The sequence below is a fragment of the Siphateles boraxobius genome, unplaced genomic scaffold, assembly GCF_051911475.1.
Source record: "Siphateles boraxobius isolate OS27281-9 unplaced genomic scaffold, OSU_SipBor_1 47, whole genome shotgun sequence".
NCBI lineage: Eukaryota > Metazoa > Chordata > Actinopteri > Cypriniformes > Leuciscidae > Siphateles > Siphateles boraxobius.
The window spans coordinates 1,881,669-1,953,757 of NW_027509108.1; the positions used below are offsets into that span (position 1 = coordinate 1,881,669).

The 72,089-nt window shown below is 38.0% G+C and overlaps 3 protein-coding genes across 5 annotated transcripts in view; all 3 read left to right on the plus strand.

The window, feature by feature from the left end:
- The first annotated feature begins 1,040 nt into the window (after positions 1-1,040).
- On the plus strand, positions 1,041-2,981 carry LOC143710457 (ladderlectin-like). Its single transcript, XM_077201422.1, has 5 exons — positions 1,041-1,114; positions 1,321-1,433; positions 2,068-2,190; positions 2,365-2,476; positions 2,673-2,981. The coding sequence occupies exons 1-5, from the start codon at positions 1,054-1,056 to the stop codon at positions 2,765-2,767; spliced, it is 504 nt and encodes a 167-aa protein (XP_077057537.1). The 5' UTR covers positions 1,041-1,053; the 3' UTR covers positions 2,768-2,981.
- Positions 2,982-17,631: 14,650 nt separating this feature from the next.
- LOC143710412 (GTPase IMAP family member 8-like) lies at positions 17,632-44,334 on the plus strand. Of its 2 annotated transcripts, XM_077201362.1 has the most exons (6): positions 17,632-17,697; positions 20,374-20,469; positions 23,829-24,803; positions 24,904-28,844; positions 29,906-30,956; positions 39,697-44,334. In XM_077201362.1, the coding sequence occupies exons 1-4, from the start codon at positions 17,679-17,681 to the stop codon at positions 25,890-25,892; spliced, it is 2,079 nt and encodes a 692-aa protein (XP_077057477.1). In that variant the 5' UTR covers positions 17,632-17,678; the 3' UTR covers positions 25,893-28,844; positions 29,906-30,956; positions 39,697-44,334. The 2 variants fall into 2 exon arrangements, 1 of the variants encoding a protein (XP_077057477.1); XR_013194546.1 differs by lacking the exons at positions 17,632-17,697; positions 23,829-24,803; positions 24,904-28,844; positions 29,906-30,956; positions 39,697-44,334 and adding an exon at positions 20,965-21,111 and having other exon boundaries at positions 20,257-20,469.
- A 16,784-nt stretch (positions 44,335-61,118) lies between these two features.
- LOC143710450 (uncharacterized) overlaps positions 61,119-72,089 on the plus strand; it is a 12,055-nt gene continuing 1,084 nt past the window's right edge. Inside the window, exons 1-4 of one of the 2 annotated variants that reach the window (XM_077201416.1) lie at positions 61,138-61,201; positions 66,485-66,971; positions 69,231-69,634; positions 69,993-72,089. The exon at positions 69,993-72,089 is cut by the window's right edge and continues 1,084 nt beyond it. In XM_077201416.1, coding sequence (XP_077057531.1) covers positions 66,506-66,971; positions 69,231-69,634 — 870 coding nt within the window. In that variant the 5' untranslated portion in view covers positions 61,138-61,201; positions 66,485-66,505 and the 3' untranslated portion in view covers positions 69,993-72,089. Of the gene's footprint in view, positions 61,202-66,484; positions 66,972-69,230 lie in introns of both variants that reach the window. The other variant, XM_077201415.1, reaches the window with a different exon arrangement.

Consider the following 72,089-nt stretch of genomic DNA (forward strand, 5'->3'; position numbering starts at 1 on the left):
AATAATGTTAACTAATGAATCTTATTGTAAAGTGTTACCACAAAAATAATATAAAGTAAAATAGCAAAAGTGGTACCCAGGGAATATAAATGGGGATGACAATGCCAAGGATCTGCAAAGAGAAGGAAGTATAGTCAAGTCAAGTCATCCTCATTTATATAGCGCTTTTAACAATGTAGATTGTTTCAAAGCAGCTTTACAGAGATAAACATATAATTTAAGGTAACAGAGATTGGTTTGGTTTTATAGTGGTTCTCACAAAATCCACATGAATTATTATCCCAATTGAATCTTTCATGTAAAAAGTAATTAGATGGATAAATGTCATTCAATATTTTAAATGTCACTTCTTTTGCCTTAGGAAAGATTGGGTAAGATAAATACCGCTTCCTTATTTTTTAGCGTCTTCGTCACTGAATATTATAAAATAAATGTATGTTAAAGAAAATAATCTTCTTCTTCTTCTTCTTCGGTAGATTTTATTTGGCAGCTTGCAATCATTGTGCATTACCGCCATCTACTGGACTGAGGTGTGATAATATTGGGACGTCATAAAATACCTTTACCATCCTATAGGATCAAAGCCCAAGCTTCAGCTGGCGCTGCGTGTTCATCCCAGGTGGAGATAATGAGGAAGTTACTTCTAAACCGTGAATTTGTGTGGGCGTGATATTCAAATGACGATTGTTTTCAGTAGCCACATTTATAAACGGCCGATTATTCGTACGATGGGATTGGCTGTATTTGAATGTTTCATGAATCACACGTGAACCCTGTCGTAAGATGATTTGGATCTCGGATCTACGTTAGATTGATAAATGAGGCCCACTAAATAAAGTAGACTATAAACACAGAGGTCTTTCTGAAACTTCATGAAAACTTCCTCTGAGAATCTGAAGGCTACAATCTGAAAAGCAAGGTGAGTTTTTGGAACAGAAATGTTTTTCCAGAAGTGTTTTTAAAATGCATTGAGAATCCACAGTGTGCAGCATTTCAATGCAGATATTTAATTTAACATAATTATTCATTTTTAGGTTCGTTTTTAGGTTCATCATGGCAATGCTGAGAAGTCTTCTTCTGCTTTTTGTTATCTTCTCCATGGGGAATGCAGAAAGTAACCAAAACATTTCATTATAAAAACCCTTGATAGTTTAACTGCATTTTGGGAATGTGCAAGATTCCATGTACTAATATTTGCATGATTAATGAAGGATTTTCAGTGTCAAAGTAGTTTTTGGCATATAATCACACAATTTTGAAATGAGCTGCATAAAATAAAAACACCTTTTGCTGTATATACAAAATCCCCATAACATTTAGGTAACGTTACTGGATCCACAAATGATTCAGAAGGATGTCCACTTGAATGGACAGATTTTGGACTCCGGTGCTACAAGTACTTCTCTCAGTCGGTTACCTGGATCACAGCAGAGGTAATGTATTAGTTACATCATGGGTTTTCCCCAGAGTGGATGTATTAGAATTAATAACTTTTCACAACAAAAATGAAACCTCACAGAATTTCCGTAAGCTGGACTGTAATGCTATTTTCTTCTGAAAACCAACTGTTGCATTTTTTTCCCCTTTATCTCTGTAAAACTGCTTTTGAAACATTCTGAACTGTAAGAAAGTGCTATATAAATGTGACTTGACTACAACAAAATTATTTGGGCAACTCTTTATATTCGGTGTCTTTAACTACATCCAAATAAATAGTTTGGTACAATGTACGTGTTGTTGATGTAAAACACTTTTGCTGTTATTAATGTGGGATATAGGTAAGGTTCGGGACAGGTTTGATGGTATGGTTAGTTTAAGTGTGGGTTAAAACTGGGTCAACCGAGTAATACTAGATGTAATTACAGCTGTATTAATTGCTTGTATATAAAAATAGTTTGTGGAATCCAATGAATAATTTAAATGTTAAAGATTAAAGACTTTTAAAAAGAAACATTCCCACTTACATTAGAGCAGACTTTGTTTCCGAATGACTAAAAGATTTAATCTTTTTGGCTGAAAGCATAAATGACTTTAAATTTTGAAATGACAAAAAATCTGTCTCTTCAGAGAAACTGTCAAAGTCTTGGTGGGAATCTCGCATCTGTGCATGATCAACCAGAGAATGATTTCCTGCTGAGTCTGTTGCCTTCTTCCACAAGAACTTGGGTTGGTGCTCATGATGGTGAACAAGTAAGTTGAATTGTGCGAATGTGCGCCCTAAACATCCCTATTTGTTTGTCTAAACTGAAGTTTCTGCTTTAATGAAGTTCAGCTTTTAAGTCAAACTATCTTCATTAGAAACTTTGCCTTTGATTAAAGTCTGTCTATAGTGCACTTTTTGGATTCATTCTCTTGACTTATTAGGACGGAGAGTGGTTGTGGAGTGATGGAACTGTGTATGACTATACCAACTGGTGCTCTGGAGAACCAAACAATGCTGTTGTTCCTGAGAACTGTTTAGAGATCAACTGGACCTGTGAGTGCACTTTCAATGTACAACATTTATTTACTTAATTTACTTTCAATTTATAATTTGCAATCCTATAATTTAATATCATACGGTAACGTTAAGTGACTCATTTGGATTTCACCAAGTGCCTTAAGTTGAACACCATTGATTCTAACAACACTGTGATGATCAGAGTAACTGATTTCATTATTTCACCCTACAGTTAACCGCTGCTGGAATGATGCTCCCTGTTCAACATCAATGAACTATATTTGTGTTTTGGATATTAATTATGATCTCACACGTGGTCCTCGCTAGGTGGTTAGTTTTTTAGTAGGTTCTCACCCTAGGATGCAAAGGACTTGTTAATTAGTCATCCTGCTCCACATTTACTGTGATCTTACTAAATTTACTTTTTCTTTACTCATCTTTACAAAAATGTTATTCTGAAATCCAATTACTTCTGAATTTATATCTCTTTTCAATATTTTCTCTGAAACACTCCTCAAATTAATAAAAGCATTGAATCAAAGCACGGTTATCTACTCAATTTATATGTAGAACTTAAAGGGTTAGTTCACCTGAAAATGATGTCATTAATGACTCACCCTCATGTTGTTCCAAGCCCGTAAGACCTCCGTTCATCTTCAGAACACAGTTTAAAGGGTTAGTTCACCCAAAAATGAAAATTAAGTCATTAATTACTCACCCCCATGCTGTACCAACCCCGTAAGACCTTCGTTCATCTTCGGAACACAAATGAAGATATTTTTGATTAAATCTGAGAGGTGGATCACTGCTACATAGGCTGCCTAAGGGAATGAAACTTGACGGCCCAGAAAGTCATTAAAGAAAATGTTTAAATATTCCATGTGCCTACAGTGGCTCAACTATAAGTTTATCAAGCGACGAGAATACTTTTTGTGCGGGGGAAAAAAACAAAAATAACGACTTTATTCGACTATTCCTTTTCTTCCTTGTGGGCCTGAGACGAGAGTTCAAGAGATTTCCACGACGCATGCGCGAGAACTGAGAAGAGGACATTCTTCTAATACTTCTTGTTCCGTTCTCGCGCATGCGTCGTGGAAATCTCTTGAACTCTCGTCTCAGGCCCACTAGGAAGAAAAGGAATAGTCGAATAAAGTCGTTATTTATGTTTTTTTTCTCTGAAAAAAAGTAGTCTCGTCGCTTGATAAACTTATAGTTGAGCCACTGTAGTCACATGGAATATGTAAACATTTTCTTTAATGACTTTCTGGGCTGTCAAGTTTCATTCCCTCAGGCAGCCTATGTAGCAGTGATCCACCTCTCAAATTTAATCAAAAATATCTTCATTTGTGTTCCGAAGATGAACGAAGGTCTTACGGGGTTGGTACAGCATGGGGGTGAGTAATTAATGAATTAATTTTCATTTTTGGGTGAACTAACCCTTTAAGATATTTTAGATTCAGTCCGAGAGCTTTTTGTCCCTCCATTGAAAATCTATGTACGGTATACTGTCCTTGTCCAGAAAGGCAATAAAGACATCATCAAAGTAGTCCATGTGACATCAGTGGGTTAGTTAGAATTTTTTTGAAGCATCGAAAATACATTTTGTTCCAAAAATAACAAAAACGACGACTTTATTCAGCATTGTATTCTCTTCCGGTTCTGTTGTCAATCCGTGTCCCACCCCCCACCCTCGGGAAATTTTGAGTCTGTTTCTTCCAATAGCACTTAATAGAGTTTAACTAAACATGTTCTACTGTTATGCTACCTATACAATGAATTAAACAATCAAGCAATGAAACAAGCGTGTAATTTAGACCATAACATTGACTTACCTGTCGAGAAGAAAGCAGGACTTCAGCGTCCCTTTCAACGTCTTTCTCCTTCAGCTCTATCCATTTGGGAAAAGCTAATATTTACCCTCGTTTTGAATTTGCCGGTCACGTTTCCTTTTAAATAAAATGTTTATGCTTTTTGGTTACAAGGATTGCATTATGAAGTACCGTGGAGTGCAGCCTTTCAAATTTGCGGAGGAGTGACAAGCGCCTCTCACAGACCTCCTTGGGCGCTTCAGCTGTGTTCAGTCCGCCGGCTCTGAGCGAAAATGTGTTGAGGTTAGCTAGTGCTTTTTGTCCCTCTCGGCTATTATAGTTTTTCAAGATGGCGGAACGACATGGAGGTCTCCATGGACTTACCCGTCCCATGTAAATAAAGATAAGAAATTCTTTGCTTACGAGGATAAGTCAGATCATTGGCAGAGCTAATTTTACACCAATGAGATCATATTTATGAATAAAGAAATTGATTTTAGCTAATAAAATACTTTAAAATGTTGTCTAATTAAATTAAAAATGATATTTTTTGCACTGGAAAGAACATTCTAGAAGTCTAATTTGCACAAGGCTACAGAAAACTGTTTATTTTTGCAGTCTAAGTCCAAATGCAGTCTAAGCCGATGAGTTTTGAATGTTATATGTTGTATTTAAGTAAAAAATTAAACTTATTATAAACTAAACAAATCCATGGTTCATTGTTGGCAAAATTATCATGATAGCCTTTATATATCTATGTGGTTCAGTCTTGTATATTGATTAGGCCTACTTTGCTATTCTATAAATATATAGGCCTAATAATTTGTATTATAATATGCTATAATGTATGATAGCATACAATATTCACCAGAAGTCATCATTTCAGGGGTTATTTTTCAAAATGTTCTTCTGTGAGGGCCGTTCCTTATTTACATTTCAGAAAGTTGGCAACCCTAACTGTATCATATGTTATAAATATAAAAACTCCACATGAATTTTATTAACTGCTGTATGTTCATTAAGTTTATGTGTGTGAACTGCGCTCATTGTTTCCATTTCTCCTCATGAGGAGCCGGTAGATATACGCCCCTGACAGTTTTACGCCCCTGTTATTCCTGATGCGTCCAGTAGGGGGAGGCTGTCCATTAGTATATGAGCCTTGTCCATAGACTGTAAAAAAAGATGGACGACGCCCCTTTGCTCTCTTCCATTGGCGAGAAGTGAAGCCGCCATTGTCCCGATATGGCGCTGACATCTTGGGACTTGAGTCTGCGCAGACATGCGAAGTAGTGAGCAGGAAGTAAAGCCGCGAAATCAACGTCCCGCCCTCACTCTCGCTGAATCAATCGTATTGATACAGAACAACCCATTATGTCGGTGTGAAATAATTAATTATAGAAATTTAGATATTAAATTTAAAGCTCCAATCTCCTCAGTCCTCCAAAGATCCCTAAATAGGTCCGTTGGTGCTTTAGTGACTACTTAGCTGTGATTGACAGGTTCTCTGAGCAGTCAACCATGTATGCCACAGCGCTGTTTTTATAGCATCAAATAACTAACTAAAAACAAACTTATTTTAAAAACAAACACTTGAAATTACATAAGCATGATAAACTACAGTAAATGACAGAAACTATCTTTGGAAAATTGATATGTGAAGTGTAATTTAATTGTTTAGTTGGTCTCATGTCCCGTTGAATAACATGGGGAGGCGGGGTTTATGAGCTATACTAGGACCGGTCACCGGAGGGCGATAGAGACGTTTTGGCCTGGCTATTTGTTGATTATTGCAATAAGTGAGCACTTTAGAGATTTTGAGAACACTATAGGGAACGAGCACGTTCTTTTCACCTGTTTGTACATTTCACACACGTTTGCACTGCCTGTTATGTTTACCTGTTTACACGTTCATAACGTGCTTTTTGTCCTACTCAAAACACACATATTCGACACCCATTTTTGTTACGATAAACGTGCGTCAAAAACATGTGTTTTCCGTGACCCCAATGCGCACGTTAAGAATGCGCACTTTTATGGTAAATCTGTCGAAACGCATGCTTTTGACAGTTCAGTGTGCAATCAGACGCCTGACCAGGCGTTCATGAATACTTTGGCTTTCCATACTGCCATGCACGCGTTACACGGTTTGGTCTGTGCATGTATGCATGCACACTCTTGCTCGCTCACTCTAAATTCCGGGAGAATTTAACTAATTTGCGGGCATTAGGGACAGGGAGCATTATTGAAGACACCTGATGTTAACAAGCAGAATCACTGAAGGAGAAAATCACAAATTGTAAGCCACCGTTATGGCGATCAGCGTTTGCTTTTTAATTGGGCTCTTGACCCTTATACTTTAAACTTAATTTTGTTTGTCTGCTGTTATTGATTCAAAACAGTCAAATGGACAAAGAGAAGTGTGATCTAGTAGTGTTGGTTGTGTTCAGGCGTAATCATGCTGTTATCTTATATAGTAAAGGCGATTTACTACAAATCAAGGAACCGACTTTAATCACGAGACGCGCATAACAATGTGATGCGATATATCGCCCAGCCCTAATATAGGGTATGATTTTGAAAACAGCCTCTGAGTGTCGACTTTGAGAGCTGTTAATTCACAGTATATTCCTGTAGGCTAGTTTTGTTTTCAACGGTATATTACTGTTTTAATGGAAAATGGTATGGTATTGTCAGAATTTGGCCTTTTTTTAAAGCAAGGGTGAATAGTGTAGGGTATTTCACACTGTTCCTTAAGGGTATGTAACATTGGTTGGGCTGAAAATGCTCCAGTGGCTCTTTTATACGTTCTAATACAACCCTGAGAAATAGCACCAGAATGAAACGAGCGATTTTCTCCCTTTTATGGTATGCTCATGAATATTTAGATGAGCTGCACGAGACTAGACCAATCAATGGCAAATTGCAATCAGTAACCTACACAGAGATTACACTTGATGGACTATGAATAGTTTGTTTGAATTTGTTGTGAATGACTCACGGAATAACTAAATAGACCCAGTCATCATAGTAAACATGCTTGGAGACACTCCCTTTCATAATGCTACACATGGAACACACAAACACCTCTTCTTACTCTAAACATAATAACGTGATTCCAGCCTGGGAGAATATGTTTCATCTGTATGAAGAACCACCATTGATATAACTGGGCCCAGAAAGTTTGCAGTGTGGGGCGTAACAAAGGTACAGACCAGATCCAAATAGGGAAATCCCCCAAGTGTTACATCACATTTGAGCTGATTTGAGATCTGACCGTTTTACAGCTGCAATTTAAAGTTTTGAGATTTTCATATGAAGGAGGTGACATAGGATTTTGAGATTCTGTAGCTGTGTCCCAATGTGAAGGCTGCGTCCTTCGAAGGACCCAGCCTTACCCAGCCTTCGAAGGACGCTCCGCATGTAGCCTCCGTAGGATTCCGGAATTGCATCCAGGTGTTCCCGATTACCGCTCCTGGCACCATGCAACGGTGCGAGAGTAGCCTACGGCTGACATCCTGAAAAATAATTGAATAAACAGTATTTTGTTTATATTTTACTGGAGGACATTGTGAGGATGTTTCAGTCATGTATTTTCGGCTTTAATAGCCGGATAATGGCCAGAGGTTTTCTGCGTCCCAATTCAGAAGCTGCTTCCTGAATTGCCAGATTACACTTTAAACTGTTCAAGTATTGGGTGTTAACTTACGTAAATAGTGTAATGAAAAGAAAAGAAAACATACATGGGCATATGGTTCAAATGTTCACTTATATCTTACCTTGATGCGATTTTGTAGGCTAGTGTATTCTTTTTATTATGTAGCATAAATGGACAATATAAATGATGAATATGGTAAATATATATTTAAACCCCGTATTATGGAGGGAAAAAACCTCGATCTGTGGGGGAAAAAAACAAAACAATCCGTAGCGACGGTTGAGCAATCCGTCCCTTCAGTTTATAAACTGTACTCAATATTTATTATGTGTAAATAAAAATACACAATTTTATTGGTCTTAACTCACAATAACAAGAAAACTTTGTGCTTTAGTAAAATAAAATAAAACAACAAGGCGTGCTTTCATGATCTCCGTGAACTGGAGCGCGTCTCAAAAATGAACTGGAGCAAAATATAGCCTACCTATACAAGCTTGAAATGTCCACTTTTAAACGAACAAATTCAAATCTAATTTCAGGTTCTAATTTGGCCTTAGAAAACCAGTAAAATCGAATTTTTTTTCCCTATTACATTTCAAATGTATAATAAAGGGGGAAAAAGTCATAAACAAAAATGTGAAAATATGTCAATATTTTTTATTTTTTTTGCGCAGCATTTGGTGTGTGCAGTTCAAATTCAAAATTTGGTGCCCAACTTTGCGTTCTAAAAATAGCCTAACAACCGTTCATTTTTCGTTTTTCAATTACGGGTTAAAAAAAGAAAAACGAGTGGATGTAAAAGTACACGGACCTTATTATTATTATTATTAAATATTTCAAATAATGTAGGCTATTTGTAGAAAAGTCTTGGGTCCGTGTACTTTTGTGTCCATTCGTTTTTGCACAAATAAAAGTAGTTGCGAATGATGTATTATTATTTTCTGTATGACCATAAATGATAGAGTAGCCTATTTTAAGTTGTTTCCACTGTTGATAGCCTATTTTAAGTTGTTTCCACTGTTGATAGAAAAATGCAAGTGTCCGCGCTCGCGCCTCCACACTCCACACAAACACTTAAAAATCTTGTGTTTATTTATGATAATCTTAGCCCTGTATTATTATTGTCTAACCTGTATTATGACTGACATTTGACAAATTGCTCTGTTCCTTTTTTGATAAAAGTGGCTTCTAAATATGTAGCCTGAATGTAGCCTACTACTAATAATAATGATAATTAGTATTATTATTATTTGTGTTTATAATTATAACTATAAATGAGTTCACTGAAGACAGTAGGCTAATATGTTAATCATAAAATAATTGATGAATGTTTTATTTTTATATAATAAAACCTAACCTTGTGATTGTTATATTTCTTTTTTATATGTGAAGTCTTTTTTTGCTTATTCTATTATAGTGAGCTTTTTCCTCCCAAAAATGGAGTTTTAGAAAATTGAAGAAATTATCCATTTTAAAAAATGAAGTTTAAACACAATGCAAAGCATCCCTCATAAACAGGTGGCGTGGTTGAATCATCGTGGGCACGATTTGTTAAACCGAGGGAACAGTTTAAGAATTCGTGAGTTCAGTTTATAAACTGAGGGGACGGACTGCACAACCGTCGCCACGGATTGATTTTTTCCCCCAAAGGAGACTTTACGGGCTCCGTACTACGGGAATATAAAACCCAGTTGAATATAAAAAAGTGCAGTTCAAATGTTACTCCCGCTCGTCATCGGTAGCTGTCACAGTTGCTAGGCGACAAGAACAATCATCCGTCATTTTTTTAAATAGAAGTGCTGTTATCACCGGCGCGCAATGACTTATGGGGTAGGATCGGGTAGGATAGACAAGAAAAGGATCCATTTATGTATCCTTCCTTTCACGGGGAAACGAAGGGTGCATTTGGCGTCGCTTTTGAATCAGGGTAGCTTTCGTCGCACCGCAATGACGCAACCGGCCTTTGAATAAAGCCTTCGAAGGATGCGAAATTGATTTGAGACAGCCTTCATCATGCTGTGACGCAATCGGCCTTCAAATGCGGCCTTCGAAGATGCAGCCTTTGAATTGGGACATCCTTTGTTGCGCCGCTGTGACCTTTCTCAGGCTTTAAATTCCTTCTACAGAAGCCCTTCGCTCTCTTGTTTCTCGGTACGTTTGGGGTGCTGTGCTCTCCCCAGCAGGCCCCAAGGCTCATTCAGGAGAGAGATGACTCTCTCAACCACAACAGAATCAAGGACAACCTCAGGAGTTTGGCAAAACATCTTCATTCAAAAGAGTTTATTGGATGAACTGATTAATTGATTGTAATATTATTTTAGCTGCATCAAGTTAATCCAATTAACTGACCCAAATGTTAATAATCATAATAAGTTATGAGTTATTATTAATATTTCCCCTTTGAGCTAACTTATTACAAATGCTTTTTCTATGGATGCAATAATGCAACAAGAAATCACAGTTACTTGCTTTTGAAGGAAAAAGAAAATAGATTGCTTTTTTAATTGGTGCTCTAACTAAATCAGTATCTAAACTATTTTTCATGTCAAATAATGATCTTTAAACATTTTATTGTTAACACTTAAACAATAAAACCTTAACACATAAACACCTTGTGAAACTTTCAATTGGATTGATATAAACCCTCTATATTTGTGACAATATCATGCTTGAGTTACACAACATTTAGCATGCAAAACACAACAATGTTAAAGCAATCGTTTTGCATGCTTTTTTTAAGTGTATAATTTATTAGATTTTACAGTGTAATGACAATGATATCTGGACACACAAATACAGTTACAGCAAAAAGATCAAATAACAAATCAGTGAAAAGATGAAAATCTTTTTAATTTCTGAATATAAATCTGGAGAGCGTGAGAGAAAATAGAAATGGTCTGAGATAAACTGGTATTACACAATAATGTAATGTAATGTAATGTAATGTAAAAAGCATGCAATTCATTTGACGCGAGTGTGAGTAATTAAAAATGCTCCAACTACTTTAAAAGCCTACATCTGGGCACATTTCGGCTTTTATGAACAACCTGGTAAGCACGACCTGGAGAAGAGACAGTGCGTGTGCGCTTATGTCACGCACAAATAGAATATGCAGGAGGTAATACCACTAACTTGAAATACCACGTTAGCCGTGTTCACTCGAGCTGTTATAACGCCTGCAGAGTCTGACTGCTTTAGAGTAAGCATGAGCTCCAATATCACCCGGATCCGCAGCCAAAAACAAATCATCCACCCGCCCTAATGTTATCTGATTTACGTATGCGCACCCGACGGTCAAATTAAAAGTATTCTGTGTTGTTACGCTTGATTATAAATGGATGATCGTCTTCAACAACGGACTCGTTGACGGATGCGCGCGTCTCAGGGTAACATTATACACTGATGAATGAGCGCTGCTTTTAAATGAACATTTCTTTAAAACAAAATTGATTTTTGCCTAGCCGATTTTTGAATTGACTAGCCAAGTCCAGTTCAAGACCCCTGATGTGTTCCTGATCCGCCCCTTTTACCCAGGATGAATCGAGAGGTACGTGACTTTAACTTTGTAGCCTATTAGAGAGCTGACTTATCCCAGCAGGCACAGTACGTCAATGTGACGTCAGGAAGACGTTGGACTCCAACTAATCCAACGTCAGCCAGACGTCATATTTTGGTTGAAAATGAAAGTCAGGTTGACATCTAAACCCAACGTTTGTTTGGCGTCAAGCTCCAACGTCAGACAGATGATGAATTTTGGCTGGAATAAGCACCGCAAAAAAATGTGACATGCATGGCAGCACATTAAATCTGTGAAGATTTCAACAGAAGAGGAGTAAACAACTCAAACAGCATTACCAGCTTCACTTATTACTAACCAGACTGACTTTATTTCACTTCCGGTTTAATGAAATCAATAGTGGTATTTTAAAGTCACCATGATGGTGGTTAGCGTTTGCTTTAGCCAGACTCTTGACCCTTGACTCTTTATTATAAAATTTTCTCTGGCTGCTATAATTGTGTGTTTATAAAGCACATTTTTAGTGGCAAAACAAACTAGAGAAAATTATGTCAGGTGATGTTGGCAGTTTATTGATGATGAAGTCCCTGATCTTATTCAGAGTCTAATGTTTTGATTATATTGGACTTGTGTTTTTAATGTTGTTTTATAACAGCAGCCATTTCATTTTACAGCAAGAGAGTAATGTTGTTTATCAAATAATATAAAGGATTTTTAAAACATTTAGTGCATTAAACCTTTTCTTCTACATTATTACTTAGACATCAAGAATCAGCGTATGACTCTCAACAATGGTGACAATCAATGAAATGCTTTATGCTGCAGTGCATGCTGGGTACCACCAATCAAAACTCACCCATATCTCCCAGCATGCATTGTGGCATTAATAAATTATGCAGCTGGATTTTTTGTAGCTCATGAGTTGATCTGATTATCAGGATATTTTGTTTGATTGTCACCATTGTTGAGATTCATATGCTGTTTATTGATGTCTGTGTGTGTATAAGTAATGCCATAGATGAAAGGTTTTTGTGCACTAAATAGTATTTTAAAAAACAAGTATATCATGTGATGACACCGCTAGATATGCTGTAGAGTCAAATGACTTCTATATGAAAACCACATTAAAACCAGAAGTATTAGTCAAATAATCAAAACATTAAACAAGATCAGGGATTCAAACAATTACATGATGATATCATCAATAAACAATCAACATCACCTGACCTCAGTGTCTCATGGCTTTTTTAGCTACAAGTGTGCTTTATATACACACAATTATAGCAGCAAGAGAAAAAATTATATTAGAGTTAAGGATCAAGAGCACAACTAAAGCAAACGCTAACCACCATCATGGTGACTTTAAAATACAAAATATGATTTAATTAAAATTGAAATGAAATAAAGTAAATCTGGTTAGTTTTAAGTGAAGCTGGTAATAAGTGTACGGCCATGCATTTCACCTTTTTTGGTTTATTCCAACCAAAATTCAACGACTGCACAACGTTGGAGCTTGACGTCAAACAAACATTGGATTTAGACGTCAACCCGACTTTCATTTTCAACCAAAATCCAACGTCTGACCGACGTCGTAGTCTATATCCCGTGCCTGCTGGGATGAAACTTTAACCGGAATGTCACTGTTTCTGTCACTGCGACTTCCCGAACAGGCGAACACACACACACACACGCGTGCGCACGCACACATCGCTTTTGAAGTAAAATTGAAAATTGGATGCAGTCCATCGTAATGCATCGAGATATCGAATTGAACTGAATCGATGACATGATAATCGTAATGAACCGAACCATGAGACCAGTGTAGGTTCAAACCACTAATACTCTGTGCTGTGTCTTCTGATCAGATATTAAAGCGAGTTAATACAAACAAACACATTTGTACTTATTCCCTCTCCCAATGAGAATCGATAAGAGTCAAGTCAAGTCACCTTTATTTATATAGCGCTTTTTACAATACAGATTGTATCAAAGCAGCTTCACAGTGATAACATGAAAATAATATAACAGAGTTTGTTTCTAAAAGAAAATTGAGTCAACGTCCACCTTAAGTAAGGCAGATCAATAATATTATTGAATATTAAATGTCCCCAACTAAGCAAGCCAAAAGCCAAGGCAACAGTGGCAAGGAACCAAAACTCCATCAGGTGACAGAATGGAGAAAAAAAACCTTGGGAGAAACCAGACTCAGTCGGAGGGCCAGTTCTCCTCTGGCCAACGAAGGAACAGTGCATGATTTATGATTCGGGCAGCATTACAAGTCCGATTGGATCGGAACATTTAGAATATTTATCCATTTCCATCTTTTGGAAGTCCAAGTAATCACGCCGGTGTTGAGACGAGTTGTTGAGGATCAGTGCCGTCCACCATAGAGGGTCCGTATCGCCGGTGTTGAGTCGTCTCTTCACAGGCTTTGTGATTGGCGTATCTGAAGTCTCTGTGAAAGGCTGGATACAAACTGGAGCGGACGAACGCCGTTTTTCTCGGGACTCGCGTCCCGAGATAACAGCCGAAAAGCAAAAAGGGAAAATAATTAGCGTAGCTGCTGTTCATAATGATTTCCATAACACGGGCGTAAATGATAAAAAAACATGAAGACAGTGGTTCTTGTGTCCCAGAGTCACCCCCCTCCGTCCCCCACTCAACTCAGCCCTGCCTACTGACCTCTACATCCCTCCTGCTGCTGAGACCTAACCACAATCTCTCCGCAGCCCAACCATACGCGCCAACCCGTTTGACTAAGGCTGTCGAGCCCCACTGTCGTCGTTAATGCAGGTTCAGTGGCAACGGTTCCGTATGGCATACCAACTACCGCAAAACACAATATCTACCAAACCACCCGTCATTCACGCAATATACACAGGAACGTAATGACTGTAAATACTATGCAACCTATACAAATAACCTACAGACTCTTCAAGTTTTATAATATTAAATGCATTTGATCTGATTCAGCAGTGGTATAAAAGGTAAGCATTATGTAAATGCTTGGCTAAAGAGATGCGTCTTTAATCTAGTTTTAAACTCTTAAAGATAAGAGAATCGATAAGGAATCGAAATCGATAAGCAATATCGATAATGGAATCGGAATCGTTAAATTCTTATCAATTCCCATCCCTAAATCACATGCTGAGAAAGAGTCAAACTGCTATTTATTTCTCGGGTGTTCGTGCACTTGTGCGTGCCGAGGACTGAATCGCCTTTCAGACAGGACGCGGAATGCGCGGCAACTTCCAAAGATACATAACAGCTACAAGTGTATGCACTATACAAGCACTATATACAGCAGGGATGGGCAACTCCGGTCCTCGAGGGCCACTGTACTGCAGAGTTTAGCTCCAACCCTAATTAAACACACCTGAACAAGCTAATCAATGTTTTCAGGATTACTAAAAAATATTTTTTGTCAGGGTTGGAGCTGAAGGGGGTGGATTGGAATCCACTGCTGCTTCAATGTATATGTAATGATTGATTATAATTAAGGTATTAATCAATATTTTTCCTTCTAAATATCAAATGAATTGAATGACTTCTCTGGAGATTTTACTTTATTTATATAAGTTACCAGTGTGATTACTGAAATGTTCTTTTCATGTATTCTTTAATGTCTGTATTTGATATCTGAATGCAGTGCTTGCTTATTTAACACAGCTTCCAGAAATGAAATAGGGACTTGTTTTGTGTTTGAGAAAGGTCTTCAATGTGTTAAAACATATAGGGGTCATTGAAGTCAATCGTTTAAGGGGCCATTTCTTTGTTAAAGCCTTTCTTTCCAGTTAGACTAAAGTTTAGCTATCCTTGAGAGAAAGAACGCATTATCTTGATGTTTTGAGAGGACTCTCCTGTTTATAGTGAGAGCCTGGCCAAATCCAACCTTGGAAAAGCTGTGTGTCGGTGTGTGTGTTAGTCTTCTTGGTTACAGGTTAAGGAACCACTGGCATTATTGGAGATTGACTGAGTTGTTGTTCTGGACATGCTGGCGCCCAACAACCCAAATCTGAGACCTGGAAGGTCATGACGTGCCTAACTTCAGCTGCATAATCGATGGAGATATGCTTCAGTCTATCTGTATATGTGTGGAAAATTACTGTGTTTATCTATTTCATAGCCAATGAGAATCATTCATCCTGTAAGCAATGACGTAGCTTAGACCTTGGAAATGGTATAACTGCTGTGATCTTTGTAACTGTAAGCGGGGCGGCCTACGAACTCCTGTGCGACTATTGAAGCTGACTTCTGCTGATGAAACTGCAAACTATCTTCAGTAAATATTTTCTTTAATTTTTTATAATTCTGACTCTGGGTCTTCATTCTTCATATCTGGTTCTGGGTCTTTAACTGTACACCCCTAACAGAGCTAAACTCTGCAGGACAGTGGCTCTCGAGCAAGGTTATTTTCGTAAACGAAAACTGAAACTAAGACTAAAACTAATGGTCAAAAAACATTGTCGTAAACTGAAATAAAATTAAAAAATCATAATAAATGAAAGACTAAAACTAAACGAAACTAACAACAGTTACTGAAAAACTAACTGAAATGAAATAATAATTAGCAAAAATAAATAATCGTTTTCGTAATTAATAAGCTCTTTACTTTGGCGGAAAATCTGACCTGTGGCTGTTTAAGGAAATGCCTGATATGAAGCTTGGCTTCATACGTGAAGAAGTTGCTGAGGCGATTAACCGCTGTCCTTCCGTGATGCGCTCAATGAAGGACCGTAACGTAGAATACATGGCTAGTTCTAAGCGCTGTTCATAAAGAACAGTGGTCACTCTGCTACATTTACACCTGAAAAAAGTAAACTAGGCATGTTTAACAAAATTTCATCTTTAATATGAATTAGTTTGTCTGATTTTTTCAGTTTTTTCTTGTATACTTTTAAGTTCCATTTATTTGGTGCTTTGTTCAATCTCAAACCATTATTTTATTTTTATTATTAAGATGTCAAGATGTACAAGAGTTAACTGTAATCTGGGCAAACATTAAACTTTGCTGAAATTAAGCGTCTCGCTTTGGTCTACACTGGAAGTGTTTTGTTTGTTCTGCTAAACTATAATTACTAAAACTTAAACTGAAACTAAATAAAATAAAAACTAAATTGAAATGTCTTTGCAAAATAAAAACTAAACTAAAACTAACAAAACCATTAATGAAACTAACTAAAACTAACCTGAAATTTAAAGCAAAATTGAAAACGATATTAAAATAAAAACTAATTTAAAAAAGCAAAACTATAATAACCTTGCTCTCGAGTGGCCCCGTTAAAAGCCAAACCACTTTCATGGTGCCTAAAACCTAGGGTTGGCGCAAACACTGAAACATACCGGGCTAACCTAAACCGGCTTCATGGTATAGGCCCCAGGCCTTATTCTCTTACAGTGCTGTTGTTTAACTGCACAAACACAACAGAAACTGTATTTCTTCCAGTTTGTCTACGCTGACTCATATGCATTTTACATAAAAATTTTAAAATACTGAGCTTCGAGAAATCTAGCTGGATCCACCTGGACTTCTAAAAGTGAAATAACAGGATTTGCATGTTTGTGGGCAGGTCGTGCTTTATTTGAACAATGGAGGGAAATGCCTCGTTTGATTAGCATAGTCATGTGATCACACTGTTCATTTTCCTGCCTGTACTTTCAGTTTGTTTTATTCCATTCAGCCAGAGAAAAATGTAGAGATCCAAATAACAAACTTTACAGAAAAATGGCTGGAGCTCATGCAGCTAAATTAAAATATTGATTCATTCATTTGAAACTTGCAAACATCAGCTACATTCATGATATTTTATTTTGAAAAATTCATAAACATAAAACACTGCCATAAAACATATTAAACAGTAGATTTGTAAGAGGAAGACAAATATATAGATCTTAAGTAAATAAATAGAAATATAACTCTTTTTTCTTTTTAAAGAAAAAAAATACATCTTATCTCTGAAGTTTTATAGTATTTTGCAGAGTTAGACGCAACTAACATTACAATGATTTTGTTTCTTTAAAGGTTTTTATAGATTTGACTAATATGACAAAGCACTAAGACAGAGTAAACATTGGTCACGCCCCAAAACATACAGTAGTTCTGCAAGATCTTTGTCTTTAATTGTCAATATGCAGGCAATGTGTGACGCTGCCATATTTTTTTTTTTTTTTTATAATGTAGAGACACTTCCTGGGTCTGTCTCACACAGACAAACACAGAGGGACTCTGAACGACAAGCACCAACTGCGAGAGACATAATGGCATCAGCAAATAAAGGTCAGTCTATAAGTTAAATAACCTAATGTGATACAGCTCGTTTAATACCATACTGAAAAATTAATCATATGCTGTGCTTTTTGTTGATGGTAGTTGACAGCATTAAACAGTAAATCAGAAAGTAAATAATGAAGATAATCTACATTAGCATTTAGTCGCCATGCTACAACCTAAAATTTCTACTATTCAGGTCTACTAATTTATTTTATTAAATATATTTGTATACAATTACAGAGTATCATGATAAAAATACAGCATGATGTTACCAAAATAACTGTGAGGTAATATCATCTGTCTTCTATGCCAAGTTTGAATCACTATTCTTAAACTAAAGGAATGTGACACAACCTGTTAGCGGCTCAAAAAGTTATTTTAGCATCATTCACAATGTTTGTATTCCTACATCAGTTCTCACAATGTTACATAACCAGAATAACTAAAAATGAATCATCCATTATTACATTTATGACACTGCTGATATTTCTGGTGTTTACAGGGATGTAAGTGTTGGCTGCTGAGCCATTTGCTGCAACTTGGAGAATAAAAAATTATCATTAACTTTCCAGAGCGTAATCATGATCTTAGAGACCTGATACTCCTAATAGTGTAAAGCCTGATGATCAATTAAGGCAATGTGATGTACATCAATCAGAAAGTGTAGGTGCTGTTCATCTGTGTGACCACCAGATGGCCACAACGCACGTGGTGTTGAAATGCTTTAAGAAATTACAATATATGATATTGAAAAAATGATTATGTTAAAACACAATTAATTCATATTTTCTATTTGTTCATCTGGCTGTTATAATTCATGTACAGCAGTCAAACAAAATCTAAAGTTAATGATGTGAGGGTCAAGAGCCCAACTAAAGCAAACACTAATCACCATAATGGTGACTTAATAATTCCAGTTTTCTCCGTCAGTGATTCTGCTTGTTAACATCAGGTGTCTTCAATAATGCTCAATCATCACTCAATTATTCACTTAATTATCCTGATCAACTTTAACACAGCTTCAGTGTTCATTTAACACTCTGCTCAGAGTTTAATTGTTGCTTAAAATGACTTCATTCCATGATGTTGAAGTTACATGAACAAATTATGTTTGTTTAATGTAACCCAGTTATGTGGGACCTGTTGACATAAAAAAGTTAAGGTTAATTAAATGAATGATATTTTTGCTATTTTACACATAATACTCCATGATGATCACATTACACAAAAATGAAATTGCATGTCAAAATAAAACATTGTCAATATTTTTTGAGACCCCCCAAAATTTCACGAATCACGTTTTCAGGGGAGCCCATGTCTTATTAAGGGGAGCTGAGCTCCCCCTAGCTCCCCCGTGGTTTGCACCCTGTTTATAGTACCTTTATATATTTATTAATTTAAACTGTGAGTAATAATAATTGATCAACTAAAATTGTACATGTGTAATCGATAAAGGGTATAATAATTAAATAATATCTATATCATACACAATTTTTATTCTATAAGTTATTATATAAGCATCAGGCTACTACAAGCCAGAAAACTTTGTCTATAAAAATCATTTGCTATGTGGTGACCTTTAATTTGGAGTAGAAACAGGTGGAGTGACTTTATCACATCAGACATGTGACACTTTGCTCACGGCTGATTGGTCCAAGTTCGGTTTGCAACCTCTTACTTGAACATCACCCGCCCCGGACCAGGTTAGCCGTGGAGTGTGAGTTACCATGGCGATGAACACTGTTAAAAGCCAAACCACTTTCATGGTGCCTAATACCTAGGGTTGGCGCAAACACTGAAACATAACGGGCTAACCTAAACCGGCTTCATGGTATAGGCCCCAGGTCTTTTTCATGCGTAGACAAACTGGAAGAAATAAAGTTTCTGTTGTGTTTGTGCAGTTACACAACAGCACTGAATTTCTTCCAGTTTGTCTACGCATGATGACTCATATGCACTTTACATAAAATTTGAAAAATACTGAGCTTCGAGAAATCAATTCATAGCTGGATCCACCTGGACTTCTAAAAGTGAAATAACAGGATTTGCATGTTTGTGGGCAAGTCGTGCTTTATTTGAACAATGGAGGGAAATGGCTCGTTTGATTAGCATAGTCATGTGATCACACTGTTCATTTTCCTGCCTGTACTTTCAGTTTGTTTTATTCCATTCAGCCAGAGAAAAATGTAGAGATCCAAATAACAAACTTTACAGAAAAATGGCTGGAGCTCATGCAGCTAAATTAAAATATTGATTCATTCATTTGAAACTTGCAAACATCAGCTACATTCATGTTATTTTATTTTGGAAAATTCATAAACATAAAACACTGCTATAAAACATATTAAACAGTAGATTTGTAAGAGGAAGACAAATATATAGATCTTAAGTAAATAAATAGAAATATAACTCTTTTTTTCTTTTTAAAGAAGAAAAATACATCTCATCTCTGAAGTTGTATAGTATTTTGCAGAGTTAGACGCAACTAACATTACAATGATTTTGTTTCTTTAAAGGTTTTTATAGATTTGACTAATATGACAAAGCACTAAGACAGAGTAAACATTGGTCACGCCCCAAAACGTACAGTAGTTCTGCAAGATCTTTGTCTTTAATTGTCAATATGCAGGCAATGTGTGACGCTGCCATATTGGTTTTTTTTTTTTTTTTTTTACAATGTAGAGACACTTCCTGGGTCTGTCTCACACAGACAAACACAGAGGGACTCTGAACGACAAGCACTAACTGCGAGAGACATAATGGCATCAGCAAATAAAGGTCAGTCTATAAGTTAAATAACCTAATGTGATACAGCTCGTTTAATACCATACTGAAAAATTAATCATATGCTGTGTTTTTTGTTGATGGTAGTTGACAGCATTAAACATTAAATCATAAAGTAAATAATGAAGATAATCTACATTAGCATTTAGTCGCCATGCTACAACCTTAAATTTCTACTATTCAGGTCTACTAATTTATTTTATTAAATATATTTGTATACAATTACAGAGTATCATAATAAAATACAGCATGATGTTACCAAAATAACTGTGAGGTAATATCATCTGTCTTCTATGCCAAGTTTGAATCACCATTCTTAAACTAAAGGAATGTGACACAACCTGTTAGCGACTCAAAAAGTTATTTTAGCATCATTCACAATGTTTGTATTCATACATCAGTTCTCACAATGTTACATAACCAGAATAACTAAAAATGAATCATCCATTATTACATTTATGACACTGTTGATATTTCTGGTGTTTACAGGGATGTAAGTGTTGGCTGCTGATCCATTTGCTGTAACTTGGAGAATAAAAAATTATCATTAACTTTCCAGGGCGTAATCATGATCTTAGAGACGTGATACTCCTAATAGTGTAAAGCCTGATGATCAATTAAGGCAATGTGATGTACATCAATCAGAAAGTGTAGGTGCTGTTCATCTGTGTGACCACCAGATGGCCACAACGCATGTGGTGTTGAAATGCTTTAAGCAATTACAATAAATGATAGTGAAATAATGATTATGTTAAAACACGATTATATCATATTTTCTATTTGTTCATCTGGATGTTATAACTCATGTACAGCAGTCAAACAAAATCTAAAGTTAATGATGTGAGGGTCAAGAGCCCAACTAAATCAAACACTAATCACCATAATGGTGACTTAATAATTCCAGTTTTCTCCTTTAGTGATTCTGCTTGTTAACATCAGGTGTCTTCAATAATGCTCAATCATCACTCAATTATTCACTTAATTATCTCATTAACTTTAACACTGCTTCAGTGTTCATTTAACACTCTGCTCAGAGTTTAATTGTGTTGCTTAAAATGACTTAATTCCATGATGTTGAAGTTACATGAACAAATTATGTTTGTTTAATGTAACCCAGTTATGTTGAACCTGTTGACATAAAAAAGTTAATTAAAGCCAACATATGTCAAAAAACACAATTATTATAAGTAAACTAAATATTAATATATTATGTAAAGTTGATCAGGATTATAATGCACAACCTTCCTCGTTCATTATTTTGAGTGATAATGAGCTGATGAGTTGAATCAGGTGTGTTTGATTAGGGAGACAAAGAAAACTTACAGTGTTGGGGATCCGTCAGGAGCAGGTTTGAGAAACACTGAGCTAGTTAGAGGGGCATGATGTTAATTAATTGTACTGATATACTAAGCACAACCATAGACTTTAAAAAGTTGGACGATGCACCTTCACTCTCTTCCATTGTAGAAAAGTGAATCCGCCAAAGTCTTAAAATGTCGCTGACATCTCGGAGCCCGAGTCTGTGCATTAGTGAGCGTGAAGTGGAGCCGCGATATTAAGGTCCCTCCCTCACTCCCGCAGAAACTGATGGTTAGTACAGTTACTGCAGAGAAACTCATTGTGTCAATGTGAAATATACAGTTATGGAAATGTAGAAATTAAAGTTGAAGTTCAAATCTCCTCCTGAAAATCCTGGAAAAATTAAATTGGTGACTCGGTGACTACTTCACTCAGAGAGGCTGTCAATCACAACGTCACACTCCCGTTTTTATAGAATCAAATAACTAACTAAAAACCAATTGAATTAAAACATACACCAGCATGATACAAAACTACCTAAAAAGACAGAAACCATCTATGGGAAAAAGCGTGATTTCTTTGGTTAGTTTGTCATACGTCATATTAGACTCCATGAAGAGGGTGGGGTTTATGACCTATACTGCATCCAGCCACACTGTTAGACCTTACCAGGTTTTTTTACTGTAAAATGCTGTTAATTGTACAGTTCTTTACTGTAATCTACAGTATGTTACTATAAAGATGCACTAAAACTCAAGTTAACTTATTTCACTTGCAGAAACCGACTGCCTTAAATTAACTAACATTTATAATGCATTAATAACGTGAGCAGAGTATTACTGTGAACTTTGTTCATTTGAAACAGCAAATAAAACTTTTGTCAATAAAGAGTTTTCCACTGGACCAGCAACTACACAGTAACTACCTGTTAACTAAAGCTTCATGCAGCATATCACCAATTAATCTAGATCTTCTCCTGGACTGAAGCACAGGCTCTACTCTTCAGCACAATGGTGACCCAAAAAACAAGATTTTACAGTAAACTGCTGTTGCCAGTATAAACCTGTTTTATAACTTACAGTTTATTGCTGTTAAAATACATTTTGTTGGTGTGTCTTTTTATCCTACAGTGTTTGCTTTAGTTGGTATGCTGATGCTATAACATGAGATTTTCTTTTGCTGGTTGAGCTGTGTTTTTGCAAGTCACAATTGTGCACTGCACACCCACAGTTTATGAATGATTGTGGTTATAATGATTATGACGAAAAAATCATCATATTCCCTGTTCACTAACTAAAGAATTCATTCTCACTCATTCAGAGTTTAATCCTCAACCAAAAGTGTTACATTACCACCACAGCAATAAATTACAATGACTTTTTTTTAACACATCATGCATAAACAACAACAACAACAACAAAAAACAGAGCTACGCAGTTTTTTTGAAACACAGAGATATCACAATTTAGCACATGAATCTCAACAATGGTGGCAGAATTATTATTATTTTTTATTCATGCAGCAGTGCATGCTGGGAGTTTTATACTATCCTGGAACCCAGCATTGCATTGCGACGTGAAACTTTTGATTGTCACCATTGTTGAGATTCATATGATGATTGTTGATGTCTGTGTGTCAAGCATGACTTACATACTGTAAAAAAACAGTAACATACTGTAAAAAAGCAGAGCTGTAAATTAACGGTAAAATGCTGTAAATTTACAGTATATTGCTGGTAACTACAGCTGCCAGTAAATTACCGTTATTTTACAGGGCATTTTTTACAGTGGATATTGTCAGGATTTGGCCTTTTTTACAGCAAGTGTTAACAGTGCACCTGGGGTATTTGAAACATTATGGCTTCAGTTTTCAGGACTTGTGTGTCACACTTGCACAAAGGGTTGACAAAATGCATTTTGTAAAATAACAAAATTAACATCTCAGCACATGAGTAAATAAATGGTTCTGGTGAAATAGCTAAAAATACAAGGGGATGAAAAGCAGGCATGTTTAATCATCTAGAGCTCCAGCTAATGATATGAACTGTTTGACAGGTTATACACATGATCTGAGGATTGTGTTACTGGGAGTCTGTGGAGCTGGAAAGAGTTCAACTGGAAATGCAATACTGGGTCAAGAGGCATTTAAAGAGAGCAGAACCAGAGAGAGTGAGAAACAGAGAGGAAGAGTAGAAGACAGAAACATCTCCATCATCGACACTCCAGGATTCTTCAACACTCAACTGACTGATGAAGAGATGAAGAATGAAATGATGAAGAGTCTGTACCTCTGTTATCCTGGTCCTCACGTCTTCCTGCTCATCATAAACCTGGGAAACTTTGAGGAGGAGCAGAGGAACATCGTGGAGCAAATTCAGGAGATCTTTGGAGCTCAAGCTTTAAAGTTCACCATGATTCTGTTTATTGGAAGAGAAAAAATAACAATTAGAAAATGGAAGATCTTTATGGATAGTAGAAAGTTTCAGAACCTCATCAAACACTGCAGAGGTAAATATTATGAGATCAACAGTAAAAGTGAGATTATTCCAACTCACATCACAAATCTTCTAGAGAAGATTGATGAAATCGTCATACCGAATGATGGCCAGCATTATGACATTTCCATTTACTTAAGAAATCCACTAAAGAGCAAAAAAGAAAAGATAAAACAAGAGAAAGAAACGAAAGTGCAAAAGACAAAACAAGAGCAGATAGAAATAGTGCGGGAGACGATTCACGTGCACAGTGTAAAGGAAAAGAGCACAACACATTGTGTGACTAAAAAGAACGATTCTTTTTCAAAAATAGTGACAAAAATTGAGAGAACTGAATTATATGAAGACAGATTCTCCAGAGTCCTACACGAAAACAGGAATGACGAAGAGGAGGCAGTAAAACAATCAGAAAAGTCACAGAGAAACTCTTTTGAAAATATGGGAGAAACAAATACAGTCCAGAACACAGCAATATATTGGAAAACAAGCGGAACTGAAAAATGGGACCAGAAGAAACAAAATCCAACCCAAGCAGGTGAGAACTTGTACTTTATTACACTTTTCCCAAATATCATGACATGTTTCTTGAAAAGTAAATGAAACTTAATCTCTTATTTGTCTGCTCTAAAACTCAGTGTCACAGTCCATACAGAACAGACATATGAAACTGGGAAAGCACACATATCTCAGGATCGTGATGGTTGGTAAAACTGGAGCTGGAAAGAGCGCAACAGGAAACACCATCCTGGGACAGAAGGAGTTTAACGAAGAACTTTCTGCTGAATCTGTGACTAAGAAATGCCAACAACATCAGCAAACGGTAGAGGGTCGAACCATCTCAGTGATCGACACTCCAGGACTGTGTGATACTTCCCTCAGTGAAGAACAACTGAAGAATGAATTAGTCAAGTGTGTCTACATGTCTGTTCCTGGTCCACATGTGTTTCTGCTGGTCATCAGACTGGACGACAGATTCACAAAGGAACAGCAAGACACAATCAAATGGATTCAGGAGAACTTTGGAGAAGAAGCTGCTCGTTACACCATCATTCTGTTCACTAGAGGAGATCAGTTAAAAACATCCATAGAGGAGTTTCTGACAAAAAACAAGCAAATTAATGAGCTAGTTAGAAAGTGTAAAGGCAGTTATCATGTGTTCAATAACACAGATGAAGAAAATCGATCACAGGTCACTGAACTGCTGGAGAAGATAGAGAAAATGGTGATGGAGAATGGAGGAGAGCATTACACAAATGAGATGTACAAGGAAGCTCAGAGGAAAATAGAGGAAGTAAAGAAAAGGGAGAGAGAGGGAGAGGAGAGACGGAAGTTAGAAGAAGAAAAGATAAGGGAGGATGAAAGAATGAGTACTAAGGCTAAAGGAGTGGCATTACTGGGAACAGGAGTGATGTGTGCAGGAGCAGCAGTTGCTGGAGGAACACTAAGTCCAGCTTTAATCTCAGGAGCAGCAGTTGCTGGAGGTGCAGTACTGACCGCTGTTGCTAAAGGAGCCACACTGTCTGAAGCTTTAATGGCAGGAGTCATGGCTGCTGGAAATGCAGCACTGGCCTCTGTTAATAGTGGAGCATCACTACCTGCTGCTTTCATTGGAAGCAATAAATAATGTACAGAGTAAAATCCCCAGAGTTAAATTAACTCTGCTCAGAGTACCCATGAACCCACTCTAAAGACTGTTAAAGTAACTCTGAATCAGAATTAAAGTTAATGAGATAATTAAGGAATTAACTTAGTGATGATTGAGCATTTGTGATGAACACCTGCTGTTAACAAGCAGAATCACTGAAGGAAAAATACAAGAACAACAACTTCAGCCACAGTCAATAAAATAATATATTAAATATCTGAAGATCTCAGCAGAGAAGGATTAAAAAAATCCACAAACAGCATTACCAGCTTCACTTATTACTAACCAGACTGACTTTATTTCTGTCAGACGTCTACAGATGTTCTTATTGAGAATTAAAAGAGGTTTAGTTGTTGATGTTTTATTGAAAATGTTTTGTCACCATTATGGTGATCAGTCTTTTAGTTGGGCAGTTTGATTTTTGGATTTTTTTTTGTGAGTTTTTGGTCTTTATACCAGTGATTAACAAAATACACAATTTGTTACAAAGGAAGCCATACATGCATGCTTATACATGCTTTTTAAACAACTAAGGAAATACAACATCACTGCGCATGTCTTTTCCTAAAGCATTTCTGGTAATGCCACTCTTATAATCCAGAGCTGTCAAAACACATTTAGTAGTGCACACTTTATAATAAAAAAAGCCATTATTAACCTATTCAGTTAGCCTTGACTGATCAACAAATTCTGTTCATTTACCTTAAAAAAAATGCATGCAATATCCTACAATTGTTTGTACTGAACATATCCAGCCACATTTCGTGCAGTTCCTGAATCCTCTTGTCATTTCACTATCATTCATTAAGAGCAGCATTTGGACTCAGAGCATTAACAGTACTGGGTCTGAAGCGTCTGTAGATAGCCATTCAAGATAATTACAACCTTAGTACTTCAGAGTGTTGGTATCAGCAATAAAATAAAAACAGAATTTTATCATGTTTTAGTACGATGTTTACGATATGTTTAGTCAATGTAGTGCACAGATTTGAGACTCAGAGTTTTACACAATCACTTGTCCTTTGGTAGATTTAATTTAAATATGTGGCACATTTTTATTTATTAATTATATTTTGAGTATTGTAATGTGAATTGTAAAGTGATTTTCGTCCAATAGATTCTTCATACAGCACCCATTGTACGAAAGCATAAAATATATGATAAATACCATGAGGTTAACCGAATTTGTTTATATAGGGCGACCTTGGCGCCCGATGAGCCAATGGGTGATCTGTTGATTTAAAGCTGTTCTACTGCATTCAAAAGCTTCTCAGCATGTTTTTTTAACCTCCCTCTTCATTTTTCACAATGTCATGTAATCTTATAAATCTAGCCATTATCAACACTGAAGAGAAGCAGGTGAGTTCAGTGGCAACCATAACAAGTGCGAGCAAATTGTTTGAGTTGCTCAATATTTAGTCCATGTGTGGGGACCTTGACCTTGTCCAGCTCCACCTCTGTAGATCTAAGGGTGGGGCTTAGGTTAATTTAGGTTTAGGGAGAGGGTTAGGGTGTGGTTGGACCTTATACCTCCACCATTTCATTCAGGTTTTGGTCCAGCAATGAGCTGAATTGCTTTCATTCAAACGAGGACTGTGAACTGAATCCTGCAAGAGACCCTTTAAACAACTGGAATGATTTCTCATGTTCAGATACGAGGAAATACGATACTAGTTTGTGAGACTTAACATCAATTCCACATCTTCATGATATTTAATAATGCTTTGACACTAAAATTTTCAGCTTAATTTCTTTTTTTATTGCATTTTTGGTGAAGGTTAATGTAATCAAAATTAATTTCTTAAAATAATTAAGATGTTGTGGTTTAATTTGTTTATTTTTTTTGTAAATTGTATTTGTTTTTCAATAATAATGATTTATAATTTTATGGAATCATTGTGAGGTTTCTGTATTCTACTTTCATCATATGCACACTGCTGCTGTGATGTCAGATTTTATTTAATTGTGGTAATTGATAGATTTCTGTAATAGGAAATTATGAGCGGAAGGAAAATGTAAAATTAGTGATGCACCGATGTGAAAATTGTGGCCGATACGATAACCGATATTACTATTGCTGTCATGGCCGATACCGATATTTACAGATGTCAATATCTCTGTATAGAAAACACATTTTTATGATAATCAAATTAAGAGCAATTTTCCCAAAAACTTTTTTTTTTTTTCTTTTGTCATTTATTTTCAGAAATGACTGATACTGGGCACTTTTACCTGTGTCCAAAATATGTAATCAGATTTTCAAAAGAAAAATATTTTTTCATAAAGGATACAAGTGTGTCCAGCCCTGAGTATTCTCAATAAACATTTAACTCACTTGAGACCAAGTCACTGTATTCTGTGAACATTGTACAACAGTTCAAAACTTTAAAGTACAGTACTGCCCTGCTAAGGCAAAATACCTTAACTTCTATTTTATAACACAATGTTATGATAACACTTAAAATTAGGGCTGGGCGATATATCGCATGACATTGTTATGCGCATCTCGTCAGTAAAGCCGGTTCCTTGATTAGTAGTAAATCACCTTCACCTGCTTTCAGATGGAAGATATGATGCAGATATGAGTGTTAAATTAACACCCAAGAGTGTTAAAGTTAATGAGATAATTAAGTGATTAATTTAGTGATGATTGAGCATTATTGAAGACACCTGATGTTAACAAGCAGAATCACTGAAGGAGAAAATCACAAATTGTAAGCCACCGTTATGGCGATCAGTGTTTGCTTTTGTTGGACTCTTGACCCTTATACTTTCGCTTTACATTTTAGTTGTCTGTTGATAATGATTTATAACAGTCAAATGAACAAAGAAAAATGTGATTTGATAGTGTTGGTTATGTTATGGCATAATCATGCTGTGATCTGAAAATGAATATTATTGAGATAGTTTTGTTAAACTTGTTAGCAACTAGTAATGGGCGGATCGATCCTGAAGTATTGATACTTCGATACTGACGTGGTATCGAAAAGGATCGATCCTCACACAAAAATATCGATCCAAATGTGGGTTTTTTACCAGTAATTTTTTATTAATTTAGCATGCAATTCAGTGCGTAAAATAAGCTTCTAAGTGGAAAAATAAACGAATGTTAGCGGGTAATTGTGTAGGATAGAACCTTTTCCTCTAGTCATCTGTATACAAGACGAAACCAATCAATCACAGAGAGCGTTCGATGCTGGTGCTTCGCTGAGCTCACAGGCCCAGTGCGTTTGGGAAACGAAGCCTTGCTTAGATGACAGAGAAACAATCGGGAGTTATTTCGCAATAAACAAACCAAAACTGTACATAATGGTTTAAAATGTTGACGTCAGTAAGATCTTTTTAATGAAATTAATATTTTTATTCAACAAGGATCGATACATTAAATTGATCAAAAGTGACAGTCAAGGGTTTTACACTGTAAAAAAAATCTACTTCATATAAATGCAACTGTTTTCAACATTGATAATAATAAGAAATGTTTCCTGAGCAGCAAATCAGCATATTAAAATTAATTATCATCATGACTGGAGTAATGATGCCGAAAATTTAGCTTTGATCACATGAATAAATTACAGTTTACTATGGCATAGAAAACAGATAGCCTATGTTAAATTGTTAAATTGTAATATTACAGTTTTTACTAAGAGAAATAAAAATCTTACAGACCCCAAACTTTTGAACAGTAGGCTAGTACTATAATTTGGGTAGTTTTGTAAAAGTCACTGACTAATTAATGGGGAGCTGAGAGCACAGATCACAAAATATTTAGGCCTAGTAGTCATGAAAACGTGTTCAGATTTAGCATATTAATGATGCATTCACCTCATAAATCATGACACACTGCTGTAAGTGCATACAAGTTCAAATGCATGCTTTTAAAATGAAAAAGTATCGGTATCGGTATCGATATCGGCGATACTGGCCCTGTATTTACTTGGTATCGGATCGATACAGAAATTTGCAGTATCGCCCATCACTATTAGCAACAGCTGTGTGATTCTACAGCATATGATTATCAGTATAATTCTTATAACCTAAAATATTCAATAAACATTGTTCTGATCAAACACTGTCAAATTACTTTTTATAGAAACACAGACATCAATAATCAGCCTGTGAATCTCAACAATGGTGACAATAATAATGCATGTTGCAGTGGCTGCCACCAATCACAACTCATTAATGGCTCCCATCATGCATTGCGATATGAATAAATTATGATCTGAATTGTCTATGTAATTTACTTTTCCTAATTTAATATATTTAATATATCACCATTGTTGAGATGCATTGACTGAATCTTGACATCTGTGTGTGCCTAATAGAAAGATTTGAGATTTTTTTTTTAAACTTAAGTTTAACTTTTAAGAAATCCTTTATATTATATCTAAAATTCTGGATATTTATGCTGAATTACAGTTATGCTGTAACCAACAGCTTAAATCACAAACATAAAGTTCAAATGATGATTGTCACTAGGGCTGGGCGATATATCGCACGATATTGTTATGCGCATCTCGTCAGTAAAGCCGGTTCCTTGATTAGTAGTAAATCACCTTTACCTGCTTACAGATGGAGCGGCATTTACTACAAAGAGCCGTAGTTAACTGACAAGCTGAGCCATATCGCATCAATATCGCGGACGTATCGCCAGCGATAATTAATGCGATATGGCTCAGCTTGTCAGTTAACTACGGCTCTTTGTACACAGCGAAAACTCCAGTGTTAAATTAACACTCCTGGGAGTGTATATGAGTCCACACTCAAGAGTGTTGAAGTTGATGAGATAATTAAGTGATTAATTGAGTGATGAATTAATTGAGTGATGAATTACAAGAATTCCTGAAAAGTCTGTTGGGAATAGCCTGATACAGCAAAAGTGATACTGGTACATTAATCACAAAGCGTAAGGAGACAACAGTTTGGTAGGAGCTATTCATGCTTTTGACCAACAGATGGCCACAACATACACCATGTCAAATTGCTTCCACTAAAGAAGTGACAGTCAAGCGCTTGGATCAATAAAAGAAACAGGACAAAGTGTTACACCCCTGAAAAAGGGGAGAAATAATCACGAGAGTGATAGAGTCAGGTTTCCTCACTGAAAACTTTAGTGTTATCATTTCAACAATAATACATTTTACAGATCTACAGAAAATAGTAGCTTTATAGGGCTTATTCAAGTCACAACAGCATACTCTGTAATTCACTGGAACATAAACTCATTTGTCCAATATAACAGCTGTCAATCAAGCACAAAGTAGTTTTAGCTCAATAAACATTACTACATTTACCAAAAATATCGATAAAGTGCTTGAAACACATTATACAAATAACACAGCAAAATAGATATTATATAGGTATCTGTTAATTCACAATTGACATAAAATGGCGGCTGCTCTCATTACGAAGCTATTTTTATCTGTAACCGAGCGAGGGCTCCGCTCACACACGCACATTTTAAACTCGGCAAACTTAACTCTCTCACTTACTCAAATTGTTACTAAAACACACCTTCAACACTCTTAACATGTTAAATCATCACTACATTTACTCAACTCAGTTTTATAATCAACAACGCACCTGAAAAAGGGGAGAAATAATCACGAGAGTGATAGAGTCAGGTTTCCTCACTGAAAACTTTAGTGTTATGAGGAAAAGACCGCGATTTCCCCGGAAACTTGGGTGGAAGATAAAAGCAATTGATCACGCCGCATAGATTAAGATCACTTTGGTGATCACAGATTAACACTTTTTACCCATAAATTAGGCACTGCAAAATTAATTAATCAATCTAACGTTTACATATTCCTCTATTAATTTTTACCCTTTGTACACGTCAGATTTGAACTTTTTAACACAATTACATGAATTGAAATTATATGAATTGTTTCAATCCCTATTACTAGTAGGCTACTGGATGCATTGTCTTTTTAATCTTAGATACTTTAAGATCCTCACATCCTATTAATTGACTAAAACCCTTTTTGCCCATTACATTACAGCAAGTGTTTCTATAAACTGTCACATTCTCCCCGACAAAATAAATGTCGTCCCGACATTACCAACATTCATCTTAAACAGTCTCTTATGCACTGGACCTAGAAAATCATCTTCTGTGAGTCCGTACTTGAGCAGAGGTCAAAGGTCACAGCTCAAATAAAGTTAACGCATTATCCACAGTCCATATCTGTCGACCAGCTGTATAAACAGTCCATAAGCAGTCTTTTCTCATACTGTTAATTCAACAGTCCATCAGGCTCAATGATCTGTATGCATAGTCTGAAAATTGTCTCTTGCAACAGTCTGTGAATTAAATCAAACCTGTCATCATTATGATTGCTGAAGTCCATACATGCAGGGTGGCTGAAGGTAATATTGGTGTGGTGATGGCAACCACGGAACCAGTCCTGGTGCAGGGTAGACAGAGAACAATTGCGGTTGTGGCTGGATACTGTACAAGGAAGGCCTACCAAGCTGATCATAGGTGATACGTCTTGGAGGGTGTCTTTCTCTTTGTGGCCGCTGATAGGCTGGGTCCTCAGGTTCAGAAACAGCAGTGTCCTCAGGTTCAGCAACAGTAGTTAATGAAGGACAGGCCCTTGGTGGACGATCATCAGGCAAGTTCATCTCTTCAGCAGGTAGGTCTTTAACGGTTGTTGTCCCCTCCAACTGCTTCTCAACAACGAGCTGTGCTGGTAGCATATCAGGAACTGGCACTACAACTGTCTCTTTCAGTGGTGGAGGCCTGTGTTCCGACTCTCTCGCTGGTTCAGTGTATGTGGGGACCTGTAGCGGCTCATGATGAAGGTCATATTCATCCCCGCTGTCTTCATCAGAGTCAAGAGACTGTGATGCAGGCTGATGTCTCCTTTTTTTCTGACTTTTGTCCTCGTTAGTCATCTCTGGTTGTGTCTCAAAAGGTAAGTGGTCACAGGACATGAGCAGATTTCTGTGCAGGACTCTGGAGCGGCCCCTACCCTTTTCTGGTCTCACTTCATAAATCGGCAGGTCTGAACCCATTTGTCTCACTACTGTGTGAATTGTATCTTCCCAATAGTTACGGAGTTTACCTGGTCCTCCTCTTGGTGTCAGGTTTTTAATAAGAACTCGCTCGCCAGGCTGTAGCACTGCACTCCTAACTTTGGTGTCATAATACTTCTTACTCCTTTCAGCATTTTTCTGAGCATTTTCATTTGCAATGGCGTATGCTTCCTCCATCCCTTGTTTCCATTTCTCCACGTAGTCTCGCTGGTTACTGGGACCTGCCTCTGTGCACAATCCAAAGAGCATATCAACTGGAAGCCTGGGTGATCTCCCAAACAGAAGAAAAAATGGTGAATAGCCGGTCACTTCACAACGGGTGCAGTTATATGCATAAACTAGTTTGTGCAGAGACTCTTTCCAATTTGACTTTTGTGTCTCAGTCAGTGTCTTTAACATTTGCAACAAAGTTCTGTTCATACGTTCCACTTGACCATTACCCATCGGGTGATAGGGTGTTGTTCTGGACCCTGCCATGCCACTGAGTTTCTTTAACTGATGGAACAACTGATTTTCGAACTCTCCCCCTTGGTCATGATGGATGCGGACGGGGAACCCAAACTTCAGGGCAAAGTCATTGAAGATGAGATTTGCAGCAGTTTTTCCTGACTTTGACGTGGTGGAGTAGGCTTGCGTGAAACGTGTAAAATGATCAACAATAACGAGGATGTACTCGTATCCGCCTTTGCATCTGTCAAGATGGAGGAAGTCTATGCATACCAGTTCAAATGGCTGTGTTGTCACAATGTTTGTCAGAGGAGCTCTTATTTCATGGCTTGGCTTTTTCTGTTTGACACAGCTACAAGTTTGAGTCACATAGTGCTCAATGTCAGATTGCATATATGGCCAGAAGAAGCGGTCACGTACTAGTGATACAGTGCGGTCAGTACCTTGGTGTCCCATGTTATTATGTAACTCTTTCATCACTTTACCTTTGTACTGCTCTGGTAGAACTAACTGCTTGCGGGCTGTAGTGATTCTGTACAGAATGCCATCACTGTCTACTGTCAATTTGTCCCATTCTCGGAATAGGCATTTTGTCTTTGAACTGGATTCTTTTTGCTCCTTAACTGGCGGTTTGGAACCAGACCGTTTGAAATCGAGCACAGGACGGATGACCGGATCAGATTCTTGTGCTCCTCTTATCTCATCTTTTGGAATCGAGCTGATTGATGCAGCGTTTGTCTCACCTTCAACTGATACTGACATAGATGCAGCCAGAAGTGACCAAGTTGCAACAGACTCTTTCTGTACCTCTACTGCTTGTATCGTGGCGGCAATAGTGTCTGGTGGAAGCTCTTCAGAACATTCTCTCATCAGTGACTCTACATCCAGTGGCATCCTTGACAAAGCATCTGCATCACTGTTCTCTCTACCTGGCCTGTACTTTATTGTGAAGTGGAAGTCAGCCAATTCTGCGACCCACCTGGAAGTAGTTGCGTTCAGTTTTGCAGTAGACAGAATGTAGCTGAGCGGGTTATTATCGCTGTACACAGTGAATGTCGGAGCATAGTATAAATAATCACGGAACTTATCAGTGATTGCCCATTTTAGAGCTAGGAATTCTAGCTTGCCAGAGTGGTAGTGATAGTTCTTTTCAGCTGCTGTTAAGGTTCGAGAGCCATAAGCAATGACCCTAAGCTTCCCATCTTGCTTTTGATAAAGAACTGCTCCCAAGCCTTGGTGTGATGCATCAGTATGTACAACAAATGGCTGAGTGAAGTCAGGGAAACCTAAGACTGGTGGGTGGAGCAAACGGTCAATCAGCTGTTCAAGTGCCTGTTGGTGCTGGTCAGTCCACAGGATTGGCTTGTTTGAGGGCACCACATGACTTACTTTCTTTGGTTTTGTTTTCCGTGGGTGGTCAGAAACTTTCTCTGAATCTGCTTTCAGGAGGTCATACAGACAGCTGGCCTTCCTAGAAAAGTCTTTGATGTACTGTCTGTAGTAAGTGAGTAAACCAAGCATTTTTCTGAGCTGGCCCACCGTCTCTGGTCTGATTTCTTTCAATGTTCTTACCGCTTCAAAATCAGCTGGGTCAACTTTACTGCCCTCCGCAGACACTATCCTTCCCAAATAACGGACCTGGGGTTTACAGAGGTCACACTTACTTGGCTTGAGTTTGATGCCATACTCTCTGAGGCGCTGTAAAACTTTACGTACATCATTCACATGGCTGTCGAAAGTTTTACTGAAAACTAGTGTGTCGTCAAGATAAGGAATGCAGATATTATCCCGGAGCCCTTCCAGACATTCCTCCATACAACGCTGAAAAGCTGCAGGAGCGTTCATGAGACCGAATGGCATGCGTATCCACTCATAGAGTCCCCACGGGGTCACAAATGCTGTCAGTGGTCTGCTTTCCTCAGAGATAAACCCCTGGTGATATGCTTTTCCCTGATCTAAGAGGGAGAACCAGGAATTACCACCTAAGCTGTCTAGGATGTCTTGGACCCGAGGGATTGGCTGGCGGTCGGGATGCGTCTTTCGGTTCAGCTCTCTGTAATCTATACACAACCGGAGGGTCCCGTCCTTTTTCCTGACGCACACAACCGGCGAAGAGTATGAAGAGTTTGACTTCCTAACCCAGCCTTGAGCTATGAGGTCATGAAGGTAACCTTTCATCTCCTGATACAGTGGCCTGGGCACTGACATGTATGTGCGATTGACTGGTTCCGAGTCCTTTACAGAAATAGTCATTTCCAATCGTTCAATGCAGCCAATGTCATTGTCTGATCTGGAGAAGGAGTGACACTCTTCTCTAAGCATTTGCCTAACTACCTCTCTCTGCTCTTCGGCTAAGTGACTTAACTCTACTGGTGGATCCCACTGTTCACTAAAATCACATGGGGCTTGAACGCTGGTATGATTCACTGTGGCTGAGGTGACAGCTTTTTCAAAGACTTGGGCAGGTAACACAGTCATTATGGTTTGTACTGTACCAATTATTGTGCGTCCTAGCAGGACAATGTCGTGGTCAGTGGCGTTAGAGACATCAAGCATAATGACTGGACAAGCACTTTTCCTGACTCTGACTAATGTGTCAAAAAACTCAAGTCCATCTGGCCACTGAGGGTTCAGGTCTGGCTGAAAAAGCATTGTCGTGTCCTCCTTGAAAGGCTGGGAAGCTACACGGCACTCAATCTGAATACTACTGTGTTTTGGTACAGCAGCCTTCTTTTCCTTTATTTTCACCCCATATTCATCTGTCTGTTCTGCACTAACAGCCTGTATGAAAGCGCTCACTTTGTTTCTTTTGAGGCTTGGAAAAGCTTTTCTCACTGTACTGTACCGTTTTGTCTTTTCGGTCATTGCCAGGATGTGCTCGATAACATTGAAACCTATGATGGGATGAGATAGGTGACAGCCTTTCATCACCAGCACTGGGATGATCAGTTCATTTGTTTGGTCAGTTTCAGAGGCTAGCCGAAAAGTTGTCTCAATCCATCCCAGGTACGGCATTTCAGTCCCATTTGCTGCAGTCAATCTTAGCTCATCAGGTGAGTCCAGGATTTCTGAAACATCCCTCAGCCTTGCGTTTGGGAGGGATTCCTCTTTCCATCGTTCATCAATGACTGAAACCTGAGAGCCTGTGTCCCATAGAGCTTGGAGGTGTTGGTGATTCAGGTGACACTCAACAAGGCACTGTCTACCGACTAGGGAGGTGACCTTATGGGGGTGGCAAACCTGTGCTAGAGATGATAAAAAGTGGGCATTTTCCTCTGTGCAGGAAAGCTTTTCAGCAGTAGAGTCAATTTCCAGGTGAGTGCATGTTTTCTTATGTTTGGTCCAATGTTGGTTTTGACATGTTTTGGAACAATACAGTGTCTATTTACATGATGAATATTGTTTCAGGTTCTCCATTGAATCTTCTCTGGCACAATTTGCACATTTCTGGGACTTTTCGATAGCTGTGGTTAACACTCATCCCTCAGCGGTAACCCTTTCCCGTTTAAAGGGGCCTCTCTTGATGGTCTGACTCCCCGGATTTTACATCCAGCTTGAAAATGTTCTCCACTCCCACATCGGAAGCAGTGTGTGCAGCGTTCACCTGTTCTGGCCTGCTGGCAGACAAAACACCTCCTTGTAGCTTGAGCAGAACGGTTTGTATACCAGTTAGGTGCATATTGATGCTGTGCAGGGTCAGATGGTGCTTGGGGCTGATGGTAGTTGCTGTAATACTGCTGCTGGGGCAGGGGTGGCTGGGGTTCCCTATCGGGCCTCCTAACTGGAGGTGGGGCATAAACATAAGGCTGTGACTGAAACATAGGCTGCTGTAATGTCTCCTTAATCTGAGCTATCTCTGCACTGAGACCTTTTAGAGAAGCTACACCCGTCTTAAGTTCAGCTAACTCTGTTAATAGTTCTGCAGGTATCTTCGCTTTGACTTCCTTCACATAACACTTTGCAGATGGCGTATCTTCTGACTGGACTACACTGACAGTTGTAGAAGGCTGTGTGACATTAAACCGCTTTTTGTTTCGTCTTTCTATTTCATTAGCAACAGCAATGTTAAGCTTCTCTAACAAGACCTCATCTGACGTTTCACTATCTAGCAGGAGGGGCTGCATGTCTATCCTGATACTGTCACTCTGGAGACCTGTAAGGACGGTGTGTAAACACATGCGCTGGACCAGCGCCGGGTCATACTTAAGTCCTGATTCTGACTCCTGGGACGCAAACAGTACTTTCTGCCTCAGATCGAAGACGCGCATCAGGAAGCTTTGAGGGGTCTCCTTGCAATGCTGTGATTCAGAAGTTAGCTGTTTGTAAAGCTCTGTTGCGCTTTTCTCTTGAAAGTGGGAACGCAGGATGCATCGAAGTGTGGGAAGAGTTAGCTGGGGTTTACCTTCCAAGTAGCTGCGGAGCTGTGAGCCTGGAGAAATAGCCCTGATTACTGCATCTACAATCTCTACCTCAGGATAACCTCTGTTAAGTCCATTCTCAATCTGATGGGCAAGGCTGGAAAAAATCAGTTTCTCTTTCTGGCCCGGTTCACCTATCTGCCCAGAAATTTTAAACTCTTTGCGCCAGTATTGACTGGGCGAGGGCTGCATGCTCACCTGACGATGGACAGGGGTTTGGGGCTGGTGCAGAGAATCACTGATCATTGCATTGACTGCAGTAATCTGCTCGGTTTTCACTCCTTGTTGTAAGGTTACAGCTCTCGGTTCCTCTGTTCTGTGATGTGTTCCTGTTGTTTCTATATCATGTTCCGTTTGCTCTGTTTTGTTATCCATGCCACTGTTCATCTCCGCCATTTTGTCTTGGAGTAGCAACAATTCCGACATGCCGTCATCTTCTAACTCTGCCAATTCCTCTCTTTCAATGAACATCATAATAAGAGTCATCAATGATATGCGGGATTTGTCTTGGACATTTCTTCTCTGTTCGCCTGATATGCCAAGAAAATCACATATCTCTAGTAAGTTGTCCTTGGTCAGGGTGTGCAATTTCCCTACTAACTCTCCCTGTACCTCTTCCAAGGTGGTTGTCATGGTGACAGGACAGGAGGAACTTACCGTGCAGGACTTGGAACTGAACCAGATGGTCTTTACTGTCTCTGATGATCTCTTAATGGCCTCAGTTGGCATGTACTTCACCACCAGGATCCAGGACCCTTCGAACAGCAACACTTTCCTCCCTGCCTGGGTTGTTATGGGGGGATTTAGCTGGCTCTGAATTCAGCGACCAGTATGTGGCCACCGGACATCTGAACAGCAATCCCAGCGGGGCCTCCAAAATGTTACACCCCTGAAAAAGGGGAGAAATAATCACGAGAGTGATAGAGTCAGGTTTCCTCACTGAAAACTTTAGTGTTATCATTTCAACAATAATACATTTTACAGATCTACAGAAAATAGTAGCTTTATAGGGCTTATTCAAGTCACAACAGCATACTCTGTAATTCACTGGAACATAAACTCATTTTTCCAATATAACAGCTGTCAATCAAGCACAAAGTAGTTTTAGCTCAATAAACATTACTACATTTACCAAAAATATCGATAAAGTGCTTGAAACACATTATACAAATAACACAGCAAAATAGATATTATATAGGTATCTGTTAATTCACAATTGACATAAAATGGCGGCTGCTCTCATTACGAAGCTATTTTTATCTGTAACCGAGCGAGGGCTCCGCTCACACACGCACATTTTAAACTCGGCAAACTTAACTCTCTCACTTACTCAAATTGTTACTAAAACACACCTTCAACACTCTTAACATGTTAAATCATCATTACATTTACTCAACTCAGTTTTATAATCAACAACGCACCTGAAAAAGGGGAGAAATAATCACGAGAGTGATAGAGTCAGGTTTCCTCACTGAAAACTTTAGTGTTATGAGGAAAACACCGCGATTTCCCCGGAAACTTGGGTGGAAGACAAAAGCAATTGATCACGCCGCATAGATTAAGATCACTTTGGTGATCACAGATTAACACTTTTTACCCATAAATTAGGCACTGCAAAATTAATTAATCAATCTAACGTTTACATATTCCTCTATTAATTTTTACCCTTTGTACACGTCAGATTTGAACTTTTTAACACAATTACATGAATTGAAATTATATGAATTGTTTCAATCCCTATTACTAGTAGGCTACTGGATGCATTGTCTTTTTAATCTTAGATACTTTAAGATCCTCACATCCTATTAATTGACTAAAACCCTTTTTGCCCATTACATTACAGCAAGTGTTTCTATAAACTGTCACAAAAGCATATAATGTGAGTTTGATAATGTGAGCATTAAAAAATAATATGTGAAATAGATACACAGTGGCAGCCCTTACGGAAAGAAAATATAATAATAGAAGAACTTTGGAAGAAGAAGCTACACGTTAAAGTTTAGTTTAGATTGTAACTGTGGCATGGCAAAATGTAAATATAAGTTTCATTTGAGTTGATGAGTTACTCCATTCAAATTACAGCAATTGCAAACACTCTAGGTTCCTCGGCCAATAACATACTTCTGCATAAATGTCAAGTAGCCTTGTTGCGCCACTGCCCTGTCTGTTTCTAAATATATCAAACTATGCAGGCCAGAGTGAGGGAATCAGCGGTTTCAGTTTCAATAGCTCTCCAGCAAGGACAGATAGAGAGTAGAGAGTAAACTGGCAGTTTATGAGAGTCATCGGTTAGCTAGAATCTTCCTGCACAAACACCGGGACAGGCAATGTTTATTTTCTGGTTGATCAGGTAAACAACATGTGAAAGCGATACGAGAACGCACTCTCACTCCAGAACCAGAAGCATTCAGGTGGAAAAGAGAGAAACAAGAGTCCTGTTGGAAAAGCAACAGATATGGCAGATCAGTGTCTTCACACAGGTGTAATTGAGGCGACTGGAGCTTTAAGTGCCATTGGATTTCCAGTCCTTTTACTGGGTGTCGGTGCTGGATTGGCATATGGTGCACATGGGGAAAGGGGACTTTCACTATTATGGAGTGGGCTTCAGTCTGTGGGCGTCTTCAGAGGCAGTTTGGCTGTGATGGCATTACCGGCTGTCGGGGGGATGGCAGCGGCTGCAGTGGTGAGGATCTCCGGTGTGAAGTGTGTCTCTGCAGTCGCTGTAGCAGGAGTAACTGGAGCAACTGTTTCAGCCATCATATCAGCGGCTGTAGCAGCAAAAACTGCCCGAAGTATAAGAGCCAAACAGGAGGCAGAAGCCGAAAGCCTCATCTTTTCAGTGGGCGTTGGGGTTTTGTTGGGGATGGGAATGTCATTTATTTTGGGGCAAAGAAACAGAAATGGAGGAGGAACAAACAGAAGTAGTGAGGATGAGGACGAGGAGGATGAAGGTCATGAGATGAATGCTGAGGATTAACACAAGAGAAAGAGAAGGAACAAAAAGAAAATTAAAATCTGTGACTGATTTGAAGAACATCTTTTAGAGATCATAAACAATAATATCTTGTGTCTTGTATGTGTTAAGTGCTATACGATTGTTAAATTGAGGTCAAAAGTCTAGATTTATCGGCTATATTTCTCTAACGGTTTCTCTAACAGTTTATGTTTTTATCTTCATATTTTATGTGTGAAAACTAATTGGTGTTACACTACACAATGACAATCATTTAAATTGCACTGTAAACGTAACATAAACGTAAATGCTAAAATTAAGTGTAACACAATTTTTTGCCTTGCCTTGCCTTGCCTTGCCTAAACTCTGAGCAGAGTGTTAAATGAACACTGAAGCAGTGTTAACGATAGAGATAATTAAGTGAATAATTGAGTGACGATTGAGCATTATTGAAGACACCTGATGTTAACAAGCAGAATCTCTGAAGGAGAAAACCGTAATTTTTAAGTCACAATTATGGTGATCAGTGTTCAGTTAGTTGGGCTCTTGACCCTTAAAGTCATATAATGGTACATGCACTTTTTCAAGTTGATTGTACTGAAATGTGTGTTGGCAGTGCCTGTGCACAACCATCATATAATGATAACAATCTATCCAGTGTTTTTGATTTAATCTCCTTATATGTTTTCCCCTGCCTCAAATTGAGCCGTTCGATTTTGTGACGTCACTAAATCGGAAGCCCCTCCCACGATTGTTGATTGACAGCAGCGTTTCAAAAGATCCCTGCCTTGAGCGAGCTGTCAGTCATCATAGTCCGTCATTGTTGATATGCTGGAGCAGAATGGCGTCTAAGCGATTGTGGTGTTCTGTTCCTGGGTGTAATAACGAACACAGCAGTAATTTTGATGTTCCTAAATCCGAACCGCTGAAGACACAGTGGCTGAGTTTTGTTTTCGAAGGGAATATTCCCCACGAGAAGTGGCCGAAAGCAACGTCAATGCTTTCATGTTTGCGCGATTCGCAAATCTTTTCTCACCAGACTGCTTTATTAACGAAGAAAGTAACTTATAAAGCTGATTTTGATAAGAAGCTGCTCCTGAAAAAAGAATCGTTACCAACTATTCATGTCTCCCTGCTGAACCTCCAGAAAAAGTAAGTGTAAAATTGTATTAACCTTTATATTAATCTTTGCAAATCGCTTCACGATGAATGCGGCTAAGGTTTACACTCAGGGTACATACGGCATGTTTTCTATGTACGACGTTCTCAATAAAATTCATAATCCCACGTTTATAATGAACAACGCGTTATGGTTATTGTGTTAAATAAACTGAGTACGTATAACTTACATCAGTAAACACATAGCGTTCGTACATCTCACTAAGTTACTCTACCCTGCCAGTACACAGAGATAGATCAAAGTGAAAATATAATAACCAGCCATTCAGAAACGTCATGTTCGAGCCTTGATTGTCAAACTTCTTCGGGCCGTCATTTTGTTCCAACTCCGGTTCAAACTGATACGGTTGCACAGATGTGTCCTCCTCAGAGACTCCCGCTGCCATTGTTTTCCTATACCCTCAACTGTTGTCAAGGAAACACTCCACGTGCGGTGTGGTCATGAAGCTGTTATAAACCCCCGCAGAACGGAGGGGCGGAGTGAGCGAAGCTCATTATCATTTAAAAGCATATGCACTGAAATGGCGTGCTGAAAACAGAGCTGTTTTTGACCTGGTAAAATTAGTGTTTTCTTACAATATTAACGACATTTTTTAATTAAAGTATATTACAAACTTTTCACTTAGACCCTAAAGAATCAAATTAACTTGTATGAAAATGGCATTATATGACCCTTTTAAAACTTTATATTTTGTTTGGCTGCTGTATGTGAGTTATAACAGCCAGATGAACAAATAGAAAAGATGATCTGATGGAGTCGGTTGTGTTTTAACAAAATCTTAAATTGACCTGAATCGCTGAACCCATCAAGAGCATAAATTCTGAGTTAAATTTACCTTAAGGATTTTGGCAGCATGGTCATTTTAGAACACACCATTTTTAGCCTTATCAATGAAATCCAGTCGATCAAATATATGTATATTAAAAAAAATTCTATGTAGGCACACACAGAATTAGCATATAAATCTCAGCAATGGTGACAAACAGATCACCTCTGAACATAAGCTCATTATTTATTCATGCAGCAATGCATGATGGGAGCCATGAATGAGTTTTGATTGGTGGCACCCAGAATGCACTGCAACATGCTTTATAATTGTCACCATTGTTGAGATTCACAGGCTAATAATTGATGTCTGTGTGTCTTAAAAATTGTATAAGATAAAATTTAAAAGAAATTATTTAATTACTCACTGCTGTTAAAATTAATAAAGTAAACTTAACTCAGAAATTATGCTTTATATGAGTTCAGGGATTCAGGTCAAATGATTGTGAAATAATGTTTGTTAAAACACAAAACCATCATCATCAGATCATCTTTTTTATTTTATTCATCTTGCAGCTATAATTCATGTACTGCATCCAATCAAACTCTAAATTTAATGAATTAAGGGTCAAGAGCCCAACTAAAGCAAACACTAATCACCATAATGGTGACTTAAAAATTCCATTTTTCTCCTTCAGTGATTCTGCTTGTTAACATCAGGTGTCTTCAATAATGCTCAATCATCACTCAAACATTCACTTAATTATCTCATTAACTTTAACAGGATAATCGTGGTGGGAAGTTTGGATAATTTTACTGACTTGAATGTTTGAATCTCGTTCATCAAAATGAAATTCCAGCAGAAAGTATTTAAAATGGTACATGTTAATAGCCAAATTCCCCAAACACATTAAATGTTGATTGCATTTAGAATAAGAAAAAAAAAATCAATGCAAGGAAAAGGCCAAATTATGAGAAACAGAAATGATTAATTCATTTATCTGGGTCTTCAAATATGCAGTCAGTCAGTTTACTTCACCTCCCGATCTTAGCCGTTCATTCATCCCATGAAATCCTCATAAACTGAGCTTTTGATACCTTTATAGACAATTATTACTAAACATCTGACATGCTTCAATGCATGCTGGGAACCATGGATGAGTCTTATAATAGGGCTCCCAGCATGCATTGCAGCATATCACCGTTGCTGAGATTCATACATTGATTATTGATGTATTTCAATGTTCATTATGAGGATTTTTCTGTGTACAAATGCTCATGTCATGCAACATGTTGAAATGAGGCATATAGGCCCTAATGCTATTTTGTGTTACCAACAATCAGTGAGAATAAATTAGAATTTTTAAAACCCAGAAGGGCACACTGAGTTTAACTGTGTTTTAATACCTGTTATAACCATTACATAATTTTGCCATTACACAATATGAGGTATCCTCTTTTTGAGGTGATCTATCATAATAAATTAAGAAGCTATCCTCAGTTTGAAAACGAATGAAAGAACAGAGCATCTCAGTTATCAATTGTTACATCCCGCGAGAGTCTATAAGTGGACACAATAAAAATAAAGCCACAGCACCACAAACAAACAAATGGTCTTTATTAGTGAAAATTACACCGGAGAACTAAAGTTTAAATTTGATGTAATATAAGAATATGTTCATCTTGCTGCCATTAGCCAATTATGTACATTAATGGACAATTTTTTTCTTAGTGGAATGTCAAGGTACACAGTAATATACAGTTAAGGTTAAAATAGGCTGATTTAAACTCAATCAGTATTGTTCTCAAATGAATACTCTATTTCTGCAAACCAATACAACACACAAATGACCATTAAACAACAATACATTCAAACTGTTTAATTGAAAGTCACTTATCCCAATCTTATATCATCACCAATTAAGTGTTTACAGGACTAAATCAGTTGATCCAATATTTGACCACCACTAAATCTGTTAGAAGTGTCTCTTAATATCATTTCCCGTGTTTCCATTACCTTCAAATTGTGCAAATTGAAATGGAATGGAATGGAAACACGTCAATTTCGCAAAAACTCTCATTTATCGCAAAAAAGTTTTTATGCTCGCATGAGGAGGTTTTTTGGGCAATTTGAAAAATAAATATTTTGCAAAACTGCAATGGAAACAGTTTTTGCGCATTTACAGGTCACCTTACGTAGATGACGTAGATATTTGGAATGACTTATCGCGAGAGGAAATTACGTTTTAGTCGCATAACATCGGTTAATGGAAACGCTACAATCGTTTTTTATAGATTTTTTGGAAAAAAATAGCAATATGCAAATCTGTAATGGAAACGTCTCGGTTACCTGAGTAGGGAACGGGGACATTACGTCGGATGACGACGAATGGGGGTTTCGCTTAGAACACCTATCGACTTCGAGTATTACAAAACGAGCCAATGGCGATGATTTGCCATGGGTCTGCGGAATTTGCATAGCGTATCTCCGCCCCACCGCGTGGGTATAAAAGGAGGACGCTGGCAACATGCAGGTATGTCTTCGCTGAGGGAGCCGAGACTGAACTCAGGCGTCTGCCCAGCGGTACAGCGGAAGTGGCAGGGAGACGATGAATGGGGGTCCCCGTGAAATCACGCCACCTTCACAGCTGTCTTCCAGTGCCCTGCGAAAGTCTGATCCCCCTGTCGTGATACTGGCATGGACGAAGGAGTCCTACTTAACACAGAAATACCAAGGTACACTGGGAAGCATATCTCAGAGGAGATATGCCGCAGCATGCCTACCCGTAGGGAGGACTTAAGAAAACACATAAGGCCGGAGGGCTTCATATGGAGGAACGCTGGAGTGACCAGCCCGATGTGTGGCAACTTTCAACTCCAGGAGTGGCAAGGTGGCTTGCCAAGGGAAGACACATGCTCAAGGAGGCTTACAGTGGAAATACACATGTGGGGGTTACTCAGGGAGGAACCATGCACACGGAGGCACCTAGCCGACGCACAGGCAATAGACACTGGCGCCAGCGTCAACAGTGCTGGAGGAACTCAGGGCTTCAGAGAGGAAGGCTCACCTGAGGAATAATCGCACGTATCCAGTCCGTGGAGTGGAATGGCTAGCAGGCGAAGACACCTGAGCGGGTCCAGTACTAGCTGACTGAAGCGAGTACACGAGAGGACATAGGCTCCACTCGGAGATTATAAAATCTGGCGAATGTGTTGGGTGTCGCCCAACCTGCAGCTCTACAGATGTCTGCCAGCGAGACGCCATGCGCTAGAGCCCAAGAGGAAACCACACTCCTGGTGGAGTGGGCTGTCACACCAAGGGGGCACGGTCGGCCTTGCTGTTGGTAAGCCAAAGCAATGGCGTCCACTATCCAGTGGGACAACCTCTGCTTTGAGAGAGCCTTTCCCTTCAGTCTCCCACCATAACCGACAAAGAGCTGGTCTGAGGTCCTGAAACACTGCGTCCTGTCTACGTAGGCACGGAGAGCGCGTACTGGACAGAGCAGTGCCAAGGCTGGGTCTGACTCCTCCAGGGGCAGCGCTTGCAGGTTCACCACCTGGTTCTGGAAGGGAGTGGTGGGAACCTTGGGCACATATCCAGGCCGGGGTCTCAGGATCACGTGAGAGTGACCGGGCCCGAATTCCAGGCATCCAGGATCGGCCGTAACCCACCAGTCTTCTTGGGGACAAAGTAGGGCTGCACGATTAATCGCACGATGTTGTTATGCGCATCTACTCAGTAAAGCCGGTTCCTTGATTAGTAGTAAATCACCTTCACCTGCTTTCAGATGGACGATATGATGCAGATATGAGTGTTAAATTAACACCCAAGAGTGTTAAAGTTAATGAGATAATTAAGTGATTAATTTAGTGATCATTGAGCATTATTGAAGACACCTGATGATAACAAGCAGAATCACTGAAGGAGAAAATCTAAAATTGTAAGCCACCGTTATGGCGATAAGTGTTTGCTTTAGTTGGGCTCTTGATCCTTCTACTTTAAGTTTACATTTTGTTTGTTGGCTGTTATTGATTTATTACAGTCAAAAGAACAAACACAATTGTGATCTGATAGCGTAGGTTATGTTTTGACATAATCATGCTGTGATATGAAAAATTAAACTCATTCAGATGATCTGGTTTAACTTGATAGCAACAGCTTAGTGGTTATACAGCATATGATAATTGTATTTTTCTTATAAATCAAAACATTTAATAATCATTGTCCTGATCCTGTCACTTTCAAATGCATTGATATAGAAACACAGACATCAATAATCAGCCTGTGAATCTCAACAATGGTGACAATAATAAAGCATGTTGCAGTGGCTGCCACCAATCACAACTCATTAATGGCTCCCATCATGCATTGCGGTATGAATAAATTATGATCTGAATTGTCTATGTAATTTACATTTCCTAATTGAATATTCTGCTCGTCACCATTGTTGAGATGCAGTGACTGAATCTTGATATCTGTGTGTGCCTAAAAGGAAGACTGTTTTATTTTATTTTTTACAACTTTTAAGAACTCCTTTATATTATATCTCAAATTCTGGATATTTATGCAGAATCTCAGTTATGCTGGAACCGACAACATTAATCAAAATCGTAATGTTCAAATAATGTCTGTCATAATATAACCACCACAATATTTTTTTCTTTGTTCATCTGGTAGTTATAACTCAGATACATCAGCCAAACTAAATCTAAAATTAATAATGTAAGGGTCAAGACCCCAACTAAAGCAACCACTCATCTCCATAATGGTGACCTGAAATTCCGGTTTTCTCGTTCAGTGATTCTGCTTCAGGTGTCTTCAATAATGCTCAATCATCACTCAATTAATCACTTAAATATCTCATTAACTTTAACACTCTTGAGTGTGGACTCATATACACTCCCAGGTGTGTTAATTTAACACTGAGTTTTTGCTGAGTATAAAGAGCCGTAGTTAACTGACAAGCTGAGCCATATCGCATTAAATATCGTTGGCGATATGTCCTCGATTTTAACGCGATATGGCTCAGCTTGTCAGTGAACTACGGCTCTTTGTAGTAAATGCCGCTCCATCTGAAAGCAGGTGAAAGTGATTTACTACTAATCAAGGAACCGGCTTTACTGATTAGATGCGCATAACAACATCGTGCGATTAATCGTGCAGCCCTAGGACAAAGAAGTACGGGCTGTAAAACCCTGACTTCATCTCGGCTGGAGGGACAGTCTCGATTGCACCCTTCGCCAGCAGGGTAGCAACCTCCGCTCTCATGATAGGGGCATTGCCACCGACCATAGTGAAGCGAACTCCCCTAAAGCGGGGAGGAGACCGTGCGAACTGAATCGCATAGCCGAGCCTGATAGTTCGGGCGACCCAAGCTGCCAGAACTGAACCAGCGGGGTCATGAATACGTCAGACGTCCCCCGGAGGGGCAGCGAAGCGGAGTGACTGGCCCAGGCGAGGGTGGCATAGCGGCCCGGTGCGGGGGCGCGGTCATGCTCCGCGTCCTGACAGAGGAGACCAGGGAAGGACCAGCGTTCCACGGGGGTCTGCTCTGCCAGTGTACCCATGGGCAGCGGCCCCTGAGGGGAGGAAAGGCGGATGAGACCAATGAGAGGACCCGTGATCTCATCATGCACGTCCGAGAGGAAAGATATTGGGGTTTGCCGTGGACGCGTCGGCGGCCTTGCCCAAAACCAATCGTCCCGGGAAAGCATGGCCGTCATCTCCGGATCAGACTCAGGCACAGCCGTATGCACACCAGAGGGTGGCAGCTGTGACGAGTCGTCATTTCCAGAAGAATCAAGCCCACCTAGTGATGCTGCTACAGACACAGCATCATCCTCTGTAGCTTCAAATGAAAACACACGGGCCACCCGAGGGTAGACTCGTGGAATCATCAGTTCGCTAGTGGGCACCGTCATTAAAGAGGGGGGGCTGGCGCGTGGACAGAGTCGGCGCCTTGTTCCAGACCAACACCCTCAGGTCACCCTGGCCACCAGCCGAAGATCGGGTGGTGGATGAGGGGACTCTCACTCTTGCGAGTTCACCGAGTCTCGACCTATATATGACGCGATGATCACGTTCCCAGAGAGAACATGAGTCATCCACGAGCGCTGTTCAAGCATGATCAACACACTAGACAGCGCTCGTGCCCATCAGAGTCCGATATCAGTCCGCTGCAACCAGAGATGCACGGGCGAGCCATGCATTTCGCACGCGGCCGTCTTTAAAAAGACGTGCCGCGTGTGAGCTCTTTTGTGAGAGGAGAAATAACTCCGCGATGTTGAAGCGCACAGGGAGACACACACACACACACACTGGCAGATCACTGCACAGATCAGCAGGCACTGTGAGCTCGCTGCAGATCGCCGTCACACCAACACCGGAGAGAGTAGCTCGTCTCGTAGAGCGAAGTCAGAGATTATTGTGGAGTGAAGAAATATTCTTGGCTCCGAAGCGAAAACATACCTGCATGTTGCAGGAGTCCTCCTTTTATACCCACGCGGTGGGGCGGAGATACGCTATGCAAATTCCGCAGACCCATGGCATTTCATCGCCATTGGCTCGTTTTGTAATACTCGAAGTCGATAGGTGTTCTAAGCGAAACCCCCATTCGTCGTCATCCGACGTAACTCGGAGTGACTACGAAAGGGAACGCGCCTATTGTTGTCCTGGAAAACTCAATTAATTAATAAATGATCAACTACAGAATTCTGCTCATCAATGAAACCACACACCATGATATATAATCTAACATTTGACTAACTAAACAATAAAAAAAATAACTGTGTCAAATGAAACATCCAAAAGGTGAGAAAGAAGAAGACAATTATTTCTCACTACAGCTAAATAATGTTTTCAGACTCGTTTTCATGTGAAATTTAAACTATTTTCTATGGAAATTCTTACGTAATAAAGTTTATCTCAAAGCATTTCTAGTTTCTCTCACACTCTCTAGAGTTATAATCAGACATTACTGTAAGAGATGTTCATCTTTTCATTGATTTGTTATTTCGTTTGTTTTGTTGGAACTGTCTTTGTATGTACAGATATCATTGTCTTTATGATGTTTAACATTCACAATGACACTAAAGACGTCCTGATGTAGATTGTAGTTTGTAGTTCTGTTGTCTTTGTGTTGATGATGTTCTTCACTGGATCTGAAACTCGCCCCGAAGCCGCAGCGTCTCCACAAATCCATTCACTCAAGACAGATTAAACACTTCGGAAAAAAAAACATTGATTGACATTAAATATTGTTGTTTTATTTACCAAGTAAAAAAAACTACACATCCTTACTTCTTGCATCCTTTCACAAAGTTAGTTTATTTCTAAAAAAAATATTTTTAGAGAATGCATCAATATAATTATGTTTGTTGTTCTTACTTCATCAGTTTTTATTTTCTTAAGTCAAAACTGCAACACAACATAATTATATTTATGACAATGAGATGATAAAATATAACTAGAAAAAGTTCGTCGAAACAAACTTTAAGTTGGCTTGTGAAAGTTTGGACCAGAAAGTTTAAAGATGTTTAAAGTAGTTTGAAGTGTACATTAGTTTAACATGTAAATTAGTTTAAAGTGTAAATTAGTTTGAAGTTTAAAGTAGTTTGAAGTTTAAATTAGTTTATGGTTTAAATTAGTTTAAAGTTTAAAGTAGTTTGAAGTTTAAATTAGTTTATAGTTTAAATTAGTTTAAAGTTTAAATTAGTTTGAATTTTAAAGTAGTTTGAAGTTTATATTAGTTGCTAGGGTGTTCTGGTTGGTTGCTATGGTGTCGCTAGGGTGTTGCAAGGTATTTTGGGCGGTTGCCAGGGTGTTCTGGGTGGTTGCTAGGCAGTTGCTAGGGTGTTCTGGGTTGTTGCTAGGGTGTTCTAACACCCTTTGGGTGGTTGCTAGGGTGTTCTAACACCCTTTGGGTGGTTGCTAGGGTGTTCTGGGTTGTTGCTAGGCAGTTGCTATGCTGTTGCTATGGTGTTCTAGACCTTTTTGGGTGGTTGCTATGGTGTTGCTAGGATGTTTTAAGGTACTTTGGGTAGTTGCTAGGGTGTTATGGGTGGTTGCTAGGCAGTTGCTAGGATGTTCTGGTGGTTGCTAGGGTGTTCTAGGGTATTTTGGGTGGTTGCCATGGTGTTGCTAGGGTGATTTAAGATATTTTGGGTGGTTGCTAGGGTGTTCTGGGTGGTTGCTAGGCAGTTGCTAGGGTGCTCTGGGGGTTGCTAGGCAGTTGCTAGGGTGTTCTAGGGTATTTTAGGTGGTTGCTATGGTGTTGCTAGGGTGTTTTAGGATATTTTAGATGGTTGCTAGGGTGTTCAGGGTGGTTGCTATGGTGTTGCTAGGGTGTTCTCTGGCAGTGGTTCTCAACTCCAGTCCTCGCGACCCAGTGCTCTGCATATTGTGTATGTCTCCCTTATTTAACACACCTGATTCAGATCCTCAGCTCGTTAGGATAAACTCCTGGAGTTAGGAAAAAGGTCCTGGAGGGCTACTGTCCTACAGAGTTTAGCTCCAACCCTGAAAAAAATCACCTGCCTGTAACTTTCTAGGGCTAGGCGATAAATCGCACAATATCCTTGTGCGCATCTCGTCAGTAAAGCCGGTTCCTTGATTAGTAGTAAATCACCTTCACCTGCTTTCAGATGGAGCGGCATTTACTACAAAGAGCCGTAGTTAACTGACAAGCTGAGCCATATCACACTAATATCGCGGACGTAGCGCCAGCGATATTTAATGCGATATGGCTCAGCTTGTCAGTTAACTACAGCTCTTTGTACACAGCAAAAACTCCATTGTTAAATTAACACTCCTGGGAGTGTATATGAGTGTATATGAGTCTCAATAGAGTGTTAAAGTCAATGAGATAATTAAGTGATTAATTGAGCTTTGATTGAGCATCTAAAGAAGGAGAAAATCTCAAATTATAAGACACCGTTATGGCGATCATTGTTTGCTTTAGTTGGGCTCTTGACCCTTAGCTGTATAATTAACTTTAGATTTTGTTTGTCTATTGCACCTGAGTTATAAATGCCAGATGAACAAAGAAAAAAAGTGATCTAATGGTGTTGGTTATATTATGTCAATCATCATTTGATCTTTATGTTTGTGATGTATGCTATTGGTTACAGCATAACTATGATTCTGCATAGATACCCAGAATTTTAGACATAATATAAAGGTTTTCTTAAAAGTTGTTTATAAAGAAACAACTTTTATTAGGCACACACAAACATCAAGATTCACTCAATGCATCTCAACAATGGTGACGAGCAGAATATTCAATTAGAAAAAGTAAATTACATAGACAATTCAGATCATAATTTATTAATACCGCAATGAATGATGGGAGCCATTAATGAGTTGTGATTGGTGGCAGCCACTGCAACATGCATTATTATTGTCACCATTGTTGAGATTCACAGGCTGATTATTGATGTCTGTGTTTCTAAATAAACACATTTGACATTGTTGTGATCAGAGCAATGTTTTGGATTATAAGAATAATACTTATAATCATATGCTGTAGAATCACAAAACTATTACTAACAAGTTATCCTAAATTATCTTTGTAATTTCATTTTTCAGATCACAGCATGATTATGCCATAACATAACCAACACTATCAGATCACAATTCACTTTGGTCATTTGAATGCTATAAATCAATAATAGCAAATAAAAATAGTTAAAGATGAAAGTATAAGGGTCAAGAGTCCAAGTAAAGCAAACACTGATCGCCATAACGGTGGCTTACAATTTGTGATTTTCTCCTTCAGTGATTCTGCTTGTTAACATCAGGTGTCTTCAATAATGCTCAATCATCACTAAATTAATCACTTAATTATCTCATTAACTTTAACACTCTAGAATGTTGACGGTTGCTAGGCAGTTGCTAGGATGTGCTGGTTGGTTGCTATGGTGTTGTTAGGGTGTTCTAGGCTATTTTGGGTGGTTGCTATGGTGTTATTAGGGTGTTTAAGGTATTTTGGGTGGTTGCTAGGCAGTTGCTAGGGTGTTCTGGGTGGTTGCTATGGTGTTGCTAGTGTGTTCTATGGTATTTTGGGTAGTTGTTATGGTGTTGCTAGGGTGTTGTAAGGTATTTTCGGTGGTTGCTAGGCAGTTGCTAGGTTGCTCTGGGTGGTTGCTATGGTTAACTATTTATGAATTTAAAAGTTCATAAGTGTATGAATTTATGCAAATTCACAAGTGTATGAATTCATGAGTTTATAAGTTTATGAGTTTATGTGTACGAGTTTATGAGTTTAAGGCCCGTTCACACCAAGCACGATAACTTTAAAGATAACGATAAAGATAACTATATATGCGTCCACACCAACAACCAATAACGGTCTTTTTATTGTAAGCACGCGCGTGCCCGTACTGTTAAAATAGCGAAAATGGATGACCTGCTGCTGCTTTACGTTACAAAAAAATATCAAAAGAAAAACAGGCGCTTTTGGGTACACGATATCCTTAAAAGACGAGAGGAGTTGTGAGAATCCGTCACTCTGATTAGAGAGTTGTCGTCTTTTGAAGACAAATTGTATTCATATTTTCGAATGAATCAACAACAGTTTCATTCATAAAAACGTACTACAATAGCTTTAATGATATTGACTGATGTTATAGATTACATTTGTGACCCGTCACAGAAACCAGGGACACAAGTCGGCAGCACAACTTTCGAGCAAAATGAGAAAGAAGAGTTTTTTTTCAAAATTGGTGATTTTCAATTTTTTGGAGAATCTGTTAATTGAAATCACGAAGAAGCCTCTCCATGTTTGAGATAGCAGTATTGGTATATTTAAAAGCTTACATTTTGAGGTTGAAATCGGCTTGTTTTCGGAGATTCTAGCATGCAGTAGGGGCGTGGCGTGTCATTGTCTGTGTGTATTTCCATACTGAATAACCCGGCGCTTTTGCCCCCGCCCTCCAAGTGAACCGCATGGCTACTTATTATGCTGTGCTCTGGCCAGCTCTCTCTGATATCAAAATTCAATGAAGATGGATGCCGCAAAGATTGTCGCAGACGAGATGAACCGTCTGGCAGTTACACCGAAAATGTTTTCGCCGCACTTCGTGGGCTCGGGAAACTGAACCGGAGGTATGGGCGCAGCGCGCTCGCCCTCAGTGCTTCAATACGGCGGCTCGGCTCGCTGACAGCGGTGGCTGGCTGTTTCATATGTGACGGAGAATCGAAATAGAGGATGCAGTTAAGACCTTTGCTGCTGCGATGAAGGCCTGCCGTGCGTGTTTCTGAAATGTAAGTTAAGCTTCATTTGCTCTTTAGTCGTTATTTAAGATGCTGAACCTGCTGATGATATAATGTGCTTGCGGACATTTCATTTGTGTGTGTATACGCACATAAGAAAGTGGTGTAAAGAGATTTGCAACAGTAATTTGAGGAGGTGAAATGTGATTATTTGGAAAATTGCAGAAATGACTGCTTAAAGAAAAATGCCAGCAGGCATTTGCCTCCTACATAAACTTTAATATTGTTGACATTTTGGGCACACGAGCGTTGCGTACTATTTGCGCTATATGTAGGCCTATGGCTTATTGGTCTTTGTTTGTTGTTGTTGGTTTTGCGTTATATGTATATGGCATATTGGTCTTTGTGTGTTGTTGCTGGTTTTGCGTTATACTGTATGTATATGGCATATTGGCCTTTGTGTGTTGTTGCTGGTTTTGCGTTATATGCAGGCTATATGGCATATTGGTCTTTGTGTGTTGTTGCTGGTTTTGCGTTATATGTATATGGCATATTGGTCTTTATGTGTTGTTGCTGGTTTCGCGTTATATGCAGGCTATATGGCATTATTGGTCTTTGTGTGTTGTTGCTGGTACGTTGCAAATAGAGGGGCAGCACAATTGTTTTTCGCCTAGTGCGGCAGAAGTGCACTCATTCGAAGTGTAAAAAAAGCTGTAAAGCACATGGAGGAGCTTTACAGGGGGTATGGCTTATCTAAATGAGATGTAAATGAGCCCTATTGTCACCCCCAGCAGCAGAGACAGGTGAGAACTGCACAATCTTTAGCTCGTTTTCTCCTCTTTGAGCTTTTTTAAGTGCCTACTTTAAAATGGCCACAACTTCTCCAAATATTATCAGATTTCCACATGTTACACATCGTTGGAAAGCTTGGATATTACACTCTCAGAATCTATGAATAACTCAAAATGCCCCAGAACCGACTTGTGTCCCTAGTTTCCGTGACTGGTCACATTTTATTATAATTGTTGTTTACAACAATGTCATTGAATATGTTTTTGCTGTTCTTATTGCCTTTACACGTCTTTGCCAGCAGATGTCCTCAGCCAGCATGCTATGTTCCGAGCGCATCTAAACAGTAAATCTAGCAAGTCTAGTTTAATCGATCTAATCTAACTGTGAATTTAGCTGACGAAGACAATGATGGGATAAAAACATCGCCTAGTCAACAACACCTTTATGTAATAAACGCCTTTTTCACTGCAACTTCAGAAATGTTGTCAAAACTAGCGTTTGGATAGCCTACCTGAGGTAATTTTGTTACACTATGATAAACTGCATAATATCTCATCTTTAATACTTCTCACCATTTATTCCCAGGATACGACCGATTGCTCTTCATATATATCCATCTTTTTTAACGTATCCTTGAAAAGGGGGGTTGACTTGTTTTTTTGTACCTCGACGATTAACTTCTCTGCAATGTCATCTGCCATTTTAAATGCGCGAGACCTTTAAATTAGAATGGATTCTGATTGGCTGTCAGTGTTTTATTGTTCGACAGCTGGAAAAAATCGTTCTGAAAGTGATCCCAACGATATCGCTCCTCATATCTTTATTGTTATAGTTGTAGTGTGAACTCTGCTATTCTTTAATATGGAGAACGATTTTTAGAATTATATCTTTATCGTTATCTTTATAGTTATCGTGCTTGGTGTGAACGGGCCTTTAGAGTTTATAAGTTTAAATGAGTAAGAGTTCAGAGTTTATTAATTTATGAGTTTGAGTTCATAAGTGTATGAATTCATGAGTTTATAAGTGTACAAATTTGAGTTTGTAAGTTTAAATGAGTAAGAGTTCAGAGTTTATTCATTCATGAGTTTGAGTTCATAAGTGTATGAATTCATGAGTTCATAAGTTTATGAGTTTATAAGTTTATGAGTTCATGAGTTCATAAGTGTATGAATTCATGAGTTTATAAGTGTACAAGTTCATGAGTTTAGAGTTTATAAGTTTAAATGAGTAAGAGTTCAGAGTTTATTAATTTATGAGTTTGAGTTCATAAGAGTTTATATTCATGAGTTTATAAGTGTATGAGTTTATAAGTGTATGAGTTTATGAGTTTAGAGTTTATAAGTTTAAATGAGTCTAAGAGCTCAAGTTTAGAGTTTATTAATTTATTATGAGTTTAAGAGTTTAAGTGTACATAGATAAGTGTCATAGATAGATGAGTTTATTAGTTTAAATGAGTCTCAATGGCTCATATACACAGCAAAATCCCCAGTGTACATATGTACACTCTCGGTGTACATATAGGTCCAACTACAGGGTGTTAAAAATGAACACTGAAGCAGTGTTGAAGTTAATGAGATAATTAAGTGATTAATTAAGTGATGATTGGCCATTAGTGGTGACACCTTATGTTAATAAGAAGAATCATTGAAGGAAAGAGAAACAGCAAGAACAGAAAAAAGAGAAACAAGAAATACTGACTTCGAGCCATTACACATTATTGTACTTATTATTACCAGTGTATTTCTGTCATACATCTCACATTCTTATTTATATTGAACAGAAGTTTAGATGGTAATGCTTTATGGAATGTTTCGTTTCATGTCACCATTATGGCGATCAGTGTTTGCTTTAGTTGGGGTCTGGACTCTTTGCTTTTTAACATTAGTTTTTCTCTGGCTGCTCCAGCTCTGTGTTTATTAAACACATGTGTAAATGCAAGAGAAACCATGGCATGGGCTGTGTTTCCCGAAAGCATCGTAAGCCTGATTTGATCGTACAGACATTTTGTTGCAATCGTTCTACGATCAAGTTAGGCTTAAAATGCTTTTGGGAAACACAGCCCAGGTTATAATGGTTCTGTTTAAATTATGAAAGTACAATTCTGTGGTGTCTGTGTCTTATAAACTGATTATACGAAGGTTCTAATCATATTCATTACAGTACATTACATGTTTATTACAGTAGATAATTCCAGCAGTGCTTCATAATCTGATATTCTTTAAAATAGTCATTTAAAATCCCACACAGATATCAAGAATCTACATATGAATCTCACAATGGTGACAATCGCACGAAAGATTCATATTGCAGTGCATGATGGGAGCCACCAATCAAAATGCATCCATGGCTCCCATCATGTATTGCAGTATGAATAAATTATACAGCTGAATTGTCCTGTAATTTTCATTGTTTTTCCTGTTTTCATGTTGTTGTTTTTTTTTTGCAATTGTTTTGTTATGACTTTAATAGCTTGTTTTGTTATGTTCAGAGTTGATCTGTGTGTCACTAGTTTGTTTATTGTCACCATTGTTGTGATTCATATGCTGATTCTTGATGTTTGTGTGTCAAAACACAAGAGCTCCAGTGCACAAAGATTTTTCAAAATTGTTCATATTGCTGTTGGATCTCAAACTGTAGAATCTCACGGCTACAATCACCAATACTAAAATGCAACATCAAAACCATATAGTCAAAGATTTAGACTCTTAATGGCATTAGTGAATCAGGTCACTACGTGATGATAACGTCACCATCACAACATATTGTTAGCAGGTTTTCTCGTACAATAACAAATGTGCTTTATAAACACAACGTTGGAGCAGCCAGAGAAAAATTAATAATAAAAAAAATAAGGTTCAAGAGCCCAACTAAAACAAATACTGACCACCATAATGGTGCCTTGAAATGAAAAATTCCATAAAACATTGCCGTCTAAACTTCTGTTGATTCTCAATAACTTTTGTAGATGTATGACAGAAATAAAGTCACACTGGTAATAATAAGTGCAGTAATGTGTAATGGCTCGAAGTCAGTAGTTCTTGTGTTTCTCTTTTTTTTGTTCTTGTTGTTTCTCTATCCTTCAATGATTCTGCTTATTAACATCAGGTGTCACCACTAATGGCCAATCATCACTTAATTAATCACTTAATTATGTCATTAACTTCAACACTGCTTCAGTGTTCATTTTTAACACCCTGTAGTCGGACCTATATGTACACCAGGAGTGTTCATTTAACACTGGGAATTTTGCTGTGTAGTATATAGAATGGCAGTTTGATTCAGTCAAGGGCTTCAAGGAGTTTAGATTTGAATTTTTGGCAGTTGGGGAGTTTGAAAATCTGAACTTTACGCAATGTTAAGTCAATGGGAGTTTTTTCGAGTTTTGATTGTCATTTTTAGGAAAACCGTAAGTCCGATCAGTTAGAAAAGATACAGCACACCGAGTCAGAACAGTTTGATATAGAAATTGTTTCATCTGCAAAACAATTAAGAAAATCCAAATTTTAGGAAGCAAATGTTTCTCAAACAAACAAATGTTTCTCACCTGTCTGAACACATCCTGCAAATACTCACAGAATACTGCAGTCTAAAATGTCTCCTAAACAGTCACAATCACTGCCCGTGTCTGACGTGTCATCGTCATAGTTGTCGTCTTTCACTCTTGCTCTGGGTTTTGACTTTTGACTTCTATGACAAGTACATTTGCAGTATGAGGTGCAGCTGCGCTCAAAGCAACTCCTACAGGAAACTCTGCCTCTGTTAGAATCCATCGGTTGTTGATTCGTTTCAGCCGGTGAGGTGATCTGGAAACATCAGATCTTCACCAGTCTTTATCTTGTGTGATCAGACTGTGATTTGCATATGTACGGCCCTACAAGAGCAAACTGAGCTCAGGCAGCCCATCCCCTGCTCTCACACAACTAAAATTAGCATAAAATACATCTGCCCAAAATATGTGATGTGATGTCAAAATGCCATCATCGTATATCTCTGTCGGGAGCTAAAGATTTGTTTGTACATTCATTTTATAGAATTATCTTTGAATGATTGAAATAAGAATACGGAAATACTGCAGCTCATTAAAGATACTATGAACTTCAGAGGAAAAATTGCTAATTTGAACATAATGTTCTGGTGCTAAAAGAACCAGTATGTATTTCATTATTTTTACCACATTTTACTGAAAATAATGCAGTTCATGGAAATCTGTAGTTCATTCCTATGGGATGTTCTATACGAATTGTCTAAATTAGCAACAGTAACTAAAAGGCAGAGCTTAGGGTCAATTGATCAATTATATTTATGTATTTACATATCTGCATTTTGAACAATCATGTAGGTGCATACAAGAAATGAGGAAAATGCAGATGTTTTTAAGAAAAGCAAAACTTCCTAAGAAGTTTTTTTAAGACCAAACAGGTCGAACGGCATGTTCAACACATCGCTTCAGGACAGCAAGTGTTTTTTTGCTCTAAAAAGGACTTCTTATACAGAAAAATGTTGAAATACTTTCGACATGAAAATCTTTGTAGAACTTGATGAGTCATGATGCTGATTTAAATGACTATTGAAAATACCTCAGGGATGTATTTAAAAACCCAGCTAACAAATGTTTGTTCTAGAATGTTTTCCAAACTTTCTGTTTTGGTTATAGAGCTGGTAAGTCCCGCCCATCCGTAAAACTCCAAGTGGACCTCTAGGTTGAAAAAGCGTCAATGCAAGTGAATGAGAGAAAATAAATATTTTCTGATCCCGTTTGAATTGTGCCATGAATGTGTACATATGTTGTCTGTGAATTTTTTATATAATTTCTCATGTAACGAGTTTGACAGTATATTGTATGATTCTTTGGCTAGCAGTTGTGGAATAGACATAACGAGAAAGACTACACGTCGCATATGTGACGTCACCGCGTAACACATTTTCCCTCCACAAATCACGGTGCGATAATCTAAGGAATTAGATCGAGATGCCTGTGTGTTTGTCTCCCTTAAAGAAGGCGGTGAAGTGCACCAAAGACACAGGCATGTTTAGCGGGATCCGTGTGCTAGTGGTGGTGACGTATATCAAACGCGTCGAAAGCAGCGAAGAGTTGTAGTCCACAAAGTGCTCTCACACAAAGTCTAACCGTATGAAAATTCTACCCGCTAAATTGTAGCACTCTTTACACGAAAAATTATCTAAAAAATTCACAGACAACATATGTTCACATTCATTGCAAAATTCAAACGGGATTAGAAAATAATTATTTTCTCTCATTCACTTGCATTGACGATTTTTCAACCTAGAGGTCCAGCGGGGTTAGCGGAAGGGGCGGGACTTACCAGCTCTATAGGAACATTAAAACGTTTAGTTTTCTTAATTTTAGTGGAATATTTTTTGAAGGTTATGTTCCTGAAGCTTTCTTTTCACCAAAGTTTTATAAAGGACTCAACATTCTACACAATAAAGTCCTCCTTAAACTTTACAAATTAATAGAATGGAAAATGTAACAACACTGAAGCAACCGTAGTTGATAAGCTATTTAAATGATTAAAGTTTGATTGTATTTCTGTCAGACGTTCTTATTGAGAATTAACAGAGGTTTAGATGTTAGTGATTTATTGAATGTTAAATGTAACTTTAAATGTTTGCTTTAGTTGACCCTTGACCTTTAGTTTTATTTATTTCAGGAATTCAATTGTTTTTTTCAGGACACAATTCTAGATTGATAAAGAGAGAAATTGATGACAACTAAATTATTATTAAAGTAGTTTAAATAGCAGTAGTTTAAATAGCAGTTTTTTTTACTTCTGTAGTTTCACTACTGACCTAAAAAAATAGCACATACAAGCATTAATGATTGGAAACAAAAATAATAAGTTTAGCCATCATTACTGTAATAATTTGATCAACACTCATATAAACCTCAACAATGGTGACAATCGATTCAGCTGAATTAATTTATTATGTGCCGCAATGCATGCTGGGAGCCATGAAGGAGTTTTGTAAGCTGGTACCCATCATGACCTGCAGCGTAAGGCATGTCACCATGTTTCACTTTATAAGAAATAACTTTACACCAGTCCTGAGATCGGTTGCACTGCAAAAAATCACATCATTTGATTCATTATTTCAGAAAACCAGACTTAATATCTTAAGTCACTTTGGTTCTCAAGTAAATGTGTTTTGATTTAAGAATGTTTAGATATTTTTAACTATAAAACAATAAAAAATACAGAGCAATTTGAAAATTACCCTATTCACCTGCGCCTTAAGTGGTGATGAAAGCTGGCCCTCATGTTGTTCTGAAACTGAAGCTAAACTTCTTGGCATACTCTTGCTGTCATAATCAAAAACACTGCTGCGTTCTGAGGTATTTCCTCATATTTCGTGTGTGACACTTTCAGTTACTCTTATTCAGATCATACAGTCAGACAAGTGCTGAGAGACTCTGAGTGACTGCAAAAGACACGACGACGCCAAGATATACAGGTCAGTGTAAACTAAATAACCTAATACGACACTCACATAGCAAATCTAGTAAATACTGAATACTCTTTTTTTTGCACTAGTCACGTTTTCAGCTGCAAGTTTTATTTTGTGTTCCCAGTACGTTTTACTAAAAGGTAAACAGCAAAATGTTAAAGAGAAAGAGTCACCATGATGGAGATCAGTGTTTGTTTTAGCTGTGTTCTTGGCATTTATAGATTATGTCTAACTGTTTTAATTCTGTATTTTGATGCATAAAATTGGAAGCAAAAAACTAATAAAGCACAATGTAAATGTCTTCATTTGTTTTGAATTCATAGTAACACAATCACACAGTGATGCAAGTAGCTAATATCATTCTAATACCAATCTCTGATTATATTGATGATGTGTTCATTTTACATTATTGAATACAGCATGAGATTCTGCACTAAAACTGTTTGAACTACTTTAACTTTAAGATACACACACACAGACACTAAACATTAATTGCGGGTGAAAAGTGATGTTGATTCAATGTGGCTACAATACAATACAATACTTATTTATAAAGCACATTTAAAAACCACCAAGGCTGACAAAGTGTTGTACATAAAATAATAAATGCTGTTACCATCGATGCATTAACACTGATTTAAAGGTGTGGTAAGCCATATTTCAATGTTGGACATTGTTGATATTTGAAATCAACCCAAACAATCACACCGTTCTCTTCAATGCTCCGCCTCCAAAACTCACCCTCCAATCGTAAACGCTCTGCCCAGCAAACACATTTACATTGTGACAACATTTGTGGCACGTTGCATTGTAGGATTGTAAGAAGCGACAGGGCTGTAGCGACGCCGCTGCTGTGCGACATTCAGCAACTGAGAGACAATGTTCTGACAATTTATTTTGTATTGCTATATATATATATATATATCCCATTTAGCATGTTATGTTTTGTGGTTCATTTTTAATTAGTCATTTGTTAGATAATTATATACTTTTGGAAATTTTGTTTATCCTTATTATTATTTATGGGCCTAACAGTAAATTCATTACTGCAAGTGTACACTTTGAAGAGTAAAAATGACATAGAAGGTTAGCTAATTCAAGTTTATTAAAAGTGCATATGCTAATCAAATTGCACTTCCAACTAACTAGCATGAGCAGTCATGAGGAAATCTAGAAACAAAACGAATGAATTTTTTTTATCTGTGGATTTCCAAAAAAAGAGAAAAGAAAAAACATTAACGTGCAACAATTACGCGCATAAGTCGCTGCCTGTTCAAGTAGTGCTTAAAATGCTGATTTTCGCGCTTCAGGCCAGTGACGAGTACATTATGTAGTCCAGTGGTTGTCCAGACACCATATGCAAAACCTTCAAGGGGTCATGACATGGTTTTGTTTTTTGTTTTATTATGTTCCCTTAGGTGCAATTATAGTATTACTATATATTTTTTTTGGACACAAACCTTTTAAAATTGAGTGATTTATGACCTTTTCCCACCCTGTTTCCCATCCTCTGATTCAAACAGTCTGTTTTGGGGGTGTTTCCCCTTTACGAGCTCAGTGTTAACGCCCACTGTTATGATTGGCTAACGTCAGTGCTTACACATAAATTATTAATGCCCCCTAAAAAGAACATGTGCAGATTCTGCGGAACTGTTAGCGGGTGCTGCCGATTGCTGCGTGCCAGGCCATGGGTCTTGCAATGATACACAACCCTATATGTTTGATCCGGAATCAGATGAGGAATCAGAAGAAAATTAACCATCACCACAAAAACTAAAAATGGATAATCCCGTGTTCACATGGAAAGTGTGAAACTATTTTGAATGAATATGTCATTTGTAACCCGAGACACTTGAAAACGTGGTATTGTTGCATAATCATCCTATAATTTGCTAACAGTTGAACATTATATCTCTGAGTGGGTCGGTCAGTTTGGCATCCTACATCTTTTAATACAGGGCCTGAACATGATGGACTCTGAAAACAATATGCAAGTAAACTACCGTAAGTAAAAACACTGTGATTATTCATAATGAATGAAACTGCAATTAACATTTTAAAAAGTAGTTTTTAAGATGAAATAGATTACTTACAGTATGCGGCGTCGTTGTTTGGTCCAGAATAGTCGGCACAGTCTGATCTTTAAGCAAAAGTTTTCTGGCAAAGCCAGCATCATACTGGCCTGGGATTTGTTCTCAAAACAGTCATCGTACAAATGTAGAGAAGACAGCTTAAACTAACACTGCTGTGACTGGGACGTCCGCAAAAAATAAACTGCAACCATTTTTGCCTGACGTCTGGATCTTTCATTCAAACACACAGCAAAATCCCCAGAGTTAAATTAACTCTGCTCAGAGAACATTTGGTCCCTCTCTACAGAGAGTTAAAATAACTCTGAATCAGAGTTAAAGTTAATGAGATACTTAATTGATTAATTAATTAATGATTGGGCATTACTGATGAACACCTGCTGTCAACAAGCATAATCACTGAAGGAAAGAGAAACAACAAGAACAGAAAAAAAGAGAAACACAAGAACTACAACTGACTTCTAGCCACAGCCTTAAATGAAATCAAATTAAGACAAAATGCATTAAATCTGTGAAGATCTCAGCAGAGGAGGATTAAACAACTCCACAAATAGCATTACCAGCTTCACTTATTACCAACCAGATTTACTTTATTTGTGTCTTACGTCTACAGAAGGTTTTATTGAGAATTAACTGAGGTTTAGATGTTGACGATTTACTGAAAATGTTTGATCACCATTATAGTGATGAGTGTTACCTTTAGTTGGGCAGTTTGACTCTTGGCTTTTTTTTGAGGGTTTGTGGGTTTTGTAACAGTTTTTACCAAAACACGTAATTTGTTACAAAGAAAGAGAGAATCATAGATGATCAGGTGATATAGTTTTCAACAACAAAAAAATTTATCTCATCATTTTCCGAAAGTTGTTATTTGATGTTAATAGATTATATTCACTAAAAATACTCTCGCCACAGATCGGACATTCTGAATTTTGTTTTTAAAGTACATTATGGGGAATTTTTTTTTTTTTAGACACAGACATCAATAATCAGCATATGAATCTCAACAATGGTAACATGCTTCATGCCGCAATGCATGCTGGGAGCCACAATAGTATAAAACTCATGGCTCCCAGGATGCATTACGGCATGAAACATGTCACCATTGTTGAGATTCATATGCTGATTCTTGATGTCTATGTCTTAAATAAATTCCCCCATTTAAAAACGTAAAATGTCTAATCTGTGGATAGAGAGTATTGTTAGTGAATATAATCTATTAACACCAAATGACCACTTTTGGACAGTGAAGATATAAATGCATCATTCTACTTTTTGTTGTTGAAAACTAATACCACCTGATCATCTTTGCTTCTGGCTTTCTTTGCAATACATTACGTGTTTTGGTAAAAGCTGTTACAAAAACCACAAGCTCATATATAAAAAAGTTAAGAGTCAAACTGCCCAACTAAATGAAACACTGGTCACCATAATGGTGACCAACCATTTTCAATAAATCGTCAACATCTAAACCTCAGTTAATTCTCAATAAGAACTTCTGTAGACGTCTGACAGAAGTCAGTCTGGTTAGTAATAAGTGAAGCTGGTAATGCTGTTTGTGGAGTTGTTTAATCCTCCTCTGCTGAGATCTTTAGAGATTGAAAGTCTTTTGTCTTAATTTGTTTTCATCTAAGGCTGTGGCTAGAAGTCAGTTGTAGTTCTTGTGTTTCTCTTTTTTCTGTTCTTGTTGTTTGTCTTTCCTTCAGTGCTTCTGCTTGTTTACAGCAGGTGTTCATCATTAATGCCCAATCATCACTTAATTAATCACTTAAGTATCTCATTAAAAGTAACTCTGATTCAGAGTTATTTTAACTCTCTGTAGAGAGGGACCAAATGTTCTCTGAGCAGAGTTAATTTAACTCTGGGGATTTTGCTGTGCATGTTGTTTGTCCACAGCCAGGAACAGCACATCTGCGTGGCATCGCAATCTTCTTGTAAACAGACTTGTAAAAAAGAGTTGGTTGTTAGTTGCCAACAGCACAGAAGCTGCAGACACACAATGACTCAAACCCAGAGTTACTCACGTGTGGAGCAAATCAAAGCAACATCCATGTGTGTTTTCAGGCCTCCCCGCTCAGCTCTTTCCAGCGCTGGAAAGCTTTTCTAATATTAACACGGGTCCTAAAGCTCTTGCCCAGTCATAACCCTTTATTTTCCAGTGATTTCTTCTGAGCTCTTTTGTATTGTGTCTCATCTCTATTTCTGCAGTATTTCTTAAAATCTCCCGTACTGATTGGCTACACACATTTGTTGTTGTTTGTTCGTGTGTCAGTCCGCCTAACTTCCAAATATTGTTTCAATGGTTGCTTGCAATCAGGGTCAGGATCTGACACGTGACTCAATCTCATCCCTTTTTTCAATACGATTCCTTAACAATATACAAACATCATATATGCTCAAATTATTGAGAGGTATTGAGAGGCTTATTCAGCTAAATTGTCTTTATAAACAAAAAGTGTCTTACACAATTTAAATCAATATATTGTTTTGTGTGAATGAGATGATTTTCACATAACTCTACCAACTCTAGGCTACAAAAGTGAGTTTTCAAAAGTTTTGTGGACACATTTTTAAGTCTTTTAAACGTCTTGTGGACACATTTGTGGACACATTATTTATGTACATACTGTACATTTTGCTCGAGCCCGTTCTCATCCTTTGGCGGCATATGTGACGCCATATGACAAAACGGCGAAATACTACGCACATGGCACCCTTTAGCGTGAATATAACACGCGAACCCAAGGCGTCATAAAGTTGACTGGCATCCTTTAGCGTGAATATGAGACGCAGACCCTACCCCACACCTAAACCTACCCATCACAGTGCGTGTTATATTGACGATAAAGGGTGCCATGTGCGTAGTATTTCGCCGTTTTGTCATATGGCGTCACATATGACGCCAAAGGATGAGAATGCGTTGGTTGCTCATATTATGGTAGCCCAGTTCGTGCTGAAACTGTGCAATGACACCTCTGCCATTAATATGTTTACTAGCAACTGAAAAAAAGCACAAATGTCAGTTCATGTCAAAACATCTCAAGGGCCCCAAAAACACCCTCAGACCCGAGAGGCTTAAACCAGTGTCAATCCAAAATTAAGTTGAATGAAATAAAAAAACTGAAGTAAACTGAAGTAAACTGAACAAACCCTTTATGTATTGACCATTTTCATTTGATTTTTTGACTTCATGAATTTTAAGTTTACAGAATCAAAAGAGGAAATGTCGGACGCTGATGGAGATGATGATTATGATGATGATGAAGAAGATGGAGATTATGAAGAAGAAGATGATAGTGATGATGATGATGAAGAAGGAAAAGAAGATGATGACTATTATGATGAAGAAGATTATAGTGATGATGATGATGAAGAAGAAGGAGAAGAAGAAGATGATGATGATGATGATGAAGAGGAAGATGATGATGATGATGATGATGATGATGATTATTATTATGATGATGATGAAGATGAAGACGATGATGAAGAAGGTGATTATGATGATGAAACTGATGAGGATGACGAGGATGATGATGATGATGATGATGATGATGATGATGATGATGATGATGATGATGATGATGATGATGAAGAGGACGATGATGATGAAGATGATGACGAAGAAGATGAAGATAATGATTGTGAAGATTATGATGACGATGATGAAGATGATGAAGAAGAAGATGATGGTATGTGAATACATGAAATCAAATGATTAGCCTACACGTATATTTATCTTCCGGTTTAATTATTGCCTGATTATAATTGATAATTCATATTTGTTCTACACCTGAATGTGCTCATATTTCCAATATGTTCTCAAAGGTACACATCAAAATCCCCAGTGTTAAAGCAGCACTACTCAGAGTAAATATGGTCCAGTTTTAAATTAACAGTTTTGCCATGTTAAAGTTAATGAGATCATTAAGTGATTAATTAAGTCAGTGTTTCCCAAACCTGTCCTGAAGGACCACCAACACTGCAGTTTTCTTTGTCTCCCTAAGCAAACACACCTGATTCAACTGATAATAATGAGCTGAGGAGTTGAATCAGGTGTGTTTGATAGGGAGACAAAGAAAATGTGCAGTGTTGGTGGTCCTTCAGGACAGGTTTGGGAAACACTGACTTAAGTGATGATTGAGTATTAGTGATGAACACCCTGGTGTTAACAAGCAGAATCACTGAAGGAAAGAGAAACACAAGCGCTACAACTGACTTTTAGTCACAGCCTAAAAGAAGAGATTAAATCTCTGAAGATCTCATTACACAACTCCATAAACAGCATTACCAGCTTTTTTAAACAGTTACATAACAGAGTTTGTGATGTGAATATATCAATGGAACAACACAACTGTTAAATTCAAAAGACATCAGTGAATCAGGCTATTTCATGATGAAAACCATCCACAGGTAACCATCATCACCTGATCTCATTTCACTTGTGTTTTCTTTTTTATGGTGACTTCAAATGGAACACATTAGAGTTAAACCTCTGTTAATTCTTAATAAGAACTTCTATAGACGTCTGACAGAAATAAAGGCAGTCTGGTTAGTAATAAGTGAAGCTGGTAATGCTGTTTGTGTAGTTGTTTAATCCTCCTCTGCTGAGATCTTTAGATTTAATGTCTTCTTTTCTCTTCAGTGGATTTCATCTAAGTCTGTGTCTGAAGTCAGTTGTAGTTCTTGTGTTTCTGCTCGTCTCTTTTTCTGTTCTCTTCTTTCCTTCATTGATTCTGCTTGCTAACAGGATTATTAAGGCTAAATTGACTCCATATTTAATATACACAGATTTTGTGGCTCAGATAAGGTCCGGTTCTGGTTTATTTCTTTACTCTTGACATGTGGCATTGCTATGCAGAGGTGTAAAGTCCAGGTTCAGAAAGTAAAAGTCCTCCTCAGTATTTTGTTCCAATCACCTGGATTTGCTAATTCAGACAGGAGATAGAACTTATTAGTGAAATCAGCTGACTGAGTTCATGGGTGGAATAAACATGTGGCAGGACTTTTGCTCTTTGACCCCTGGATTACCCACCTCTGCAAATAAGCACTTCATTTTTAATGATAAAATTTGTCAATGTTTGTACTTTATATCTACAGATAATAACTATAGGCGTATCACCTGACCATCTTTGTTTCTGGCTTTCTTTGCAACAAAATATGTGTTTTGGTAAACATTCTTATAAAGACCATACACACACATAAGAAGTTGAGTCAAATTGCACAACTAAAGACAACACTGTTCACCATGATTGTGATTTTAAAACATCTAAACCTCTGTTAATTGTCAATAAGAACTAGACGTCTGACAGAAATAAAGTCAGTCCTCCTTTGATCCTCATCTGCTGAGATCTTCAGATTTAATTTCTTCTTTTCTCTTCAGTTGATTTCATCTTAGACTGTGTCTGAAGTCAGTTGTAGTTCTTGTGTTTCTCTTTCCTTCAGTGATTCTGCTTGTTAACAGCAGGTGTTCATCACTAATGCTCAATCTTCACATAATTAATCACTTATAATTATCTCATTAACTTCAACACTGTTTCACTGTTACTTTAACACTGTAGAGTGGGACCATATTTGCTCTGAGAAGTGTTGATTTAACACTGGGGATTTTGCTGTGTACTCACTGTAAAAAAAAATACAAAGCAATTACAAAAGTTGTAAATAAGACAAAGAGAGTTCGTTTAATTATTAGATTATGTTTTATGCTGTTTTGGTTTTGGGTTTTTTACTTGCGGTTTCTTTGTAATTGTTTGCAAAATTTCACAAGCAATTTTCCTAGTGACAATTGTTTCTACATCAAATTTATTTTAGTGTAAAGTGTTAAATCGGACTCTTCAGCACAAACCGGCTTCCTTTATAAATACATTAAGCTCACTATAGATTGATTCTTATTCAAAAAACGTTCTGCTGTGGTGCAATTGACATCATGCTTTTATCACCCACATGTGAAGAAGAGGAGATTGAAGGTGAGGAAGAGCGGAGACGACAATTGGAAAAGAAGAAGAAAAGACTGAAGAAGAATCTGAAGAAGGCTGCATTGACAGCCGAGGAGAAAGAGTGGAGACGGCAATTGAAAGAGGAGGAAAAGAAGAGGATAAAGAAGAAGGAGAAGAAGAAGAAAGCGAAGAAGATCCTGAAGAAGATTGCAAAGGGAGCCGGTGTTATATTGGGAGTCGGTGCATTAAAAGCTGTGGGTTTAGTTGCCAGTGCTAATGGACTCTATGTAGTCGACGATCTTACTAATGTTGCAAGTAACAACTTAGTTAGCCATGCATACAAGAAGACACTGGCAAAAAATAAGAAGAAGAAGAAGAAGAAGAAGAAGAAGAAGAAGAAAAGAGAAGACATTTATTAAGTAAAGCACTTCATGTACTAGAAACATGAGCATATGTTTTTACCACACTTATTATTTCTCATGCTAACCTGATAAGTATCATCCTTACAAATGCTTTTGATATGACATTATTTGCCCTGAATGGTCATTAGTCAGAGTGTGTTGTGCTGTATTTTATTCAACACAGTTTCATATCTGTTTGTAACAATTCATTTAAACGACAATTCAATTATATCATATGACTTTTTATTCCGTTATTTTCAGTACCGCTTGGTTTTGGGTTCTTCGTGGTAACTTTTATTTTTGCATTATCTTGTATGATTGCAGATGACAGCATATTCATGTTTCACTAATTAGTTCTGTCTCCTGTCTGAATTAGCAAATCCAGGTGATTGGAACAAAATACTGAGGAGGACTTTTACTTTCTGAACCTGGACTTTACACTTCTGCATAGCAATGCCACATGTCAGCCAAGAGCAAAGAAATAAACCAGAACTGGACCTTATCTGAGCCACAAAATTTGTGTATATTAAATATGGAGTAATTTCAGACACAGCCTTAGATGAAATCACCTGAAGAGAAAAGAAGACATTAAATCTCTGAAGATCTCAGCAGAGAAGGATTAAACAACTCCACAAACAGTATTACCAGCTTCACTTATTACTAACCAGACTGACTTTATTTCTGTCAGACGTCTACAAAAGTTTTATTAAGAATTAACAGAGGTTTAACTGTTTCATTTGAAGTCACCATAACAGTGATTAGTGTTTCCATTAGTTCGGATCTTAACTCTTATTGTATATTTAGTTTTTTGAGGCTATTTACATTTACATTTTACATTTATGCATTTGGCAGATGCATTTATCCAAAGCGACTTACAATGCATTTCAAAGTACACATTTACATTCTTATCAGTTCTTGCTCTCCCTGAGAATCGAACCCATTACCTTGGTATTGCAAGATTAATCTGTTGATTATGTATTCAACTAGAATAAAACTTCAACTAAATTATGCTGTCAAAAAAGAAAACATAGATGTATTTTATGTGTTTATCACCACTAGAGTTGTGACGTTCGCGAACGAACCGATTCTTTTGAACGGCTCATAAACATGAACGATGGGAGCCGAGTCGCGGCTGGAGGGGAGCCGTTCTTTCTGTCGTTCTTTTTTCCTATGCGTGTTTCACACAATGCACACAAATTAGCTCTTCAGTTATAGGGGAAGGGGCGCACCCAGCGCAGGGCTGCTACTGCCTAACAGCATGATGATAGTAGTTGTGCACGCGCACGCGCGCATCCTTTACGTGAGTACTCCAGTAGAAAAAAAACCCTACGTGCCTCTGTCATTGGGTAGGAGCGGAGCCAATGACTTGTGCACGCTGCCGTCAAGCTGGCTTCTTAAAACTGACTAAATATTTAAAAAGAGCCGGTTTTTTTATTATTTTTTTTTATCAAAATCTTCTTGTGTGATAACAATGTTCTTGTGTGGAAGTGTTAGTGTTTGTAGTAAAAGCTGTTTTGCACAGAAATTCATTGCAGCCGGCTTTGTTTTTGATGTTTATTTGTGAGTAGGTATTGAATGAATAACATAAGTCAACATAGCTTTACACATACACACACTTTGTACTAAAGGAAAATCCAAAATAGTGATGTCACTTTCTAAGCAGAGGGATGTTGTGCAACCCTATAGAATATAGTCCACACGCGACAAATAATAATCAATATTTCAGAATAATTCAAACTCAGATATTGGTGTGTGATATTTGAGTTTTAATTATTTGACTACAAATCTCACCTCATCATTCCTCTCAATGATTATTTCCAGGATAAACTGAGATACCCCCAAGCTGGCTTCCCAAAACTGACTAAATATTTAAAAAGAGCCAAAGAGCCTTTCTTTTGAACGGCTCTTTGAAAGGAACGGATCGGCAAGATCCGGATCCCCTCAAAGAGCCATAAATCCCATCACTAATCACCACGGTTGAGGTTTGAGATGCTTATTCAGTATGTGTTTGATGAATAATTTTATTAAGGACTTTTTTTAGGCTTCATCTAGACACTCAGACACCAAGAATCCACATATGAATCTCAACAATGGTGACATACTTCATGCCGCAGTGCATTCTGGGAGCCACCATACTCATGGATCCCAGCTCAGTGTTTATATGGGAACCACCAGCAGTGATGTGAAAATATGAATGGAACAACACAATTTTTTAATTCAAAAGACATCAGTGAATGAGTCTATTTCGTGATGATTATTAAACCATCAACATGTAACAATCATCACCTCATCTTGTTACACTTTAGCTTTCTTTGCTACTCCAAATATGTCTAACAAACACACTGTGACAGTGGCCATTAGAGTTAAACCTCTGTTAATTCTTAATAAGAACTTCTGTAAATGTAATAAGTGAAGCTGGTAATGCTGTTTGTGGAGTTGTTTAATCCTCCTCTGCTGAGATCTTCACAGATTT

What these genes read in the sequence shown, in the direction of transcription:
- LOC143710457 (XM_077201422.1), top strand. Translation starts at nt 1,054, where the DNA reads ATGGCAATGCTGAGAAGTCTTCTTCTGCTTTTTGTTATCTTCTCCATG. An exon ending in TTACCTGGATCACAGCAGAG is followed by an intron (nt 1,434 to 2,067) that starts GTAATGTATTAG and finishes CTGTCTCTTCAG; the next exon opens with AGAAACTGTCAAAGTCTTGG. An exon ending in GTGCTCATGATGGTGAACAA is followed by an intron (nt 2,191 to 2,364) that starts GTAAGTTGAATT and finishes TTGACTTATTAG; the next exon opens with GACGGAGAGTGGTTGTGGAG.
- LOC143710412 (XM_077201362.1), top strand. An exon ending in AATGGCATCAGCAAATAAAG is followed by an intron (nt 20,470 to 23,828) that starts GTCAGTCTATAA and finishes ACTGTTTGACAG; the next exon opens with GTTATACACATGATCTGAGG. An exon ending in ACAAAATCCAACCCAAGCAG is followed by an intron (nt 24,804 to 24,903) that starts GTGAGAACTTGT and finishes TCTAAAACTCAG; the next exon opens with TGTCACAGTCCATACAGAAC.